This window comes from Dendrobates tinctorius, unplaced genomic scaffold, assembly GCF_039654945.1.
Source record: "Dendrobates tinctorius isolate UK_male_01 unplaced genomic scaffold, ASM3965494v1 ptg000033l, whole genome shotgun sequence".
In the NCBI taxonomy this organism is placed as follows: Eukaryota; Metazoa; Chordata; class Amphibia; order Anura; family Dendrobatidae; genus Dendrobates; species Dendrobates tinctorius.
This window is the reverse complement of record NW_027361701.1, coordinates 2110106-2182194: the sequence shown is the minus strand read 5'-3', so window position 1 is coordinate 2182194 and position 72089 is coordinate 2110106.

The following is a 72089-nucleotide window of genomic DNA, read 5'->3' as shown; positions in this document are numbered from 1 at the left end:
AAGGAAACTATTATATCAAATCCTCAACTAAGACCAAACAAATCACAATAAGTAGAAAAAGACACCACTGCAAAGAAAGACAATTTTGTAAATAACACTTCAGAGTCAAAATCCCTGTAAACAAATGGTCAGAAAACCTGAAGATCCAAAGCAGAGCACTCCAGTCGGGGCACCAGTATCAATCTGTTCCTTCTAATGTAGCTTCGACACCTTGTAAGTCTATTCTATAATATCGTCGATTTACGTGCTGCTCCTCTGCTTTCAGGTCCCACGATGCTCGTTCCCACGACCAGCAGAAACCTCGGCACTTCCTTCTATAAGGTACAGCACTCAGAACCCACGAGCGCACTGCTCTACTGCTGCTCCCAGTCGTAGATCGTTGCTATGGAACTACCACTGAATCGCTCTATCGAGAACAGACCCGTTCGGGGAATCCCCGTATGGAACTCGAACTGACAAGGAATTGCTGCTAAAAGGTCCTCCGCAATACTACTCCACCACTGCTCCTATTAGTATAACAGCCTCAGAGACGTTCACTCACCCACTGCAGAAGACTTTCCAATGGTTGTCACTCAGTCGTGTAGTTATTAAGTCCTTCAAAATGTCCACCGAGTTCCCCAACAAATACGTCAGCCACCACTTCAGACTTTCCGCCCTGTAGATTTTTTGTTGGCACCAAGTCCTATTTATCCTCCAACTTGTTGCTCAGGATTCTTTGGCTTCGCTCCTGGTCTGGACCCACACACACCGAACTCTGTTTTTGATGTTGGACCTCTGATGACAGTTTCTAACAATAAGTTGTTCTCTATAAAGTATCTAATTTGCACTCCAAGACAGGTAACACTCACTGTTTGAATTCGCGCCTTTTTCTTCAGAGATTCCCCTCCTCTCCGCTTGTGCGCGCCGCTGCTGTGAAGAGCAAGCGCGGGAAAGTTTAAATCAATCCACCGTTAGTAAGATCTGCTTCTCCCGCTCTTTTCTTAATGCGTCGCTGGTCTTTTTCCCCGGTAAACCGATCCTCCTCTTCTTCTCCCTTGTCTTTTTATCTAGCAGCGATCTCCTCACCTTTGTCTGGGCGCTCGATTTTAGTGAAGAGCAGAAGTGAAAGAGTCCTCCACCGTTGATCGATCTCCCGCTCTCCTCCCCAAGCGCCGCTGCACTGTCTTCAGATCTCTTCTTCTCAACTTAATTGCCGGCGCCGCTATTTTCACCAGCACTGCAGCGCCGCTGGTCCTCTGATCTTCCGAGGGCCACCGCTGGTCTCCGCAACAAAGTCCTTCTCTTTCAGCTGACTCCCGGGCCGCGAGCCCCCTCTGTTAGTTTTCCCGCCAATTCCCGCAAGTTCACGCAGCTTCTTCTTCTCCTTTGCCTGGGCTTTTCGTTATAATGGAGAGCAGAAGCAGAGATATTCCCGCCGGGTCACTCCACCACTGGTTAATCCCCCGCTCTCCTCCTTAGACGCCGCTGCACTTTCTTCCTTTCTCTTTCTCTGTATTCAGTTGCCGGCACCGCTGTTTTCCCCAGCACTGCTGTGCTGTGTTGCAGGTCCTCTAATCTTCCGAGGGCCACCGCTGGTACCGGCTGCACTGACCTCTTCTTTATGCAGGCTCCCAAGCCCCTGCTGTTTTTAGTTTTCCCGCCAGTATCTTCAGCGTCTCCTCTCTCCTCTGCTTAGCCGCGCCACTGCAGCTGAAGGCAGGCGCGGGAAAAACCTGCTGAGTCACTACACCTCCAGATTCAAAGGGCTGTATCTTGGGAATAATCCAACTTAGAGACTCCAGGAAGGTCTCAAAATATTCCTGGGAACGAGGTCTCTTAAGTCCAATATATTTTTGTGGCAAAATTCTTCTTGTTTGTTTTCTTCGTCGCTTAACAAGGATGGCTTCCTCAGAGCTCAGAGCTCACACAGCCTGCTCCATCGAGCTCCAAGCCACGCCCTTTGAATTTTCTCCAAAAGTAAAGTAGTTGCAAACTCATCCTTTTAGAAACTTGTTTGGGCTGTTGAGAGGAGTAAAAAACCATCAAAAATTTAAATCCTGCATGATTTAACAAGAAATGTGATTCTTCATTCAAAACCTGATTTTTGCTATTGGGCTCTATTGAATAGTGAATGTTTTGAATTTTCTCCAACAGTAAAGTAGTTGCAAACTCATGCTTTTAGAGACTTGTTTGGGCTCATGAGAGGAGTAGAAAAACATCAAAAATTTCAGTCCTGCATGATTCTACCAAGAAATGTGTGTTCATTTAAACCGCTGGTTTTTGATAGTTTGGGCCCTATTGAATAATGAATGTTTTGAATTTTCTCCAAAAGTAAAGTAGTTGCAAACTCATCCTTTTAGAAACTTGTTTGGGCTGTTGAGAGGAGTAAAAAACCATCAAAAATTTCAATCCTGCATGATTTTACCAAGAAATGTGATTCTTCATTCAAAACCTGATTTTTGCTATTGGGCTCTATTGAATAATGAATGTTTTGAATTTTCTCCAAAAGTAAAGTAGTTGCAAACTCATGCTTTTAGAGACTTGTTTGGGCTCATGAGAGGAGTAGAAAAACATCAAAAATTTCAGTCCTGCATGATTCTACCAAGAAATGTGTGTTCATTGAAACCGCTGGTTTTTGATAGTTTGGGCCCTATTGAATAATGAATGTTTTGAATTTTCTTAAACAATATTTTTATTGAGTTTTCAAAATAATAGGAATGTATAAACATACCTCATATATATCATGTTCGAATAGAGTCAAGATAATGTACATCAGGACATCATCATATGGTATCTGAACATCATATCATCATTTAAAGTATGTACAATTAACATTAATTGAAATAGATTTGAAAAACAATTACAACAGTACAGGCAAACACCAAATACATGTGAAATTTTGGCACACAAAAAGAGCAAAAATCAAGATATCAAGATATAAATTCTTCTTCTATCTTAGATTTGAGTTTCAACCATCTATGCCATCTGTCGTCAAATAACTTTATTGACATATTGTTAATATAATGAATTTTTTCATAAACACAATGTTTGTCCACCAACATGATCAATGTGGCAATGTTCGGAGGTTGCTTGTTGTTCCAACCTTTCGCTATAAGGTATATTGCAGACATGAGTATGTGGGCAACCAAATACTTTGTTGTTTTGAATCTGCAAATATCTATGAGTAGTAAGGCCAAGGCAGGGTGCAACTGAACACGCCAGTTGCATATGATCGAAATCAAATTGGAGACCTTAAGCCAGTATGGTTTCAGTACCGGGCATCCCCAGAAAATATGGAGTAAGTCAGCCTGAGACCCGCATCCCCGCCAACACAGATCAGATCCCCCTTCCCCAAAATGTTTAATCCTGTTTGGGGTCAAGTAATATCTGTGGACTAGTTTGTAATGTGTTTCCAAAATGTTCATGCAATTTGTAGACCTCACTGCAGTCTTAAAAGACAATGTCCACTGTGGGGCACAAATCTGCTTCTGCAGAGTAGTCTCCCATTTTTCAAAGCATCCACCCTTAGAAAAGGTGTATTTGCCGGTCAGGAAGTTATACAGGGGTTTAAGAGAGCTCTTGTGCCTGGGGGTTGTGCTGGTTAGGAAATTATAAATGGTATGGTTGACCAAAACTATCTTGCAGAAATATCTCTTAAATTTGTTATATTCCTCTTTGAGTATGAGGTATTTCATATATTCCGTATTAGGGATTTTAAATTTAGCCTTGACCAACTCAAAAGGCATGACTTTATTATTGTCCAATAAATCATCCACATAAGCAATGGGGAATGTTTTCCAGTTTTCAAACATGGGTCTCAAAGAAACCTTGACAGGTGCCAAAAAGTGAAGTCTCAGTCTTTTGGTTGAAACAGGGGAGACATTAAACCTTCTCCTGCACATATGTGACCAGCTCTGCACAGAGGCTCTGAGTATTGGGTTTTCTATGTCTCCAATCTCTCCTCTGTGCAGAAGAAAATAGGAAACATAAAGTGTCGGTTCTTTATTAGGCATTAAATCTCTTTCAATTTTTGGCCATCCCAATTCTGTCTGTTCTGTGAGCCACATTTTTGTCAATTCAGTTGTGGTGGCAAAGTAATACGCCTCCAAGTCTGGAAGGGCTATCCCCCCATTTTCTCTAGATTTAAGTAGTGTGTGTTTCTTTACCCTAGGCTTTTTATTATTCCAAATAAATCTGTTCATTTGATGAGTTAATTTTTGTATGTGTTGCATTGATAAAGGCAGAGGGACATTCCTGTACAAAAACAACACCTTTGGGAGGCAGAACATCTTATATAGTACTATTCTTCCCAACCAAGTGGCTGGGGTTTTTGACAATTCTCCCAACTTAGTGTCAAGGGATTTCAAAAGGCTATCTATGTTTACCTCACTTGTGTGTGTGAGGTCGCTTGTGAGCCAAATTCCTAGATATGGGATTTTAGTGCAGTCCCAAGTAAAAGGGTACTTATCTTGTAATTGCTGTTTTATAGGGGCTGAAATAAATAGTGACAAAACGTTAGTCTTTTTTACATTGAGTTTATAATATGATATTGAACCAAACAACTCTATGATGTCCCAAGTCGCCTTCAACGACTCAACAGGATCTGTCAGTGTGAGTATGATATCGTCTGCATATAAATTTATTTTATGCTCTACATCTCCCAACCGTACTCCCCTCACCTCACTCGAGTCCCTTATCCTTTGAGCCAGTGGTTCCAGACTCAGGATAAAAATAATTGGGGACAGAGGGCATCCCTGTCTTGTTCCGTTTGTTATGTCAAATTTCCCTGACATCGTGCTATTGACCAGCACAGAGGCAGACGGTTGGGAGTACAGAGCCTGAACACTTTTCAACATCTCCTCACCAAAACCCATCTTCTTTAATACTGCGAATGCATATGTCCAATTGATGCGGTCAAAAGCTTTCTCCGCATCAAGGGCCACAAACAGACTGGGAATTTTTTTCTTGTTACAAAAGTGTATATGGTGCAAGACACTTCTTGAACTGTCAGAAGTCTGTCTAAATTTTACAAAACCCACTTGATCGGGATGTATGAGATATTGAATAACATCCTGCACCCTTTCTGCCAGTATTTTTGCATAGACCTTGATGTCTGCATTCAGGAGGGATATGGGTCTATAGTTTTCTATCTTGGTGGGATCTTTGTCCGGTTTGGGGATTACCACTATGGTGGCTCTCAGCATATCTGCACTACATGTTCCTTTTGATTTTATAAAATTTAGGGTGTTTGTTAAATAGGGGACCAGATTTTCCTGAAATGTTTTATAATATTCCACAGGGAATCCGTCTGGACCAGGAGCCTTATTACATTTGAGATTTTTTATTGCCAGAGAGACCTCTCCCTCAGAGAAGGGTGCACCAAGCATTTCCCTTTGCTCAGAAGACAGAGATCTCAACTCTACTCCTCCCAGGAAATTATCTATCATCTCCTCTGTAGGAGGGGGATAAGTCCCATTTTTCCCTATATTGTAAAGGTTTGAGTAGTATTTGTCAAAAGCCAAAGCTATGTCCCTTGGCTTTTCTATATTCACTGAGTTCTGGGAAAGTTTTTTAATTAAATGCTTTTTATTTATGGGTTTGAATCTATTTGCCATAGTTTTTGAGTTTTTGTTGTTATTTATGTAGAACCCTGCCCTGTTAAACAGAGTCTTTTTTTCGTAAATATTTATGAGAAGATTTCTAAATTCCAATCTAAGGGAGTATAACTCCTTGTATTTAGTAAAAGATTTTTCCACTTTGGCCTGGTCTTCAAGTTTTTTGATTTGTTCTAGTAACAGCCTCTGTTTGCTCTCTCTTTCCCTCTTTTGTCTTGAGGCCATCTGAATTAAGTGGCCTCTAATGACACATTTATGTGCTAACCATAAGGTTTCAGGGGAGATTTCCTGGGAGTCATTTTCTTTAAAATAATTCATTATAGTGTTTTTTATTGTTGCTATATTATCTGGGGAGTCTACTACAAATTTGCTATATCTCCAATTGTAGTGTCTTTGAGTCGAAGAGGAAACCTGTAATGTTAATAGAATTGGAGCATGGTCCGACCATGTGATGGGGCCAGTTTGGAAATCTATATACGAATCTAGTAAGGAAAAGCTGGTAAATATATGATCTATTTTGGTATAAGATCTGTTGTGTGGGCAGAATCTGGTGTATTCTCTAGAATTAGGGTTCAATATTTTACAACTGTCGTGCAGGTTAGCATTGCTCAGCCACTTCCCCAAATTCACACTTCTGTAGTATGGAGCAGAGGATGAGCAATCAGTGCTTGGGTCAACAATACAATTAAAGTCTCCCCCCCATATGATTTGTCCCTTGCTAAATTTGGATAATTTTCTTTTGACTTTATTGAGAAAGCTAATTTGTCTCACATTAGGGGCGTATACATTAACCACAGTGTATTCCATTCCCTCCAAGGTAAAATTGATGATTAAATATCTGCCTTTATTGTCTTTATAAACATCTGAAATAACCACTGGTAGGTCTCTGTGGAAGGCAATGGCCACCCCAGCTTTTTTCCCTCCCTCGTTGTTGGAGAAGAAAATCTGAGGATAATCTTTGTTTTTAAATCTGTTATTATCAGTTTCCAGGAGGTGGGTTTCCTGTATCATAGCAACATTTGCTTTCAATCTTTTGATCTCCTTCCACAGAGCATACCTTTTAAAGGGACTATTAAGCCCATTTACATTAAATGATAGGATTTTCAACTCCATAATATATCAAAAAGAAAGAAATGTGTTAAATAACTCAATAAGATAGAATAGTCCATCTGGACATATATCCAAGAAGAGTGGTATTTCTCTAGAAATTTGTTGTCAGTGCCTGGTGTGCCTGTGAATAGAAACATGTTATAACCTGGAATAACCTAGAACAAAACAAACTTGTTAACAAGGAAGGTGAATTTCTCAAAAGAAATGATACCAAGAGAAATCTCTCGGTTAGTGTTTGGGGATGAAAGTTCAGGCCAAGAGCCAGGGTCAACACCTACCAAGTCCATTATCTTTTCTTTTGTGTGGTCCAGGACTGTGACAAACGTCTTGGCTGTCGTGAAGAGTTGCTCCTCTCTTGATTGTAGGATAAAGATGAGTTCTTCATTGGAGGAATACCAAGGTCCTGAAAGAATCTATCACAGTTATCAATGTTAGATAAGGCAAAAGTAGTGTTTTCCTTCATGACCAATATTTTTGTAGGAAAGCCCCATCTGTATAGCACCCTGTGCTCCCGTAGGTGTGCAGTGATAGGGAAAAAGTCTCTCCTTTTTTGCAACGTGGCTTTTGAAAAGTCTGCAAAGATCTTAATACCCTCATATGGTCTTGGTAAGATGGGTGACTGCTTGCTCTTCCTCAAAATGTCCTCCTTTGTCAGAAAATAGTGAAAGAATGCAATAACATCCCGCGGAGCTCTTTCAGGGGCATATTTGGACTTAGGTAGTCTGTGTATGCGTTCTATTAAGAGGTCTCCTTTGGAAGCACCTGGGAGCATAGCATGGAGCATTTTTTGCACATATGAATCAAGATCTCTGTCCTTGACATTCTCAGGTATTCCTCTGAATTTAAGGTTGTTTCTCCTACTCCTGTCCTCTTGTTCTATCAGTCTTGACTTTAGGAAGGTAACTTCTTTCTCTAAGGCATAATGTTCGTCTATCAAATTGTTGTGAGACTGGACTATCTCCTCCATTTTCGACTCCAAGTGATTCACCCTCTGACCCAGACTGTCTATATTGTTTTGGAGGTTTGTATTATATCCCTCTAGTTGTTTTTGGAATGTCTTTGCAAGAAGGCACACCATATTTTTTATGAACATTTCTGAAGCTGCTTTGTTGGTAGCCTCTACCTCAGTCAAAACATGTAAAAAGTTTTCAGGCATGGGGTTATCTGGAGTGCAGAAGTCCTCCATCTGCGTCTCACTTTGCAGCTCAGCCGAGCTACTGCTTAATCTGCAGCTATTTTGTGAGGCAGGGGACAGTTCCCTCTGTGGTGGCGTTAGAGGGGTGTCTGAAATTGTGGAGATATCTGGACAAGATGAGGAGGCCCTTATTGTATTTGTGGCCTCCATAGCGGCTGTGAGCGTTGCTGCTGTGCAAGATTTCACAGGCTGCGCAAGATTTTTGCTTAAGGTACGCAATTTGCGTACTTGCTGCGCAATCCCGTCTGTTTCCCGGTTAATCTCGCGATATTTTGCCTCCTTCTTCTCAGCGCTACTTTTAACACTGAATTTAGCGCTTTCTTTAATATATGGAGCGGCGGTTTTTGCAGGGATGGGGGCAGACTTACCCCCTGACTTGAATACTGCGTGTTTCAGTCTCTGTGGCGTTCTCTCCCGCTGTGCGCCGCTCAGGCTGGGGCTGCAGGCTGTGGCTGCTGTGTGGCGGGCGCCATCTTGGCTCCTCAGCATGAGGGGAGAGCGCTCCAGATTTTTTGATTTTCCTGCTTTTCTATTAAGCGGATCCATTATGTGGGGGCACCGCTGGTGCCTATGGAGGTTCCCACAAGTTTTCAGCCAGTCCTGGCTTGTAAGTCGCTTGTTAATAGCGCTTGGTAGGCTGCCCTGTGGAGGAGCTCAGAGCTCAGGCTTCCATTCAGCTCAGACGCTGGCCACGCCCCCCCAATGTTTTGAATTTTCTCCAAAAGTAAAGTAGTTACAAACTCATCCTTTTAGAAACTTGTTTGGGCTGTTGAGAGGAGTAAAAAACCATCAAAAATTTCAATACTGCATGATTCTACCAAGAAATGTGATTTTTCATTCAAAACCTGATTTTTGCTATTGGGCTCTATTGAATAATGAATGTTTTGAATTTTTTTCCAAAAGTAAAATAGTTGCAAACTCATGCTTTTAGAGACTTGTTTGGGCTCATGAGAGGAGTAGAAAAACATCAAAAATTTCAGTCCTGCATGATTCTACCAAGAAATGTGTGTTCATTGAAACCGCTGGTTTTTGATAGTTTGGGCCCTATTGAATAATGAATGTTTTGAATTTTCTCCAAAAGTAAAGTAGTTGCAAACTCATCCTTTTAGAAACTTGTTTGGGCTGTTGAGAGGAGTAAAAAACCATCAAAAATTTCAATCCTGCATGATTCTACCAAGAAATGTGATTCTTCATTCAAAACGCTGGTTTTTGCTATTGGGCTCTTTTGAGTAATGAATGTTTTGAATTTTCTCCAAAAGTAAAGTAGTTGCAAACTCTTGCTTTTAGAGACTTGTTTGGGCTCATGAGAGGAGTAGAAAAACATCAAAAATTTCAGTCCTGCATGATTCTACCAAGAAATTTGTGTTCATTGAAACCGCTGGTTTTTGATAGTTTGGGCCCTATTGAATAATGAATGTTTTGAATTTTCTCCAAAAGTAAAGTAGTTGCAAACTCATCCTTTTAGAAACTTGTTTGGGCTGTTGAGAGGAGTAAAAAACCATCAAAAATTTCAATCCTGCATGATTCTACCAAGAAATGTGATTCTTCATTCAAAACGCTGGTTTTTGCTATTGGGCTGTATTGAATAATGAATGTTTTGAATTTTCTCCAAATGTAAAGTAGTTGCAAACTCATCCTTTTAGAAACTTGTTTGTGCTGTTGAGAGGAGTAAAAAACCATCAAAAATTTCAATCCTGCATGATTCTACCAAGAAATGTGATTCTTCATTCAAAACCTGATTTTTGCTATTGGGCTCTATTGAATAATGAATGTTTTGAATTTTCTCCAAAAGTAAAGTAGTTGCAAACTCATGCTTTTAGAGACTTGTTTGGGCTCATGAGAGGAGTAGAAAAACATCAAAAATTTCAGTCCTGCATGATTCTACCAAGAAATGTGTGTTCATTGAAACCGCTGGTTTTTGATAGTTTGGGCTCTATTGAATAATGAATGTTTTGAATTTTCTCCAAAAGTAAAGTAGTTGCAAACTCATCCTTTTAGAAACTTGTTTGGGCTGTTGAGAGGAGTAAAAAAACATCAAAAATTTCAATCCTGCATGATTCTACCAAGAAATGTGATTCTTCATTCAAAACCTGATTTTTGCTATTGGGCTCTATTGAATAATGAATGTTTTGAATTTTCTCCAAAAGTAAAGTAGTTGCAAACTCATGCTTTTAGAGACTTGTTTGGGCTCATGAGTGGAGTAGAAAAACATCAAAAATTTCAGTCCTGCATGATTCTACCAAGAAATGTGTGTTCATTGAAACCGCTGGTTTTTGATAGTTTGGGCCCTATTGAATAATGAATGTTTTGAATTTTCTCCAAAAGTAAAGTAGTTGCAAACTCATCCTTTTAGAAACTTGTTTGGGCTGTTGAGATGAGTAAAAATCCATCAAAAATTTCAATCCTGCATGATTCTACCAAGAAATGTGATTCTTCATTCAAAACGCTGGTTTTTGCTATTGGGCTCTTTTGAGTAATGAATGTTTTGAATTTTCTCCAAAAGTAAAGTAGTTGCAAACTCATGCTTTTAGAGACTTGTTTGGGCTCATGAGAGGAGTAGAAAAACATCAAAAATTTCAGTCCTGCATGATTCTACCAAGAAATGTGTGTTCATTCAAACCGCTGGTTTTTGATAGTTTGGGCCTATTGAATAATGAATGTTTTGAATTTTCTCCAAAAGTAAAGTAGTTGCAAACTCATCCTTTTAGAAACTTGTTTGGGCTGTTGAGAGGAGTAAAAAACCATCAAAAATTTCAATCCTGCATGATTCTACCAAGAAATGTGATTCTTCATTCAAAACCTGATTTTTGCTATTGGGCTCTATTGAATAGTGAATGTTTTGAATTTTCTCCAACAGTAAAGTAGTTGCAAACTCATGCTTTTAGAGACTTGTTTGGGCTCATGAGAGGAGTAGAAAAACATCAAAAATTTCAGTCCTGCATGATTCTACCAAGAAATGTGTGTTCATTTAAACCGCTGGTTTTTGATAGTTTGGGCCCTATTGAATAATGAATGTTTTGAATTTTCTCCAAAAGTAAAGTAGTTGCAAACTCATCCTTTTAGAAACTTGTTTGGGCTGTTGAGAGGAGTAAAAAACCATCAAAAATTTCAATCCTGCATGATTTTACCAAGAAATGTGATTCTTCATTCAAAACCTGATTTTTGCTATTGGGCTCTATTGAATAATGAATGTTTTGAATTTTCTCCAAAAGTAAAGTAGTTGCAAACTCATGCTTTTAGAGACTTGTTTGGGCTCATGAGAGGAGTAGAAAAACATCAAAAATTTCAGTCCTGCATGATTCTACCAAGAAATGTGTGTTCATTGAAACCGCTGGTTTTTGATAGTTTGGGCCCTATTGAATAATGAATGTTTTGAATTTTCTCCAAAAGTAAAGTAGTTACAAACTCATCCTTTTAGAAACTTGTTTGGGCTGTTGAGAGGAGTAAAAAACCATCAAAAATTTCAATCCTGCATGATTCTACCAAGAAATTTGATTTTTCATTCAAAACCTGATTTTTGCTATTGGGCTCTATTGAATAATTAATGTTTTGAATTTTCTCCAAAAGTAAAGTAGTTGCAAACTCATGCTTTTAGAGACTTGTTTGGGCTCATGAGAGGAGTAGAAAAACATCAAAAATTTCAGTCCTGCATGATTCTACCAAGAAATGTGTGTTCATTGAAACCGCTGGTTTTTGATAGTTTGGGCCCTATTGAATAATGAATGTTTTGAATTTTCTCCAAAAGTAAAGTAGTTGCAAACTCATCCTTTTAGAAACTTGTTTGGGCTGTTGAGAGGAGTAAAAAACCATCAAAAATTTCAATCCTGCATGATTCTACCAAGAAATGTGATTCTTCATTCAAAACGCTGGTTTTTGCTATTGGGCTCTTTTGAGTAATGAATGTTTTGAATTTTCTCCAAAAGTAAAGTAGTTGCAAACTCTTGCTTTTAGAGACTTGTTTGGGCTCATGAGAGGAGTAGAAAAACATCAAAAATTTCAGTCCTGCATGATTCTACCAAGAAATGTGTGTTCATTGAAACCGCTGGTTTTTGATAGTTTGGGCCCTATTGAATAATGAATGTTTTGAATTTTCTCCAAAAGTAAAGTAGTTGCAAACTCATCCTTTTAGAAACTTGTTTGGGCTGTTGAGAGGAGTAAAAAACCATCAAAAATTTCAATCCTGCATGATTCTACCAAGAAATGTGATTCTTCATTCAAAACGCTGGTTTTTGCTATTGGGCTGTATTGAATAATGAATGTTTTGAATTTTCTCCAAATGTAAAGTAGTTGCAAACTCATCCTTTTAGAAACTTGTTTGTGCTGTTGAGAGGAGTAAAAAACCATCAAAAATTTCAATCCTGCATGATTCTACCAAGAAATGTGATTCTTCATTCAAAACCTGATTTTTGCTATTGGGCTCTATTGAATAATGAATGTTTTGAATTTTCTCCAAAAGTAAAGTAGTTGCAAACTCATGCTTTTAGAGACTTGTTTGGGCTCATGAGAGGAGTAGAAAAACATCAAAAATTTCAGTCCTGCATGATTCTACCAAGAAATGTGTGTTCATTGAAACCGCTGGTTTTTGATAGTTTGGGCTCTATTGAATAATGAATGTTTTGAATTTTCTCCAAAAGTAAAGTAGTTGCAAACTCATCCTTTTAGAAACTTGTTTGGGCTGTTGAGAGGAGTAAAAAAACATCAAAAATTTCAATCCTGCATGATTCTACCAAGAAATGTGATTCTTCATTCAAAACCTGATTTTTGCTATTGGGCTCTATTGAATAATGAATGTTTTGAATTTTCTCCAAAAGTAAAGTAGTTGCAAACTCATGCTTTTAGAGACTTGTTTGGGCTCATGAGTGGAGTAGAAAAACATCAAAAATTTCAGTCCTGCATGATTCTACCAAGAAATGTGTGTTCATTGAAACCGCTGGTTTTTGATAGTTTGGGCCCTATTGAATAATGAATGTTTTGAATTTTCTCCAAAAGTAAAGTAGTTGCAAACTCATCCTTTTAGAAACTTGTTTGGGCTGTTGAGATGAGTAAAAATCCATCAAAAATTTCAATCCTGCATGATTCTACCAAGAAATGTGATTCTTCATTCAAAACGCTGGTTTTTGCTATTGGGCTCTTTTGAGTAATGAATGTTTTGAATTTTCTCCAAAAGTAAAGTAGTTGCAAACTCATGCTTTTAGAGACTTGTTTGGGCTCATGAGAGGAGTAGAAAAACATCAAAAATTTCAGTCCTGCATGATTCTACCAAGAAATGTGTGTTCATTCAAACCGCTGTTTTTTGATAGTTTGGGCCTATTGAGTAATGAATGTTTTGAATTTTCTCCAAAAGTAAAGTAGTTGCAAACTCATCCTTTTAGAAACTTGTTTGGGCTGTTGAGAGGAGTAAAAAACCATCAAAAATTTAAATCCTGCATGATTTAACAAGAAATGTGATTCTTCATTCAAAACCTGATTTTTGCTATTGGGCTCTATTGAATAGTGAATGTTTTGAATTTTCTCCAACAGTAAAGTAGTTGCAAACTCATGCTTTTAGAGACTTGTTTGGGCTCATGAGAGGAGTAGAAAAACATCAAAAATTTCAGTCCTGCATGATTCTACCAAGAAATGTGTGTTCATTTAAACCGCTGGTTTTTGATAGTTTGGGCCCTATTGAATAATGAATGTTTTGAATTTTCTCCAAAAGTAAAGTAGTTGCAAACTCATCCTTTTAGAAACTTGTTTGGGCTGTTGAGAGGAGTAAAAAACCATCAAAAATTTCAATCCTGCATGATTTTACCAAGAAATGTGATTCTTCATTCAAAACGCTGGTTTTTGCTATTGGGCTCTATTGAATAATGAATGTTTTGAATTTTCTCCAAAAGTAAAGTAGTTGCAAACTCATCCTTTTAGAAACTTGTTTGGGCTGTTGAGAGGAGTAAAAATCCCATCAAAAATTTCAATCCTGCATGATTCTACCAAGAAATGTGATTCTTCATTCAAAACGCTGGTTTTTGCTATTGGGCTCTTTTGAGTAATGAATGTTTTGAATTTTCTCCAAAAGTAAAGTAGTTGCAAACTCATGCTTTTAGAGACTTGTTTGGGCTCATGAGAGGAGTAGAAAAACATCAAAAATTTCAGTCCTGCATGATTCTACCAAGAAATGTGTGTTCATTGAAACCGCTGGTTTTTGATAGTTTGGGCCCTATTGAATAATGAATGTTTTAAATTTTCTCCAAAAGTAAAGTAGTTGCAAACTCATCCTTTTTGAAACTTGTTTGGGCTGTTGAGAGGAGTAAAAAACCATCAAAAATTTCAATCCTGCATGATTTTACCAAGAAATGTGATTCTTCATTCAAAACCTGATTTTTGCTATTGGGCTCTATTGAATAATGAATGTTTTGAATTTTCTCCAAAAGTAAAGTAGTTGCAAACTCATGCTTTTAGAGACTTGTTTGGGCTCGTGAGAGTAGTAGAAAAACATCAAAAATTTCAGTCCTGCATGATTCTACCAAGAAATGTGTGTTCATTGAAACCGCTGGTTTTTGATAGTTTGGGCCCTATTGAATAATGAATGTTTTGAATTTTCTCCAAAAGTAAAGTAGTTGCAAACTCAACCTTTTAGAAACTTGTTTGGGCTGTTGAGAGGAGTAAAAAACCATCAAAAATTTCAATCCTGCATGATTCTACCAAGAAATGTGATTCTTCATTCAAAACCTGATTTTTGCTATTGGGCTCTATTGAATAATGAATGTTTTGAATTTTCTCCAAAAGTAAAGTAGTTGCAAACTCATGCTTTTAGAGACTTGTTTGGGCTCATGAGAGGAGTAGAAAAACATCAAAAATTTCAGTCCTGCATGATTCTACCAAGAAATATGTGTTCATTGAAACCGCTGGTTTTTGATAGTTTGGGCCCTATTGAATAATGAATGTTTTGAATTTTCTCCAAAAGTAAAGTAGTTGCAAACTCATCCTTTTAGAAACTTGTTTGGGCTGTTGAGAGGAGTAAAAAACCATCAAAAATTTCAATCCTGCATGATTCTACCAAGAAATGTGATTCTTCATTCAAAACGCTGGTTTTTGCTATTGGGCTCTTTTGAGTAATGAATGTTTTGAATTTTCTCCAAAAGTAAAGTAGTTGCAAACTCATGCTTTTAGAGACTTGTTTGGGCTCATGAGAGGAGTAGAAAAACATCAAAAATTTCAGTCCTGCATGATTCTACCAAGAAATGTGTGTTCATTCAAACCGCTGGTTTTTGATAGTTTGGGCCCTATTGAATAATGAATGTTTTGAATTTTCTCCAAAAGTAAAGTAGTTGCAAACTCATCCTTTTAGAAACTTGTTTGTGCTGTTGAGAGGAGTAAAAAACCATCAAAAATTTCAATCCTGCATGATTCTACCAAGAAATGTGATTCTTCATTCAAAACCTGATTTTTGCTATTGGGCTCTATTGAATAATGAATGTTTTGAATTTTCTCCAAAAGTAAAGTAGTTGCAAACTCATGCTTTTAGAGACTTGTTTGGGCTCATGAGAGGAGTAGAAAAACATCAAAAATTTCAGTCCTGCATGATTCTACCAAGAAATGTGTGTTCATTGAAACCGCTGGTTTTTGATAGTTTGGGCCCTATTGAATAATGAATGTTTTGAATTTTCTCCAAAAGTAAAGTAGTTGCAAACTCATCCTTTCAGAAACTTGTTTGGGCTGTTGAGAGGAGTAAAAAACCATCAAAAATTTCAATCCTGCATGATTCTACCAAGAAATGTGATTCTTCATTCAAAACCTGATTTTTGCTATTGGGCTCTATTGAATAATGAATGTTTTGAATTTTCTCCAAAAGTAAAGTAGTTGCAAACTCATGCTTTTAGAGACTTGTTTGGGCTCATGAGAGGAGTAGAAAAACATCAAAAATTTCAGTCCTGCATGATTCTACCAAGAAATGTGTGTTCATTGAAACCGCTGGTTTTTGATAGTTTGGGCCCTATTGAATAATGAATGTTTTGAATTTTCTCCAAAAGTAAAGTAGTTACAAACTCATCCTTTTAGAAACTTGTTTGGGCTGTTGAGAGGAGTAAAAAACCATCAAAAATTTCAATCCTGCATGATTCTACCAAGAAATGTGATTTTTCATTCAAAACCTGATTTTTGCTATTGGGCTCTATTGAATAATGAATGTTTTGAATTTTCTCCAAAAGTAAAGTAGTTGCAAACTCATGCTTTTAGAGACTTGTTTGGGCTCATGAGAGGAGTAGAAAAACATCAAAAATTTCAGTCCTGCATGATTCTACCAAGAAATGTGTGTTCATTGAAACCGCTGGTTTTTGATAGTTTGGGCCCTATTGAATAATGAATGTTTTGAATTTTCTCCAAAAGTAAAGTAGTTGCAAACTCATCCTTTTAGAAACTTGTTTGGGCTGTTGAGAGGAGTAAAAAACCATCAAAAATTTCAATCGTGCATGATTCTACCAAGAAATGTGATTCTTCATTCAAAACGCTGGTTTTTGCTATTGGGCTCTTTTGAGTAATGAATGTTTTGAATTTTCTCCAAAAGTAAAGTAGTTGCAAACTCTTGCTTTTAGAGACTTGTTTGGGCTCATGAGAGGAGTAGAAAAACATCAAAAATTTCAGTCCTGCATGATTCTACCAAGAAATGTGTGTTCATTGAAACCGCTGGTTTTTGATAGTTTGGGCCCTATTGAATAATGAATGTTTTGAATTTTCTCCAAAAGTAAAGTAGTTGCAAACTCATCCTTTTAGAAACTTGTTTGGGCTGTTGAGAGGAGTAAAAAACAATCAAAAATTTCAATCCTGCATGATTCTACCAAGAAATGTGATTCTTCATTCAAAACGCTGGTTTTTGCTATTGGGCTGTATTGAATAATGAATGTTTTGAATTTTCTCCAAATGTAAAGTAGTTGCAAACTCATCCTTTTAGAAACTTGTTTGTGCTGTTGAGAGGAGTAAAAAACCATCAAAAATTTCAATCCTGCATGATTCTACCAAGAAATGTGATTCTTCATTCAAAACCTGATTTTTGCTATTGGGCTCTATTGAATAATGAATGTTTTGAATTTTCTCCAAAAGTAAAGTAGTTGCAAACTCATGCTTTTAGAGACTTGTTTGGGCTCATGAGAGGAGTAGAAAAACATCAAAAATTTCAGTCCTGCATGATTCTACCAAGAAATGTGTGTTCATTGAAACCGCTGGTTTTTGATAGTTTGGGCTCTATTGAATAATGAATGTTTTGAATTTTCTCCAAAAGTAAAGTAGTTGCAAACTCATCCTTTTAGAAACTTGTTTGGGCTGTTGAGAGGAGTAAAAAAACATCAAAAATTTCAATCCTGCATGATTCTACCAAGAAATGTGATTCTTCATTCAAAACCTGATTTTTGCTATTGGGCTCTATTGAATAATGAATGTTTTGAATTTTCTCCAAAAGTAAAGTAGTTGCAAACTCATGCTTTTAGAGACTTGTTTGGGCTCATGAGTGGAGTAGAAAAACATCAAAAATTTCAGTCCTGCATGATTCTACCAAGAAATATGTGTTCATTGAAACCGCTGGTTTTTGATAGTTTGGGCCCTATTGAATAATGAATGTTTTGAATTTTCTCCAAAAGTAAAGTAGTTGCAAACTCATCCTTTTAGAAACTTGTTTGGGCTGTTGAGATGAGTAAAAATCCATCAAAAATTTCAATCCTGCATGATTCTACCAAGAAATGTGATTCTTCATTCAAAACGCTGGTTTTTGCTATTGGGCTCTTTTGAGTAATGAATGTTTTGAATTTTCTCCAAAAGTAAAGTAGTTGCAAACTCATGCTTTTAGAGACTTGTTTGGGCTCATGAGAGGAGTAGAAAAACATCAAAAATTTCAGTCCTGCATGATTCTACCAAGAAATGTGTGTTCATTCAAACCGCTGGTTTTTGATAGTTTGGGCCTATTGAATAATGAATGTTTTGAATTTTCTCCAAAAGTAAAGTAGTTGCAAACTCATCCTTTTAGAAACTTGTTTGGGCTGTTGAGAGGAGTAAAAAACCATCAAAAATTTAAATCCTGCATGATTTAACAAGAAATGTGATTCTTCATTCAAAACCTGATTTTTGCTATTGGGCTCTATTGAATAGTGAATGTTTTGAATTTTCTCCAACAGTAAAGTAGTTGCAAACTCATGCTTTTAGAGACTTGTTTGGGCTCATGAGAGGAGTAGAAAAACATCAAAAATTTCAGTCCTGCATGATTCTACCAAGAAATGTGTGTTCATTTAAACCGCTGGTTTTTGATAGTTTGGGCCCTATTGAATAATGAATGTTTTGAATTTTCTCCAAAAGTAAAGTAGTTGCAAACTCATCCTTTTAGAAACTTGTTTGGGCTGTTGAGAGGAGTAAAAAACCATCAAAAATTTCAATCCTGCATGATTTTACCAAGAAATGTGATTCTTCATTCAAAACCTGATTTTTGCTATTGGGCTCTATTGAATAATGAATGTTTTGAATTTTCTCCAAAAGTAAAGTAGTTGCAAACTCATGCTTTTAGAGACTTGTTTGGGCTCATGAGAGGAGTAGAAAAACATCAAAAATTTCAGTCCTGCATGATTCTACCAAGAAATGTGTGTTCATTGAAACCGCTGGTTTTTGATAGTTTGGGCCCTATTGAATAATGAATGTTTTGAATTTTCTCCAAAAGTAAAGTAGTTACAAACTCATCCTTTTAGAAACTTGTTTGGGCTGTTGAGAGGAGTAAAAAACCATCAAAAATTTCAATCCTGCATGATTCTACCAAGAAATGTGATTTTTCATTCAAAACCTGATTTTTGCTATTGGGCTCTATTGAATAATGAATGTTTTGAATTTTCTCCAAAAGTAAAATAGTTGCAAACTCATGCTTTTAGAGACTTGTTTGGGCTCATGAGAGGAGTAGAAAAACATCAAAAATTTCAGTCCTGCATGATTCTACCAAGAAATGTGTGTTCATTGAAACCGCTGGTTTTTGATAGTTTGGGCCCTATTGAATAATGAATGTTTTGAATTTTCTCCAAAAGTAAAGTAGTTGCAAACTCATCCTTTTAGAAACTTGTTTGGGCTGTTGAGAGGAGTAAAAAACCATCAAAAATTTCAATCCTGCATGATTCTACCAAGAAATGTGATTCTTCATTCAAAACGCTGGTTTTTGCTATTGGGCTCTTTTGAGTAATGAATGTTTTGAATTTTCTCCAAAAGTAAAGTAGTTGCAAACTCTTGCTTTTAGAGACTTGTTTGGGCTCATGAGAGGAGTAGAAAAACATCAAAAATTTCAGTCCTGCATGATTCTACCAAGAAATTTGTGTTCATTGAAACCGCTGGTTTTTGATAGTTTGGGCCCTATTGAATAATGAATGTTTTGAATTTTCTCCAAAAGTAAAGTAGTTGCAAACTCATCCTTTTAGAAACTTGTTTGGGCTGTTGAGAGGAGTAAAAAACCATCAAAAATTTCAATCCTGCATGATTCTACCAAGAAATGTGATTCTTCATTCAAAACGCTGGTTTTTGCTATTGGGCTGTATTGAATAATGAATGTTTTGAATTTTCTCCAAATGTAAAGTAGTTGCAAACTCATCCTTTTAGAAACTTGTTTGTGCTGTTGAGAGGAGTAAAAAACCATCAAAAATTTCAATCCTGCATGATTCTACCAAGAAATGTGATTCTTCATTCAAAACCTGATTTTTGCTATTGGGCTCTATTGAATAATGAATGTTTTGAATTTTCTCCAAAAGTAAAGTAGTTGCAAACTCATGCTTTTATTTTCCAATCATTTTTATTATAATTTTCAAAATAATGACAAAGAGTGGGAGGAAAAAGGGGGGGAGACAAAGAAGGGAACAAGGGAAGGAAAAGGGTATTACAATAGAAAACTCAAAGAGTAACATAAAGTAAAAAGTCATTACATATATAAACATAGTATTATCTGAGACATTTCACAGTTTACCAGTTGCATCCAGACACAAAAAAGAGAAAACGTTATGTAAAACAATGAGATGTGGTTTACAATCAAAATTCTAAGATCTAAATCTAAGATCTAGTAAGCTAAACCCTAATAGCTGATCTAAAATCTAAAGCCTAAAACCTAAAACCTAAAACTAAAACTACTGTCATAGTTTAAAGTAGGTCTCATCCTAATTTCCCGAGATAGAACTAAATTGTCTAATAAAAAGACTATTCCATATTCCCCATTTTTTATTGTATTTGTCCAAAAAATTATTATTTATGGCAAATCGCCTTTCTAATGCACTATGTACTTTAAGGTTGTGGATTATGTCTTCAAATTTTGGAGGAACAGTTTTCCTCCAATTTGCTGCTAAAGAATTTTTAACCACCAATAGGATGTGGGCTATCATGAAAATGGTTGAGAGATCCAAGTGTTCCATTCCCAAAAAGAGCAGCGCCATGCTAGGAGAAATAACTAGGTTCCTGCCTAAAAATGTATTTATGTGGGCAGAAACTTCACTCCATAAGGTCTTTATTTTTGGGCAACCCCAAAATATGTGGTACAAATTCCCAACTTTCCCACATTCCCTCCAACACAAATTTGAGTTATCTTGGTTTATAAAGAATAACCTCGATGGAGTATAATACCACCTCACCAATATTTTATAATATGATTCTTGTAACATCATCGAAATTGTTGAGGCCTGAGAAAATTTAAAAGCATCTTGCCATTGTTCTAATGAGGGGGAAATATTTAATTCAGACTCCCATCGTTTCATATAAACATTTTTCAGTATTTCTGAGTCTCCGTTAAAAATTGTATATATATTTTTTAATTTCCATACGCTTTTTTTCTCTATGTTTCCCAAAAAGAGAGTCAAAATATCCCAATTCAGTGGTTTAATTTGGAGGAATTTTTTAATGTAATCTTTTAAGATGGTGTAAAAAAAAAAATTCTGATGAAGGAAGATTAAACTTTACTCTAATTTCGCTGAAGGTAAGAAAATCTCCATTATACAAATCTCCCATTTTTTTGATATTACACGTGGTCCAAATTTCTGGAATTGAGAATTTGTAGAGAACTGAGATCAAAACTAGCGGAACATTATACAGTTGTCTCAATTTATTCCAATTTTTCCTCGGTCTTACGAAGCTTTTCCAGGCCAGAAGTATTGCCTGAAAAATAGGATGTGATGGTAACCTAGGCCGAGAACCAATAATGTTATTGTAAAAAGTATTACCGAGTAGGTTATTTTCACTTTGGCTTTCCTCTAAGACAACCCATGCGGGAGGTACAATCTGTTTGAACCAATATCCGCTAGCCTTAATCAATGTGGCTTGGTAATACGCTGTGACGTTTGGAAGGCCCAAACCCCCGTTTTTCTTGTTCTTATATAAAACGCTCAACGCCACTCTTGGCTTTTTATTGTCCCAAATAAAGGAGTTTAATAAATTTTGAATTTTGGTTAGTTGGGTAGAGGGGATGCAAGTAGGGAGGGTTCTAAACAAATAGAGTATTTTAGGTAAAACAAAAGATTTGATTACCAAGACCTTCCCAAATAAGGATAGGTTAATACGTTTAAAATTTGCTAAGTCTTTGGTAATATTCTGTATTAGATTATTAAGGTTAATTGAAATAACTGATTCGATTTTATTTGTCAGTACCAGCCCCAAATAACCAACTTCTTCTGTGCAGGAAAACTTTGTAAGAGACTTCAGCTGTTCCACTTCCTGATCTTGTAAGTTAAAAAAAAGAATCTTAGATTTTGATTGGTTCACTTTAAAATAGGATACATACGCAAACAGTTCTAAGTCTAAAACTAGTGCTCTAATGGAAATCTCTGGATCTAATAGCGTGAGCACTATATCGTCTGCAAACAGACCGATTTTAAATGATCGCTGTGAAATTTCAGGGCTGTGGATGTTTGGGTTGGATCTTATTTTTTGTGCAAAGGGTTCCATTGCTAGAACAAATAGTAGTGGTGAAAGTGGGCACCCCTGTCTTGTGCCATTCGATATTGGAAATTTCCTAGACAGATGGTTATTTGTGTAAATCTTTGCGCAAGGATCTGAATATAAGGCAAAAATTGAGGACAAGAATTTATCATTGAATCCAAACTTCAAAAGCGTTCCTTTTAAATAACTCCAATCTAGCCTATCAAAGGCCTTTTCGGCATCCAACGTTACCAGTACTAAAGGATCTATAGAAAGTTTTGTAGCATTAATTATATTCAAAATCCTTCTGGTCCCGTCAGATGCCTGACGACCTTCAACAAAGCCGATCTGATCGTCCTTAACCAGGGAGGGAAGAATCCTTTTAAGTCTTTCGGCCCAAATTTTAGAATATAGTTTAACGTCCCCGTTTATGAGAGATATTGGCCTGTAGCTTTGAACCTTATCAGGGTCTCCTTTCTCCTTCGGTATCATAACGATAGTAGCTTCTAGCATTTCTGCCGGAAAAGAGCCCTGACAAGAAGCCACATTGAATATCCTCTCCAAGTGAGGAATCAAAATTTGATGAAAGGTTTTATAATATTCATTTATAAATCCATCGGGCCCCAAACTCATGCTTTTAGAGACTTGTTTGGGCTCATGAGAGGAGTAGAAAAACATCAAAAATTTCAGTCCTGCATGATTCTACCAAGAAATGTGTGTTCATTGAAACCGCTGGTTTTTGATAGTTTGGGCTCTATTGAATAATGAATGTTTTGAATTTTCTCCAAAAGTAAAGTAGTTGCAAACTCATCCTTTTAGAAACTTGTTTGGGCTGTTGAGAGGAGTAAAAAAACATCAAAAATTTCAATCCTGCATGATTCTACCAAGAAATGTGATTCTTCATTCAAAACCTGATTTTTGCTATTGGGCTCTATTGAATAATGAATGTTTTGAATTTTCTCCAAAAGTAAAGTAGTTGCAAACTCATGCTTTTAGAGACTTGTTTGGGCTCATGAGTGGAGTAGAAAAACATCAAAAATTTCAGTCCTGCATGATTCTACCAAGAAATGTGTGTTCATTGAAACCGCTGGTTTTTGATAGTTTGGGCCCTATTGAATAATGAATGTTTTGAATTTTCTCCAAAAGTAAAGTAGTTGCAAACTCATCCTTTTAGAAACTTGTTTGGGCTGTTGAGATGAGTAAAAATCCATCAAAAATTTCAATCCTGCATGATTCTACCAAGAAATGTGATTCTTCATTCAAAACGCTGGTTTTTGCTATTGGGCTCTTTTGAGTAATGAATGTTTTGAATTTTCTCCAAAAGTAAAGTAGTTGCAAACTCATGCTTTTAGAGACTTGTTTGGGCTCATGAGAGGAGTAGAAAAACATCAAAAATTTCAGTCCTGCATGATTCTACCAAGAAATGTGTGTTCATTCAAACCGCTGGTTTTTGATAGTTTGGGCCTATTGAATAATGAATGTTTTGAATTTTCTCCAAAAGTAAAGTAGTTGCAAACTCATCCTTTTAGAAACTTGTTTGGGCTGTTGAGAGGAGTAAAAAACCATCAAAAATTTCAATCCTGCATGATTCTACCAAGAAATGTGATTCTTCATTCAAAACCTGATTTTTGCTATTGGGCTCTATTGAATAGTGAATGTTTTGAATTTTCTCCAACAGTAAAGTAGTTGCAAACTCATGCTTTTAGAGACTTGTTTGGGCTCATGAGAGGAGTAGAAAAACATCAAAAATTTCAGTCCTGCATGATTCTACCAAGAAATGTGTGTTCATTTAAACCGCTGGTTTTTGATAGTTTGGGCCCTATTGAATAATGAATGTTTTGAATTTTCTCCAAAAGTAAAGTAGTTGCAAACTCATCCTTTTAGAAACTTGTTTGGGCTGTTGAGAGGAGTAAAAAACCATCAAAAATTTCAATCCTGCATGATTTTACCAAGAAATGTGATTCTTCATTCAAAACCTGATTTTTGCTATTGGGCTCTATTGAATAATGAATGTTTTGAATTTTCTCCAAAAGTAAAGTAGTTGCAAATTCATGCTTTTAGAGACTTGTTTGGGCTCATGAGAGGAGTAGAAAAACATCAAAAATTTCAGTCCTGCATGATTCTACCAAGAAATGTGTGTTCATTGAAACCGCTGGTTTTTGATAGTTTGGGCCCTATTGAATAATGAATGTTTTGAATTTTCTCCAAAAGTAAAGTAGTTACAAACTCATCCTTTTAGAAACTTGTTTGGGCTGTTGAGAGGAGTAAAAAACCATCAAAAATTTCAATCCTGCATGATTCTACCAAGAAATGTGATTCTTCATTCAAAACGCTGGTTTTTGCTATTGGGCTCTTTTGAGTAATGAATGTTTTGAATTTTCTCCAAAAGTAAAGTAGTTGCAAACTCTTGCTTTTAGAGACTTGTTTGGGCTCATGAGAGGAGTAGAAAAACATCAAAAATTTCAGTCCTGCATGATTCTACCAAGAAATGTGTGTTCATTGAAACCGCTGGTTTTTGATAGTTTGGGCCCTATTGAATAATGAATGTTTTGAATTTTCTCCAAAAGTAAAGTAGTTGCAAACTCATCCTTTTAGAAACTTGTTTGGGCTGTTGAGAGGAGTAAAAAACCATCAAAAATTTCAATCCTGCATGATTCTACCAAGAAATGTGATTCTTCATTCAAAACGCTGGTTTTTGCTATTGGGCTGTATTGAATAATGAATGTTTTGAATTTTCTCCAAATGTAAAGTAGTTGCAAACTCATCCTTTTAGAAACTTGTTTGTGCTGTTGAGAGGAGTAAAAAACCATCAAAAATTTCAATCCTGCATGATTCTACCAAGAAATGTGATTCTTCATTCAAAACCTGATTTTTGCTATTGGGCTCTATTGAATAATGAATGTTTTGAATTTTCTCCAAAAGTAAAGTAGTTGCAAACTCATGCTTTTAGAGACTTGTTTGGGCTCATGAGAGGAGTAGAAAAACATCAAAAATTTCAGTCCTGCATGATTCTACCAAGAAATGTGTGTTCATTGAAACCGCTGGTTTTTGATAGTTTGGGCTCTATTGAATAATGAATGTTTTGAATTTTCTCCAAAAGTAAAGTAGTTGCAAACTCATCCTTTTAGAAACTTGTTTGGGCTGTTGAGAGGAGTAAAAAAACATCAAAAATTTCAATCCTGCATGATTCTACCAAGAAATGTGATTCTTCATTCAAAACCTGATTTTTGCTATTGGGCTCTATTGAATAATGAATGTTTTGAATTTTCTCCAAAAGTAAAGTAGTTGCAAACTCATGCTTTTAGAGACTTGTTTGGGCTCATGAGTGGAGTAGAAAAACATCAAAAATTTCAGTCCTGCATGATTCTACCAAGAAATGTGTGTTCATTGAAACCGCTGGTTTTTGATAGTTTGGGCCCTATTGAATAATGAATGTTTTGAATTTTCTCCAAAAGTAAAGTAGTTGCAAACTCATCCTTTTAGAAACTTGTTTGGGCTGTTGAGATGAGTAAAAATCCATCAAAAATTTCAATCCTGCATGATTCTACCAAGAAATGTGATTCTTCATTCAAAACGCTGGTTTTTGCTATTGGGCTCTTTTGAGTAATGAATGTTTTGAATTTTCTCCAAAAGTAAAGTAGTTGCAAACTCATGCTTTTAGAGACTTGTTTGGGCTCATGAGAGGAGTAGAAAAACATCAAAAATTTCAGTCCTGCATGATTCTACCAAGAAATGTGTGTTCATTCAAACCGCTGTTTTTTGATAGTTTGGGCCTATTGAGTAATGAATGTTTTGAATTTTCTCCAAAAGTAAAGTAGTTGCAAACTCATCCTTTTAGAAACTTGTTTGGGCTGTTGAGAGGAGTAAAAAACCATCAAAAATTTAAATCCTGCATGATTTAACAAGAAATGTGATTCTTCATTCAAAACCTGATTTTTGCTATTGGGCTCTATTGAATAGTGAATGTTTTGAATTTTCTCCAACAGTAAAGTAGTTGCAAACTCATGCTTTTAGAGACTTGTTTGGGCTCATGAGAGGAGTAGAAAAACATCAAAAATTTCAGTCCTGCATGATTCTACCAAGAAATGTGTGTTCATTTAAACCGCTGGTTTTTGATAGTTTGGGCCCTATTGAATAATGAATGTTTTGAATTTTCTCCAAAAGTAAAGTAGTTGCAAACTCATCCTTTTAGAAACTTGTTTGGGCTGTTGAGAGGAGTAAAAAACCATCAAAAATTTCAATCCTGCATGATTTTACCAAGAAATGTGATTCTTCATTCAAAACGCTGGTTTTTGCTATTGGGCTCTATTGAATAATGAATGTTTTGAATTTTCTCCAAAAGTAAAGTAGTTGCAAACTCATCCTTTTAGAAACTTGTTTGGGCTGTTGAGAGGAGTAAAAAACCATCAAAAATTTCAATCCTGCATGATTCTACCAAGAAATGTGATTCTTCATTCAAAACGCTGGTTTTTGCTATTGGGCTCTTTTGAGTAATGAATGTTTTGAATTTTCTCCAAAAGTAAAGTAGTTGCAAACTCTTGCTTTTAGAGACTTGTTTGGGCTCATGAGAGGAGTAGAAAAACATCAAAAATTTCAGTCCTGCATGATTCTACCAAGAAATGTGTGTTCATTGAAACCGCTGGTTTTTGATAGTTTGGGCCCTATTGAATAATGAATGTTTTGAATTTTCTCCAAAAGTAAAGTAGTTGCAAACTCATCCTTTTAGAAACTTGTTTGGGCTGTTGAGAGGAGTAAAAAACCATCAAAAATTTCAATCCTGCATGATTCTACCAAGAAATGTGATTCTTCATTCAAAACGCTGGTTTTTGCTATTGGGCTGTATTGAATAATGAATGTTTTGAATTTTCTCCAAATGTAAAGTAGTTGCAAACTCATCCTTTTAGAAACTTGTTTGTGCTGTTGAGAGGAGTAAAAAACCATCAAAAATTTCAATCCTGCATGATTCTACCAAGAAATGTGATTCTTCATTCAAAACCTGATTTTTGCTATTGGGCTCTATTGAATAATGAATGTTTTGAATTTTCTCCAAAAGTAAAGTAGTTGCAAACTCATGCTTTTAGAGACTTGTTTGGGCTCATGAGAGGAGTAGAAAAACATCAAAAATTTCAGTCCTGCATGATTCTACCAAGAAATGTGTGTTCATTGAAACCGCTGGTTTTTGATAGTTTGGGCTCTATTGAATAATGAATGTTTTGAATTTTCTCCAAAAGTAAAGTAGTTGCAAACTCATCCTTTTAGAAACTTGTTTGGGCTGTTGAGAGGAGTAAAAAAACATCAAAAATTTCAATCCTGCATGATTCTACCAAGAAATGTGATTCTTCATTCAAAACCTGATTTTTGCTATTGGGCTCTATTGAATAATGAATGTTTTGAATTTTCTCCAAAAGTAAAGTAGTTGCAAACTCATGCTTTTAGAGACTTGTTTGGGCTCATGAGTGGAGTAGAAAAACATCAAAAATTTCAGTCCTGCATGATTCTACCAAGAAATGTGTGTTCATTGAAACCGCTGGTTTTTGATAGTTTGGGCCCTATTGAATAATGAATGTTTTGAATTTTCTCCAAAAGTAAAGTAGTTGCAAACTCATCCTTTTAGAAACTTGTTTGGGCTGTTGAGATGAGTAAAAATCCATCAAAAATTTCAATCCTGCATGATTCTACCAAGAAATGTGATTCTTCATTCAAAACGCTGGTTTTTGCTATTGGGCTCTTTTGAGTAATGAATGTTTTGAATTTTCTCCAAAAGTAAAGTAGTTGCAAACTCATGCTTTTAGAGACTTGTTTGGGCTCATGAGAGGAGTAGAAAAACATCAAAAATTTCAGTCCTGCATGATTCTACCAAGAAATGTGTGTTCATTCAAACCGCTGTTTTTTGATAGTTTGGGCCTATTGAGTAATGAATGTTTTGAATTTTCTCCAAAAGTAAAGTAGTTGCAAACTCATCCTTTTAGAAACTTGTTTGGGCTGTTGAGAGGAGTAAAAAACCATCAAAAATTTAAATCCTGCATGATTTAACAAGAAATGTGATTCTTCATTCAAAACCTGATTTTTGCTATTGGGCTCTATTGAATAGTGAATGTTTTGAATTTTCTCCAACAGTAAAGTAGTTGCAAACTCATGCTTTTAGAGACTTGTTTGGGCTCATGAGAGGAGTAGAAAAACATCAAAAATTTCAGTCCTGCATGATTCTACCAAGAAATGTGTGTTCATTTAAACCGCTGGTTTTTGATAGTTTGGGCCCTATTGAATAATGAATGTTTTGAATTTTCTCCAAAAGTAAAGTAGTTGCAAACTCATCCTTTTAGAAACTTGTTTGGGCTGTTGAGAGGAGTAAAAAACCATCAAAAATTTCAATCCTGCATGATTTTACCAAGAAATGTGATTCTTCATTCAAAACGCTGGTTTTTGCTATTGGGCTCTATTGAATAATGAATGTTTTGAATTTTCTCCAAAAGTAAAGTAGTTGCAAACTCATCCTTTTAGAAACTTGTTTGGGCTGTTGAGAGGAGTAAAAATCCCATCAAAAATTTCAATCCTGCATGATTCTACCAAGAAATGTGATTCTTCATTCAAAACGCTGGTTTTTGCTATTGGGCTCTTTTGAGTAATGAATGTTTTGAATTTTCTCCAAAAGTAAAGTAGTTGCAAACTCATGCTTTTAGAGACTTGTTTGGGCTCATGAGAGGAGTAGAAAAACATCAAAAATTTCAGTCCTGCATGATTCTACCAAGAAATGTGTGTTCATTGAAACCGCTGGTTTTTGATAGTTTGGGCCCTATTGAATAATGAATGTTTTAAATTTTCTCCAAAAGTAAAGTAGTTGCAAACTCATCCTTTTTGAAACTTGTTTGGGCTGTTGAGAGGAGTAAAAAACCATCAAAAATTTCAATCCTGCATGATTTTACCAAGAAATGTGATTCTTCATTCAAAACCTGATTTTTGCTATTGGGCTCTATTGAATAATGAATGTTTTGAATTTTCTCCAAAAGTAAAGTAGTTGCAAACTCATGCTTTTAGAGACTTGTTTGGGCTCGTGAGAGTAGTAGAAAAACATCAAAAATTTCAGTCCTGCATGATTCTACCAAGAAATGTGTGTTCATTGAAACCGCTGGTTTTTGATAGTTTGGGCCCTATTGAATAATGAATGTTTTGAATTTTCTCCAAAAGTAAAGTAGTTGCAAACTCAACCTTTTAGAAACTTGTTTGGGCTGTTGAGAGGAGTAAAAAACCATCAAACATTTCAATCCTGCATGATTCTACCAAGAAATGTGATTCTTCATTCAAAACCTGATTTTTGCTATTGGGCTCTATTGAATAATGAATGTTTTGAATTTTCTCCAAAAGTAAAGTAGTTGCAAACTCATGCTTTTAGAGACTTGTTTGGGCTCATGAGAGGAGTAGAAAAACATCAAAAATTTCAGTCCTGCATGATTCTACCAAGAAATATGTGTTCATTGAAACCGCTGGTTTTTGATAGTTTGGGCCCTATTGAATAATGAATGTTTTGAATTTTCTCCAAAAGTAAAGTAGTTGCAAACTCATCCTTTTAGAAACTTGTTTGGGCTGTTGAGAGGAGTAAAAAACCATCAAAAATTTCAATCCTGCATGATTCTACCAAGAAATGTGATTCTTCATTCAAAACGCTGGTTTTTGCTATTGGGCTCTTTTGAGTAATGAATGTTTTGAATTTTCTCCAAAAGTAAAGTAGTTGCAAACTCATGCTTTTAGAGACTTGTTTGGGCTCATGAGAGGAGTAGAAAAACATCAAAAATTTCAGTCCTGCATGATTCTACCAAGAAATGTGTGTTCATTCAAACCGCTGGTTTTTGATAGTTTGGGCCCTATTGAATAATGAATGTTTTGAATTTTCTCCAAAAGTAAAGTAGTTGCAAACTCATCCTTTTAGAAACTTGTTTGTGCTGTTGAGAGGAGTAAAAAACCATCAAAAATTTCAATCCTGCATGATTCTACCAAGAAATGTGATTCTTCATTCAAAACCTGATTTTTGCTATTGGGCTCTATTGAATAATGAATGTTTTGAATTTTCTCCAAAAGTAAAGTAGTTGCAAACTCATGCTTTTAGAGACTTGTTTGGGCTCATGAGAGGAGTAGAAAAACATCAAAAATTTCAGTCCTGCATGATTCTACCAAGAAATGTGTGTTCATTGAAACCGCTGGTTTTTGATAGTTTGGGCCCTATTGAATAATGAATGTTTTGAATTTTCTCCAAAAGTAAAGTAGTTGCAAACTCATCCTTTCAGAAACTTGTTTGGGCTGTTGAGAGGAGTAAAAAACCATCAAAAATTTCAATCCTGCATGATTCTACCAAGAAATGTGATTCTTCATTCAAAACCTGATTTTTGCTATTGGGCTCTATTGAATAATGAATGTTTTGAATTTTCTCCAAAAGTAAAGTAGTTGCAAACTCATGCTTTTAGAGACTTGTTTGGGCTCATGAGAGGAGTAGAAAAACATCAAAAATTTCAGTCCTGCATGATTCTACCAAGAAATGTGTGTTCATTGAAACCGCTGGTTTTTGATAGTTTGGGCCCTATTGAATAATGAATGTTTTGAATTTTCTCCAAAAGTAAAGTAGTTGCAAACTCATCCTTTTAGAAACTTGTTTGGGCTGTTGAGAGGAGTAAAAATCCATCAAAAATTTCAATCCTGCATGATTCTACCAAGAAATGTGATTCTTCATTCAAAACGCTGGTTTTTGCTATTGGGCTCTTTTGAGTAATGAATGTTTTGAATTTTCTCCAAAAGTAAAGTAGTTGCAAACTCATGCTTTTAGAGACTTGTTTGGGCTCATGAGAGTAGAAAAACATCAAAAATTTCAGTCCTGCATGATTCTACCAAGAAATGTGTGTTCATTCAAACCGCTGGTTTTTGATAGTTTGGGCCTATTGAATAATGAATGTTTTGAATTTTCTCCAAAAGTAAAGTAGTTGCAAACTCATCCTTTTAGAAACTTGTTTGGGCTGTTGAGAGGAGTAAAAAACCATCAAAAATTTCAATCCTGCATGATTTTACCAAGAAATGTGATTCTTCATTCAAAACCTGATTTTTGCTATTGGGCTCTATTGAATAGTGAATGTTTTGAATTTTCTCCAAAAGTAAAGTAGTTGCAAACTCATGCTTTTAGAGACTTGTTTGGGCTCATGAGAGGAGTAGAAAAACATCAAAAATTTCAGTCCTGCATGATTCTACCAAGAAATGTGTGTTAATTGAAACCGCTGGTTTTTGATAGTTTGGGCCCTATTGAATAATGAATGTTTTGAATTTTCTCCAAAAGTAAAGTTGTTGCAAACTCATCCTTTTAGAAACTTGTTTGGGCTGTTGAGAGGAGTAAAAAACCATCAAAAATTTCAATCCTGCATGATTCTACCAAGAAATGTGATTCTTCATTCAAAACCTGATTTTTGCTATTGGGCTCTATTGAATAGTGAATGTTTTGAATTTTCTCCAACAGTAAAGTAGTTGCAAACTCATGCTTTTAGAGACTTGTTTGGGCTCATGAGAGGAGTAGAAAAACATCAAAAATTTCAGTCCTGCATGATTCTACCAAGAAATGTGTGTTCATTTAAACCGCTGGTTTTTGATAGTTTGGGCCCTATTGAATAATGAATGTTTTGAATTTTCTCCAAAAGTAAAGTAGTTGCAAACTCATCCTTTTAGAAACTTGTTTGGGCTGTTGAGAGGAGTAAAAAACCATCAAAAATTTCAATCCTGCATGATTTTACCAAGAAATGTGATTCTTCATTCAAAACCTGATTTTTGCTATTGGGCTCTATTGAATAATGAATGTTTTGAATTTTCTCCAAAAGTAAAGTAGTTGCAAATTCATGCTTTTAGAGACTTGTTTGGGCTCATGAGAGGAGTAGAAAAACATCAAAAATTTCAGTCCTGCATGATTCTACCAAGAAATGTGTGTTCATTGAAACCGCTGGTTTTTGATAGTTTGGGCCCTATTGAATAATGAATGTTTTGAATTTTCTCCAAAAGTAAAGTAGTTACAAACTCATCCTTTTAGAAACTTGTTTGGGCTGTTGAGAGGAGTAACAAACCATCAAAAATTTCAATCCTGCATGATTCTACCAAGAAATGTGATTCTTCATTCAAAACGCTGGTTTTTGCTATTGGGCTCTTTTGAGTAATGAATGTTTTGAATTTTCTCCAAAAGTAAAGTAGTTGCAAACTCTTGCTTTTAGAGACTTGTTTGGGCTCATGAGAGGAGTAGAAAAACATCAAAAATTTCAGTCCTGCATGATTCTACCAAGAAATGTGTGTTCATTGAAACCGCTGGTTTTTGATAGTTTGGGCCCTATTGAATAATGAATGTTTTGAATTTTCTCCAAAAGTAAAGTAGTTGCAAACTCATCCTTTTAGAAACTTGTTTGGGCTGTTGAGAGGAGTAAAAAACCATCAAAAATTTCAATCCTGCATGATTCTACCAAGAAATGTGATTCTTCATTCAAAACGCTGGTTTTTGCTATTGGGCTGTATTGAATAATGAATGTTTTGAATTTTCTCCAAATGTAAAGTAGTTGCAAACTCATCCTTTTAGAAACTTGTTTGTGCTGTTGAGAGGAGTAAAAAACCATCAAAAATTTCAATCCTGCATGATTCTACCAAGAAATGTGATTCTTCATTCAAAACCTGATTTTTGCTATTGGGCTCTATTGAATAATGAATGTTTTGAATTTTCTCCAAAAGTAAAGTAGTTGCAAACTCATGCTTTTAGAGACTTGTTTGGGCTCATGAGAGGAGTAGAAAAACATCAAAAATTTCAGTCCTGCATGATTCTACCAAGAAATGTGTGTTCATTGAAACCGCTGGTTTTTGATAGTTTGGGCTCTATTGAATAATGAATGTTTTGAATTTTCTCCAAAAGTAAAGTAGTTGCAAACTCATCCTTTTAGAAACTTGTTTGGGCTGTTGAGAGGAGTAAAAAAACATCAAAAATTTCAATCCTGCATGATTCTACCAAGAAATGTGATTCTTCATTCAAAACCTGATTTTTGCTATTGGGCTCTATTGAATAATGAATGTTTTGAATTTTCTCCAAAAGTAAAGTAGTTGCAAACTCATGCTTTTAGAGACTTGTTTGGGCTCATGAGTGGAGTAGAAAAACATCAAAAATTTCAGTCCTGCATGATTCTACCAAGAAATGTGTGTTCATTGAAACCGCTGGTTTTTGATAGTTTGGGCCCTATTGAATAATGAATGTTTTGAATTTTCTCCAAAAGTAAAGTAGTTGCAAACTCATCCTTTTAGAAACTTGTTTGGGCTGTTGAGATGAGTAAAAATCCATCAAAAATTTCAATCCTGCATGATTCTACCAAGAAATGTGATTCTTCATTCAAAACGCTGGTTTTTGCTATTGGGCTCTTTTGAGTAATGAATGTTTTGAATTTTCTCCAAAAGTAAAGTAGTTGCAAACTCATGCTTTTAGAGACTTGTTTGGGCTCATGAGAGGAGTAGAAAAACATCAAAAATTTCAGTCCTGCATGATTCTACCAAGAAATGTGTGTTCATTCAAACCGCTGTTTTTTGATAGTTTGGGCCTATTGAGTAATGAATGTTTTGAATTTTCTCCAAAAGTAAAGTAGTTGCAAACTCATCCTTTTAGAAACTTGTTTGGGCTGTTGAGAGGAGTAAAAAACCATCAAAAATTTAAATCCTGCATGATTTAACAAGAAATGTGATTCTTCATTCAAAACCTGATTTTTGCTATTGGGCTCTATTGAATAGTGAATGTTTTGAATTTTCTCCAACAGTAAAGTAGTTGCAAACTCATGCTTTTAGAGACTTGTTTGGGCTCATGAGAGGAGTAGAAAAACATCAAAAATTTCAGTCCTGCATGATTCTACCAAGAAATGTGTGTTCATTTAAACCGCTGGTTTTTGATAGTTTGGGCCCTATTGAATAATGAATGTTTTGAATTTTCTCCAAAAGTAAAGTAGTTGCAAACTCATCCTTTTAGAAACTTGTTTGGGCTGTTGAGAGGAGTAAAAAACCATCAAAAATTTCAATCCTGCATGATTTTACCAAGAAATGTGATTCTTCATTCAAAACGCTGGTTTTTGCTATTGGGCTCTATTGAATAATGAATGTTTTGAATTTTCTCCAAAAGTAAAGTAGTTGCAAACTCATCCTTTTAGAAACTTGTTTGGGCTGTTGAGAGGAGTAAAAATCCCATCAAAAATTTCAATCCTGCATGATTCTACCAAGAAATGTGATTCTTCATTCAAAACGCTGGTTTTTGCTATTGGGCTCTTTTGAGTAATGAATGTTTTGAATTTTCTCCAAAAGTAAAGTAGTTGCAAACTCATGCTTTTAGAGACTTGTTTGGGCTCATGAGAGGAGTAGAAAAACATCAAAAATTTCAGTCCTGCATGATTCTACCAAGAAATGTGTGTTCATTGAAACCGCTGGTTTTTGATAGTTTGGGCCCTATTGAATAATGAATGTTTTAAATTTTCTCCAAAAGTAAAGTAGTTGCAAACTCATCCTTTTTGAAACTTGTTTGGGCTGTTGAGAGGAGTAAAAAACCATCAAAAATTTCAATCCTGCATGATTTTACCAAGAAATGTGATTCTTCATTCAAAACCTGATTTTTGCTATTGGGCTCTATTGAATAATGAATGTTTTGAATTTTCTCCAAAAGTAAAGTAGTTGCAAACTCATGCTTTTAGAGACTTGTTTGGGCTCGTGAGAGTAGTAGAAAAACATCAAAAATTTCAGTCCTGCATGATTCTACCAAGAAATGTGTGTTCATTGAAACCGCTGGTTTTTGATAGTTTGGGCCCTATTGAATAATGAATGTTTTGAATTTTCTCCAAAAGTAAAGTAGTTGCAAACTCAACCTTTTAGAAACTTGTTTGGGCTGTTGAGAGGAGTAAAAAACCATCAAAAATTTCAATCCTGCATGATTCTACCAAGAAATGTGATTCTTCATTCAAAACCTGATTTTTGCTATTGGGCTCTATTGAATAATGAATGTTTTGAATTTTCTCCAAAAGTAAAGTAGTTGCAAACTCATGCTTTTAGAGACTTGTTTGGGCTCATGAGAGGAGTAGAAAAACATCAAAAATTTCAGTCCTGCATGATTCTACCAAGAAATATGTGTTCATTGAAACCGCTGGTTTTTGATAGTTTGGGCCCTATTGAATAATGAATGTTTTGAATTTTCTCCAAAAGTAAAGTAGTTGCAAACTCATCCTTTTAGAAACTTGTTTGGGCTGTTGAGAGGAGTAAAAAACCATCAAAAATTTCAATCCTGCATGATTCTACCAAGAAATGTGATTCTTCATTCAAAACGCTGGTTTTTGCTATTGGGCTCTTTTGAGTAATGAATGTTTTGAATTTTCTCCAAAAGTAAAGTAGTTGCAAACTCATGCTTTTAGAGACTTGTTTGGGCTCATGAGAGGAGTAGAAAAACATCAAAAATTTCAGTCCTGCATGATTCTACCAAGAAATGTGTGTTCATTCAAACCGCTGGTTTTTGATAGTTTGGGCCCTATTGAATAATGAATGTTTTGAATTTTCTCCAAAAGTAAAGTAGTTGCAAACTCATCCTTTTAGAAACTTGTTTGTGCTGTTGAGAGGAGTAAAAAACCATCAAAAATTTCAATCCTGCATGATTCTACCAAGAAATGTGATTCTTCATTCAAAACCTGATTTTTGCTATTGGGCTCTATTGAATAATGAATGTTTTGAATTTTCTCCAAAAGTAAAGTAGTTGCAAACTCATGCTTTTAGAGACTTGTTTGGGCTCATGAGAGGAGTAGAAAAACATCAAAAATTTCAGTCCTGCATGATTCTACCAAGAAATGTGTGTTCATTGAAACCGCTGGTTTTTGATAGTTTGGGCCCTATTGAATAATGAATGTTTTGAATTTTCTCCAAAAGTAAAGTAGTTGCAAACTCATCCTTTCAGAAACTTGTTTGGGCTGTTGAGAGGAGTAAAAAACCATCAAAAATTTCAATCCTGCATGATTCTACCAAGAAATGTGATTCTTCATTCAAAACCTGATTTTTGCTATTGGGCTCTATTGAATAATGAATGTTTTGAATTTTCTCCAAAAGTAAAGTAGTTGCAAACTCATGCTTTTAGAGACTTGTTTGGGCTCATGAGAGGAGTAGAAAAACATCAAAAATTTCAGTCCTGCATGATTCTACCAAGAAATGTGTGTTCATTGAAACCGCTGGTTTTTGATAGTTTGGGCCCTATTGAATAATGAATGTTTTGAATTTTCTCCAAAAGTAAAGTAGTTGCAAACTCATCCTTTTAGAAACTTGTTTGGGCTGTTGAGAGGAGTAAAAATCCATCAAAAATTTCAATCCTGCATGATTCTACCAAGAAATGTGATTCTTCATTCAAAACGCTGGTTTTTGCTATTGGGCTCTTTTGAGTAATGAATGTTTTGAATTTTCTCCAAAAGTAAAGTAGTTGCAAACTCATGCTTTTAGAGACTTGTTTGGGCTCATGAGAGTAGAAAAACATCAAAAATTTCAGTCCTGCATGATTCTACCAAGAAATGTGTGTTCATTCAAACCGCTGGTTTTTGATAGTTTGGGCCTATTGAATAATGAATGTTTTGAATTTTCTCCAAAAGTAAAGTAGTTGCAAACTCATCCTTTTAGAAACTTGTTTGGGCTGTTGAGAGGAGTAAAAAACCATCAAAAATTTCAATCCTGCATGATTTTACCAAGAAATGTGATTCTTCATTCAAAACCTGATTTTTGCTATTGGGCTCTATTGAATAGTGAATGTTTTGAATTTTCTCCAAAAGTAAAGTAGTTGCAAACTCATGCTTTTAGAGACTTGTTTGGGCTCATGAGAGGAGTAGAAAAACATCAAAAATTTCAGTCCTGCATGATTCTACCAAGAAATGTGTGTTAATTGAAACCGCTGGTTTTTGATAGTTTGGGCCCTATTGAATAATGAATGTTTTGAATTTTCTCCAAAAGTAAAGTTGTTGCAAACTCATCCTTTTAGAAACTTGTTTGGGCTGTTGAGAGGAGTAAAAAACCATCAAAAATTTCAATCCTGCATGATTTTACCAAGAAATGTGATTCTTCATTCAAAACGCTGGTTTTTGCTATTGGGCTCTATTGAATAATGAATGTTTTGAATTTTCTCCAAAAGTAAAGTAGTTGCAAACTCATCCTTTTAGAAACTTGTTTGGGCTGTTGAGAGGAGTAAAAATCCATCAAAAATTTCAATCCTGCATGATTCTACCAAGAATTGTGATTCTTCATTCAAAACCTGATTTTTGCTATTGGGCTCTATTGAATAATGAATGTTTTGAATTTTCTCCAAAAGTAAAGTAGTTGCAAACTCATGCTTTTAGAGACTTGTTTGGGCTCATGAGTGGAGTAGAAAAACATCAAAAATTTCAGTCCTGCATGATTCTACCAAGAAATGTGTGTTCATTGAAACCGCTGGTTTTTGATAGTTTGGGCCCTATTGAATAATGAATGTTTTGAATTTTCTCCAAAAGTAAAGTAGTTGCAAACTCATCCTTTTAGAAACTTGTTTGGGCTGTTGAGATGAGTAAAAATCCATCAAAAATTTCAATCCTGCATGATTCTACCAAGAAATGTGATTCTTCATTCAAAACGCTGGTTTTTGCTATTGGGCTCTTTTGAGTAATGAATGTTTTGAATTTTCTCCAAAAGTAAAGTAGTTGCAAACTCATGCTTTTAGAGACTTGTTTGGGCTCATGAGAGGAGTAGAAAAACATCAAAAATTTCAGTCCTGCATGATTCTACCAAGAAATGTGTGTTCATTCAAACCGCTGGTTTTTGATAGTTTGGGCCTATTGAATAATGAATGTTTTGAATTTTCTCCAAAAGTAAAGTAGTTGCAAACTCATCCTTTTAGAAACTTGTTTGGGCTGTTGAGAGGAGTAAAAAACCATCAAAAATTTAAATCCTGCATGATTTAACAAGAAATGTGATTCTTCATTCAAAACCTGATTTTTGCTATTGGGCTCTATTGAATAGTGAATGTTTTGAATTTTCTCCAACAGTAAAGTAGTTGCAAACTCATGCTTTTAGAGACTTGTTTGGGCTCATGAGAGGAGTAGAAAAACATCAAAAATTTCAGTCCTGCATGATTCTACCAAGAAATGTGTGTTCATTTAAACCGCTGGTTTTTGATAGTTTGGGCCCTATTGAATAATGAATGTTTTGAATTTTCTCCAAAAGTAAAGTAGTTGCAAACTCATCCTTTTAGAAACTTGTTTGGGCTGTTGAGAGGAGTAAAAAACCATCAAAAATTTCAATCCTGCATGATTTTACCAAGAAATGTGATTCTTCATTCAAAACGCTGGTTTTTGCTATTGGGCTCTATTGAATAATGAATGTTTTGAATTTTCTCCAAAAGTAAAGTAGTTGCAAACTCATCCTTTTAGAAACTTGTTTGGGCTGTTGAGAGGAGTAAAAATCCCATCAAAAATTTCAATCCTGCATGATTCTACCAAGAAATGTGATTCTTCATTCAAAACGCTGGTTTTTGCTATTGGGCTCTTTTGAGTAATGAATGTTTTGAATTTTCTCCAAAAGTAAAGTAGTTGCAAACTCATGCTTTTAGAGACTTGTTTGGGCTCATGAGAGGAGTAGAAAAACATCAAAAATTTCAGTCCTGCATGATTCTACCAAGAAATGTGTGTTCATTGAAACCGCTGGTTTTTGATAGTTTGGGCCCTATTGAATAATGAATGTTTTGAATTTTCTCCAAAAGTAAAGTAGTTGCAAACTCATCCTTTTTGAAACTTGTTTGGGCTGTTGAGAGGAGTAAAAAACCATCAAAAATTTCAATCCTGCATGATTTTACCAAGAAATGTGATTCTTCATTCAAAACCTGATTTTTGCTATTGGGCTCTATTGAATAATGAATGTTTTGAATTTTCTCCAAAAGTAAAGTAGTTGCAAACTCATGCTTTTAGAGACTTGTTTGGGCTCGTGAGAGTAGTAGAAAAACATCAAAAATTTCAGTCCTGCATGATTCTACCAAGAAATGTGTGTTCATTGAAACCGCTGGTTTTTGATAGTTTGGGCCCTATTGAATAATGAATGTTTTGAATTTTCTCCAAAAGTAAAGTAGTTGCAAACTCAACCTTTTAGAAACTTGTTTGGGCTGTTGAGAGGAGTAAAAAACCATCAAAAATTTCAATCCTGCATGATTCTACCAAGAAATGTGATTCTTCATTCAAAACCTGATTTTTGCTATTGGGCTCTATTGAATAATGAATGTTTTGAATTTTCTCCAAAAGTAAAGTAGTTGCAAACTCATGCTTTTAGAGACTTGTTTGGGCTCATGAGAGGAGTATAAAAACATCAAAAATTTCAGTCCTGCATGATTCTACCAAGAAATATGTGTTCATTGAAACCGCTGGTTTTTGATAGTTTGGGCCCTATTGAATAATGAATGTTTTGAATTTTCTCCAAAAGTAAAGTAGTTGCAAACTCATCCTTTTAGAAACTTGTTTGTGCTGTTGAGAGGAGTAAAAAACCATCAAAAATTTCAATCCTGCATGATTCTACCAAGAAATGTGATTCTTCATTCAAAACCTGATTTTTGCTATTGGGCTCTATTGAATAATGAATGTTTTGAATTTTCTCCAAAAGTAAAGTAGTTGCAAACTCATGCTTTTAGAGACTTGTTTGGGCTCATGAGAGGAGTAGAAAAACATCAAAAATTTCAGTCCTGCATGATTCTACCAAGAAATGTGTGTTCATTGAAACCGCTGGTTTTTGATAGTTTGGGCCCTATTGAATAATGAATGTTTTGAATTTTCTCCAAAAGTAAAGTAGTTGCAAACTCATCCTTTCAGAAACTTGTTTGGGCTGTTGAGAGGAGTAAAAAACCATCAAAAATTTCAATCCTGCATGATTCTACCAAGAAATGTGATTCTTCATTCAAAACCTGATTTTTGCTATTGGGCTCTATTGAATAATGAATGTTTTGAATTTTCTCCAAAAGTAAAGTAGTTGCAAACTCATGCTTTTAGAGACTTGTTTGGGCTCATGAGAGGAGTAGAAAAACATCAAAAATTTCAGTCCTGCATGATTCTACCAAGAAATGTGTGTTCATTGAAACCGCTGGTTTTTGATAGTTTGGGCCCTATTGAATAATGAATGTTTTGAATTTTCTCCAAAAGTAAAGTAGTTGCAAACTCATCCTTTTAGAAACTTGTTTGGGCTGTTGAGAGGAGTAAAAATCCATCAAAAATTTCAATCCTGCATGATTCTACCAAGAAATGTGATTCTTCATTCAAAACGCTGGTTTTTGCTATTGGGCTCTTTTGAGTAATGAATGTTTTGAATTTTCTCCAAAAGTAAAGTAGTTGCAAACTCATGCTTTTAGAGACTTGTTTGGGCTCATGAGAGTAGAAAAACATCAAAAATTTCAGTCCTGCATGATTCTACCAAGAAATGTGTGTTCATTCAAACCGCTGGTTTTTGATAGTTTGGGCCTATTGAATAATGAATGTTTTGAATTTTCTCCAAAAGTAAAGTAGTTGCAAACTCATCCTTTTAGAAACTTGTTTGGGCTGTTGAGAGGAGTAAAAAACCATCAAAAATTTCAATCCTGCATGATTTTACCAAGAAATGTGATTCTTCATTCAAAACCTGATTTTTGCTATTGGGCTCTATTGAATAGTGAATGTTTTGAATTTTCTCCAAAAGTAAAGTAGTTGCAAACTCATGCTTTTAGAGACTTGTTTGGGCTCATGAGAGGAGTAGAAAAACATCAAAAATTTCAGTCCTGCATGATTCTACCAAGAAATGTGTGTTAATTGAAACCGCTGGTTTTTGATAGTTTGGGCCCTATTGAATAATGAATGTTTTGAATTTTCTCCAAAAGTAAAGTTGTTGCAAACTCATCCTTTTAGAAACTTGTTTGGGCTGTTGAGAGGAGTAAAAAACCATCAAAAATTTCAATCCTGCATGATTCTACCAAGAAATGTGATTCTTCATTCAAAACCTGATTTTTGCTATTGGGCTCTATTGAATAGTGAATGTTTTGAATTTTCTCCAACAGTAAAGTAGTTGCAAACTCATGCTTTTAGAGACTTGTTTGGGCTCATGAGAGGAGTAGAAAAACATCAAAAATTTCAGTCCTGCATGATTCTACCAAGAAATGTGTGTTCATTTAAACCGCTGGTTTTTGATAGTTTGGGCCCTATTGAATAATGAATGTTTTGAATTTTCTCCAAAAGTAAAGTAGTTGCAAACTCATCCTTTTAGAAACTTGTTTGGGCTGTTGAGAGGAGTAAAAAACCATCAAAAATTTCAATCCTGCATGATTTTACCAAGAAATGTGATTCTTCATTCAAAACCTGATTTTTGCTATTGGGCTCTATTGAATAATGAATGTTTTGAATTTTCTCCAAAAGTAAAGTAGTTGCAAACTCATGCTTTTAGAGACTTGTTTGGGCTCATGAGAGGAGTAGAAAAACATCAAAAATTTCAGTCCTGCATGATTCTACCAAGAAATGTGTGTTCATTGAAACCGCTGGTTTTTGATAGTTTGGGCCCTATTGAATAATGAATGTTTTGAATTTTCTCCAAAAGTAAAGTAGTTACAAACTCATCCTTTTAGAAACTTGTTTGGGCTGTTGAGAGGAGTAAAAAACCATCAAAAATTTCAATCCTGCATGATTCTACCAAGAAATTTGATTTTTCATTCAAAACCTGATTTTTGCTATTGGGCTCTATTGAATAATTAATGTTTTGAATTTTCTCCAAAAGTAAAGTAGTTGCAAACTCATGCTTTTAGAGACTTGTTTGGGCTCATGAGAGGAGTAGAAAAACATCAAAAATTTCAGTCCTGCATGATTCTACCAAGAAATGTGTGTTCATTGAAACCGCTGGTTTTTGATAGTTTGGGCCCTATTGAATAATGAATGTTTTGAATTTTCTCCAAAAGTAAAGTAGTTGCAAACTCATCCTTTTTGAAACTTGTTTGGGCTGTTGAGAGGAGTAAAAAACCATCAAAAATTTCAATCCTGCATGATTTTACCAAGAAATGTGATTCTTCATTCAAAACCTGATTTTTGCTATTGGGCTCTATTGAATAATGAATGTTTTGAATTTTCTCCAAAAGTAAAGTAGTTGCAAACTCATGCTTTTAGAGACTTGTTTGGGCTCGTGAGAGTAGTAGAAAAACATCAAAAATTTCAGTCCTGCATGATTCTACCAAGAAATGTGTGTTCATTGAAACCGCTGGTTTTTGATAGTTTGGGCCCTATTGAATAATGAATGTTTTGAATTTTTTTCCAAAAGTAAAGTAGTTGCAAACTCAACCTTTTAGAAACTTGTTTGGGCTGTTGAGAGGAGTAAAAAACCATCAAAAATTTCAATCCTGCATGATTCTACCAAGAAATGTGATTCTTCATTCAAAACCTGATTTTTGCTATTGGGCTCTATTGAATAATGAATGTTTTGAATTTTCTCCAAAAGTAAAGTAGTTGCAAACTCATGCTTTTAGAGACTTGTTTGGGCTCATGAGAGGAGTAGAAAAACATCAAAAATTTCAGTCCTGCATGATTCTACCAAGAAATATGTGTTCATTGAAACCGCTGGTTTTTGATAGTTTGGGCCCTATTGAATAATGAATGTTTTGAATTTTCTCCAAAAGTAAAGTAGTTGCAAACTCATCCTTTTAGAAACTTGTTTGGGCTGTTGAGAGGAGTAAAAAACCATCAAAAATTTCAATCCTGCATGATTCTACCAAGAAATGTGATTCTTCATTCAAAACGCTGGTTTTTGCTATTGGGCTCTTTTGAGTAATGAATGTTTTGAATTTTCTCCAAAAGTAAAGTAGTTGCAAACTCATGCTTTTAGAGACTTGTTTGGGCTCATGAGAGGAGTAGAAAAACATCAAAAATTTCAGTCCTGCATGATTCTACCAAGAAATGTGTGTTCATTCAAACCGCTGGTTTTTGATAGTTTGGGCCCTATTGAATAATGAATGTTTTGAATTTTCTCCAAAAGTAAAGTAGTTGCAAACTCATCCTTTTAGAAACTTGTTTGTGCTGTTGAGAGGAGTAAAAAACCATCAAAAATTTCAATCCTGCATGATTCTACCAAGAAATGTGATTCTTCATTCAAAACCTGATTTTTGCTATTGGGCTCTATTGAATAATGAATGTTTTGAATTTTCTCCAAAAGTAAAGTAGTTGCAAACTCATGCTTTTAGAGACTTGTTTGGGCTCATGAGAGGAGTAGAAAAACATCAAAAATTTCAGTCCTGCATGATTCTACCAAGAAATGTGTGTTCATTGAAACCGCTGGTTTTTGATAGTTTGGGCCCTATTGAATAATGAATGTTTTGAATTTTCTCCAAAAGTAAAGTAGTTGCAAACTCATCCTTTCAGAAACTTGTTTGGGCTGTTGAGAGGAGTAAAAAACCATCAAAAATTTCAATCCTGCATGATTCTACCAAGAAATGTGATTCTTCATTCAAAACCTGATTTTTGCTATTGGGCTCTATTGAATAATGAATGTTTTGAATTTTCTCCAAAAGTAAAGTAGTTGCAAACTCATGCTTTTAGAGACTTGTTTGGGCTCATGAGAGGAGTAGAAAAACATCAAAAATTTCAGTCCTGCATGATTCTACCAAGAAATGTGTGTTCATTGAAACCGCTGGTTTTTGATAGTTTGGGCCCTATTGAATAATGAATGTTTTGAATTTTCTCCAAAAGTAAAGTAGTTGCAAACTCAACCTTTTAGAAACTTGTTTGGGCTGTTGAGAGGAGTAAAAAACCATCAAAAATTTCAATCCTGCATGATTCTACCAAGAAATGTGATTCTTCATTCAAAACCTGATTTTTGCTATTGGGCTCTATTGAATAATGAATGTTTTGAATTTTCTCCAAAAGTAAAGTAGTTGCAAACTCATGCTTTTAGAGACTTGTTTGGGCTCATGAGAGGAGTAGAAAAACATCAAAAATTTCAGTCCTGCATGATTCTACCAAGAAATATGTGTTCATTGAAACCGCTGGTTTTTGATAGTTTGGGCCCTATTGAATAATGAATGTTTTGAATTTTCTCCAAAAGTAAAGTAGTTGCAAACTCATCCTTTTAGAAACTTGTTTGGGCTGTTGAGAGGAGTAAAAAACCATCAAAAATTTCAATCCTGCATGATTCTACCAAGAAATGTGATTCTTCATTCAAAACGCTGGTTTTTGCTATTGGGCTCTTTTGAGTAATGAATGTTTTGAATTTTCTCCAAAAGTAAAGTAGTTGCAAACTCATGCTTTTAGAGACTTGTTTGGGCTCATGAGAGGAGTAGAAAAACATCAAAAATTTCAGTCCTGCATGATTCTACCAAGAAATGTGTGTTCATTCAAACCGCTGGTTTTTGATAGTTTGGGCCCTATTGAATAATGAATGTTTTGAATTTTCTCCAAAAGTAAAGTAGTTGCAAACTCATCCTTTTAGAAACTTGTTTGTGCTGTTGAGAGGAGTAAAAAACCATCAAAAATTTCAATCCTGCATGATTCTACCAAGAAATGTGATTCTTCATTCAAAACCTGATTTTTGCTATTGGGCTCTATTGAATAATGAATGTTTTGAATTTTCTCCAAAAGTAAAGTAGTTGCAAACTCATGCTTTTAGAGACTTGTTTGGGCTCATGAGAGGAGTAGAAAAACATCAAAAATTTCAGTCCTGCATGATTCTACCAAGAAATGTGTGTTCATTGAAACCGCTGGTTTTTGATAGTTTGGGCCCTATTGAATAATGAATGTTTTGAATTTTCTCCAAAAGTAAAGTAGTTGCAAACTCATCCTTTCAGAAACTTGTTTGGGCTGTTGAGAGGAGTAAAAAACCATCAAAAATTTCAATCCTGCATGATTCTACCAAGAAATGTGATTCTTCATTCAAAACCTGATTTTTGCTATTGGGCTCTATTGAATAATGAATGTTTTGAATTTTCTCCAAAAGTAAAGTAGTTGCAAACTCATGCTTTTAGAGACTTGTTTGGGCTCATGAGAGGAGTAGAAAAACATCAAAAATTTCAGTCCTGCATGATTCTACCAAGAAATGTGTGTTCATTGAAACCGCTGGTTTTTGATAGTTTGGGCCCTATTGAATAATGAATGTTTTGAATTTTCTCCAAAAGTAAAGTAGTTGCAAACTCATCCTTTTAGAAACTTGTTTGGGCTGTTGAGAGGAGTAAAAATCCATCAAAAATTTCAATCCTGCATGATTCTACCAAGAAATGTGATTCTTCATTCAAAACGCTGGTTTTTGCTATTGGGCTCTTTTGAGTAATGAATGTTTTGAATTTTCTCCAAAAGTAAAGTAGTTGCAAACTCATGCTTTTAGAGACTTGTTTGGGCTCATGAGAGTAGAAAAACATCAAAAATTTCAGTCCTGCATGATTCTACCAAGAAATGTGTGTTCATTCAAACCGCTGGTTTTTGATAGTTTGGGCCTATTGAATAATGAATGTTTTGAATTTTCTCCAAAAGTAAAGTAGTTGCAAACTCATCCTTTTAGAAACTTGTTTGGGCTGTTGAGAGGAGTAAAAAACCATCAAAAATTTCAATCCTGCATGATTTTACCAAGAAATGTGATTCTTCATTCAAAACCTGATTTTTGCTATTGGGCTCTATTGAATAGTGAATGTTTTGAATTTTCTCCAAAAGTAAAGTAGTTGCAAACTCATGCTTTTAGAGACTTGTTTGGGCTCATGAGAGGAGTAGAAAAACATCAAAAATTTCAGTCCTGCATGATTCTACCAAGAAATGTGTGTTAATTGAAACCGCTGGTTTTTGATAGTTTGGGCCCTATTGAATAATGAATGTTTTGAATTTTCTCCAAAAGTAAAGTTGTTGCAAACTCATCCTTTTAGAAACTTGTTTGGGCTGTTGAGAGGAGTAAAAAACCATCAAAAATTTCAATCCTGCATGATTCTACCAAGAAATGTGATTCTTCATTCAAAACCTGATTTTTGCTATTGGGCTCTATTGAATAGTGAATGTTTTGAATTTTCTCCAACAGTAAAGTAGTTGCAAACTCATGCTTTTAGAGACTTGTTTGGGCTCTTGAGAGGAGTAGAAAAACATCAAAAATTTCAGTCCTGCATGATTCTACCAAGAAATGTGTGTTCATTTAAACCGCTGGTTTTTGATAGTTTGGGCCCTATTGAATAATGAATGTTTTGAATTTTCTCCAAAAGTAAAGTAGTTGCAAACTCATCCTTTTAGAAACTTGTTTGGGCTGTTGAGAGGAGTAAAAAACCATCAAAAATTTCAGTCCTGCATGATTTTACCAAGAAATGTGATTCTTCATTCAAAACCTGATTTTTGCTATTGGGCTCTATTGAATAATGAATGTTTTGAATTTTCTCCAAAAGTAAAGTAGTTGCAAACTCATGCTTTTAGAGACTTGTTTGGGCTCATGAGAGGAGTAGAAAAACATCAAAAATTTCAGTCCTGCATGATTCTACCAAGAAATGTGTGTTCATTGAAACCGCTGGTTTTTGATAGTTTGGGCCCTATTGAATAATGAATGTTTTGAATTTTCTCCAAAAGTAAAGTAGTTACAAACTCATCCTTTTAGAAACTTGTTTGGGCTGTTGAGAGGAGTAAAAAACCATCAAAAATTTCAATCCTGCATGATTCTACCAAGAAATGTGATTTTTCATTCAAAACCTGATTTTTGCTATTGGGCTCTATTGAATAATTAATGTTTTGAATTTTCTCCAAAAGTAAAGTAGTTGCAAACTCATGCTTTTAGAGACTTGTTTGGGCTCATGAGAGGAGTAGAAAAACATCAAAAATTTCAGTCCTGCATGATTCTACCAAGAAATGTGTGTTCATTGAAACCGCTGGTTTTTGATAGTTTGGGCCCTATTGAATAATGAATGTTTTGAATTTTCTCCAAAAGTAAAGTAGTTGCAAACTCATCCTTTTAGAAACTTGTTTGGGCTGTTGAGAGGAGTAAAAAACCATCAAAAATTTCAATCCTGCATGATTCTACCAAGAAATGTGATTCTTCATTCAAAACGCTGGTTTTTGCTATTGGGCTCTTTTGAGTAATGAATGTTTTGAATTTTCTCCAAAAGTAAAGTAGTTGCAAACTCTTGCTTTTAGAGACTTGTTTGGGCTCATGAGAGGAGTAGAAAAACATCAAAAATTTCAGTCCTGCATGATTCTACCAAGAAATGTGTGTTCATTGAAACCGCTGGTTTTTGATAGTTTGGGCCCTATTGAATAATGAATGTTTTGAATTTTCTCCAAAAGTAAAGTAGTTGCAAACTCATCCTTTTAGAAACTTGTTTGGGCTGTTGAGAGGAGTAAAAAACCATCAAAAATTTCAATCCTGCATGATTCTACCAAGAAATGTGATTCTTCATTCAAAACGCTGGTTTTTGCTATTGGGCTGTATTGAATAATGAATGTTTTGAATTTTCTCCAAATGTAAAGTAGTTGCAAACTCATCCTTTTAGAAACTTGTTTGTGCTGTTGAGAGGAGTAAAAAACCATCAAAAATTTCAATCCTGCATGATTCTACCAAGAAATGTGATTCTTCATTCAAAACCTGATTTTTGCTATTGGGCTCTATTGAATAATGAATGTTTTGAATTTTCTCCAAAAGTAAAGTAGTTGCAAACTCATGCTTTTAGAGACTTGTTTGGGCTCATGAGAGGAGTAGAAAAACATCAAAAATTTCAGTCCTGCATGATTCTACCAAGAAATGTGTGTTCATTGAAACCGCTGGTTTTTGATAGTTTGGGCTCTATTGAATAATGAATGTTTTGAATTTTCTCCAAAAGTAAAGTAGTTGCAAACTCATCCTTTTAGAAACTTGTTTGGGCTGTTGAGAGGAGTAAAAAAACATCAAAAATTTCAATCCTGCATGATTCTACCAAGAAATGTGATTCTTCATTCAAAACCTGATTTTTGCTATTGGGCTCTATTGAATAATGAATGTTTTGAATTTTCTCCAAAAGTAAAGTAGTTGCAAACTCATGCTTTTAGAGACTTGTTTGGGCTCATGAGTGGAGTAGAAAAACATCAAAAATTTCAGTCCTGCATGATTCTACCAAGAAATGTGTGTTCATTGAAACCGCTGGTTTTTGATAGTTTGGGCCCTATTGAATAATGAATGTTTTGAATTTTCTCCAAAAGTAAAGTAGTTGCAAACTCATCCTTTTAGAAACTTGTTTGGGCTGTTGAGATGAGTAAAAATCCATCAAAAATTTCAATCCTGCATGATTCTACCAAGAAATGTGATTCTTCATTCAAAACGCTGGTTTTTGCTATTGGGCTCTTTTGAGTAATGAATGTTTTGAATTTTCTCCAAAAGTAAAGTAGTTGCAAACTCATGCTTTTAGAGACTTGTTTGGGCTCATGAGAGGAGTAGAAAAACATCAAAAATTTCAGTCCTGCATGATTCTACCATGAAATGTGTGTTCATTCAAACCGCTGTTTTTTGATAGTTTGGGCCTATTGAGTAATGAATGTTTTGAATTTTCTCCAAAAGTAAAGTAGTTGCAAACTCATCCTTTTAGAAACTTGTTTGGGCTGTTGAGAGGAGTAAAAAACCATCAAAAATTTAAATCCTGCATGATTTAACAAGAAATGTGATTCTTCATTCAAAACCTGATTTTTGCTATTGGGCTCTATTGAATAGTGAATGTTTTGAATTTTCTCCAACAGTAAAGTAGTTGCAAACTCATGCTTTTAGAGACTTGTTTGGGCTCATGAGAGGAGTAGAAAAACATCAAAAATTTCAGTCCTGCATGATTCTACCAAGAAATGTGTGTTCATTTAAACCGCTGGTTTTTGATAGTTTGGGCCCTATTGAATAATGAATGTTTTGAATTTTCTCCAAAAGTAAAGTAGTTGCAAACTCATCCTTTTAGAAACTTGTTTGGGCTGTTGAGAGGAGTAAAAAACCATCAAAAATTTCAATCCTGCATGATTTTACCAAGAAATGTGATTCTTCATTCAAAACGCTGGTTTTTGCTATTGGGCTCTATTGAATAATGAATGTTTTGAATTTTCTCCAAAAGTAAAGTAGTTGCAAACTCATCCTTTTAGAAACTTGTTTGGGCTGTTGAGAGGAGTAAAAATCCCATCAAAAATTTCAATCCTGCATGATTCTACCAAGAAATGTGATTCTTCATTCAAAACGCTGGTTTTTGCTATTGGGCTCTTTTGAGTAATGAATGTTTTGAATTTTCTCCAAAAGTAAAGTAGTTGCAAACTCATGCTTTTAGAGACTTGTTTGGGCTCATGAGAGGAGTAGAAAAACATCAAAAATTTCAGTCCTGCATGATTCTACCAAGAAATGTGTGTTCATTGAAACCGCTGGTTTTTGATAGTTTGGGCCCTATTGAATAATGAATGTTTTAAATTTTCTCCAAAAGTAAAGTAGTTGCAAACTCATCCTTTTTGAAACTTGTTTGGGCTGTTGAGAGGAGTAAAAAACCATCAAAAATTTCAATCCTGCATGATTTTACCAAGAAATGTGATTCTTCATTCAAAACCTGATTTTTGCTATTGGGCTCTATTGAATAATGAATGTTTTGAATTTTCTCCAAAAGTAAAGTAGTTGCAAACTCATGCTTTTAGAGACTTGTTTGGGCTCGTGAGAGTAGTAGAAAAACATCAAAAATTTCAGTCCTGCATGATTCTACCAAGAAATGTGTGTTCATTGAAACCGCTGGTTTTTGATAGTTTGGGCCCTATTGAATAATGAATGTTTTGAATTTTCTCCAAAAGTAAAGTAGTTGCAAACTCAACCTTTTAGAAACTTGTTTGGGCTGTTGAGAGGAGTAAAAAACCATCAAAAATTTCAATCCTGCATGATTCTACCAAGAAATGTGATTCTTCATTCAAAACCTGATTTTTGCTATTGGGCTCTATTGAATAATGAATGTTTTGAATTTTCTCCAAAAGTAAAGTAGTTGCAAACTCATGCTTTTAGAGACTTGTTTGGGCTCATGAGAGGAGTAGAAAAACATCAAAAATTTCAGTCCTGCATGATTCTACCAAGAAATATGTGTTCATTGAAACCGCTGGTTTTTGATAGTTTGGGCCCTATTGAATAATGAATGTTTTGAATTTTCTCCAAAAGTAAAGTAGTTGCAAACTCATCCTTTTAGAAACTTGTTTGGGCTGTTGAGAGGAGTAAAAAACCATCAAAAATTTCATTCCTGCATGATTCTACCAAGAAATGTGATTCTTCATTCAAAACGCTGGTTTTTGCTATTGGGCTCTTTTGAGTAATGAATGTTTTGAATTTTCTCCAAAAGTAAAGTAGTTGCAAACTCATGCTTTTAGAGACTTGTTTGGGCTCATGAGAGGAGTAGAAAAACATCAAAAATTTCAGTCCTGCATGATTCTACCAAGAAATGTGTGTTCATTCAAACCGCTGGTTTTTGATAGTTTGGGCCCTACTGAATAATGAATGTTTTGAATTTTCTCCAAAAGTAAAGTAGTTGCAAACTCATCCTTTTAGAAACTTGTTTGTGCTGTTGAGAGGAGTAAAAAACCATCAAAAATTTCAATCCTGCATGATTCTACCAAGAAATGTGATTCTTCATTCAAAACCTGATTTTTGCTATTGGGCTCTATTGAATAATGAATGTTTTGAATTTTCTCCAAAAGTAAAGTAGTTGCAAACTCATGCTTTTAGAGACTTGTTTGGGCTCATGAGAGGAGTAGAAAAACATCAAAAATTTCAGTCCTGCATGATTCTACCAAGAAATGTGTGTTCATTGAAACCGCTGGTTTTTGATAGTTTGGGCCCTATTGAATAATGAATGTTTTGAATTTTCTCCAAAAGTAAAGTAGTTGCAAACTCATCCTTTCAGAAACTTGTTTGGGCTGTTGAGAGGAGTAAAAAACCATCAAAAATTTCAATCCTGCATGATTCTACCAAGAAATGTGATTCTTCATTCAAAACCTGATTTTTGCTATTGGGCTCTATTGAATAATGAATGTTTTGAATTTTCTCCAAAAGTAAAGTAGTTGCAAACTCATGCTTTTAGAGACTTGTTTGGGCTCATGAGAGGAGTAGAAAAACATCAAAAATTTCAGTCCTGCATGATTCTACCAAGAAATGTGTGTTCATTGAAACCGCTGGTTTTTGATAGTTTGGGCCCTATTGAATAATGAATGTTTTGAATTTTCTCCAAAAGTAAAGTAGTTGCAAACTCATCCTTTTAGAAACTTGTTTGGGCTGTTGAGAGGAGTAAAAATCCATCAAAAATTTCAATCCTGCATGATTCTACCAAGAAATGTGATTCTTCATTCAAAACGCTGGTTTTTGCTATTGGGCTCTTTTGAGTAATGAATGTTTTGAATTTTCTCCAAAAGTAAAGTAGTTGCAAACTCATGCTTTTAGAGACTTGTTTGGGCTCATGAGAGTAGAAAAACATCAAAAATTTCAGTCCTGCATGATTCTACCAAGAAATGTGTGTTCATTCAAACCGCTGGTTTTTGATAGTTTGGGCCTATTGAATAATGAATGTTTTGAATTTTCTCCAAAAGTAAAGTAGTTGCAAACTCATCCTTTTAGAAACTTGTTTGGGCTGTTGAGAGGAGTAAAAAACCATCAAAAATTTCAATCCTGCATGATTTTACCAAGAAATGTGATTCTTCATTCAAAACCTGATTTTTGCTATTGGGCTCTATTGAATAGTGAATGTTTTGAATTTTCTCCAAAAGTAAAGTAGTTGCAAACTCATGCTTTTAGAGACTTGTTTGGGCTCATGAGAGGAGTAGAAAAACATCAAAAATTTCAGTCCTGCATGATTCTACCAAGAAATGTGTGTTAATTGAAACCGCTGGTTTTTGATAGTTTGGGCCCTATTGAAAAATGAATGTTTTGAATTTTCTCCAAAAGTAAAGTTGTTGCAAACTCATCCTTTTAGAAACTTGTTTGGGCTGTTGAGAGGAGTAAAAAACCATCAAAAATTTCAATCCTGCATGATTTTACCAAGAAATGTGATTCTTCATTCAAAACGCTGGTTTTTGCTATTGGGCTCTATTGAATAATGAATGTTTTGAATTTTCTCCAAAAGTAAAGTAGTTGCAAACTCATCCTTTTAGAAACTTGTTTGGGCTGTTGAGAGGAGTAAAAATCCATCAAAAATTTCAATCCTGCATGATTCTACCAAGAAATGTGATTCTTCATTCAAAACCTGATTTTTGCTATTGGGCTCTATTGAATAATGAATGTTTTGAATTTTCTCCAAAAGTAAAGTAGTTGCAAACTCATGCTTTTAGAGACTTGTTTGGGCTCATGAGTGGAGTAGAAAAACATCAAAAATTTCAGTCCTGCATGATTCTACCAAGAAATGTGTGTTCATTGAAACCGCTGGTTTTTGATAGTTTGGGCCCTATTGAATAATGAATGTTTTGAATTTTCTCCAAAAGTAAAGTAGTTGCAAACTCATCCTTTTAGAAACTTGTTTGGGCTGTTGAGATGAGTAAAAATCCATCAAAAATTTCAATCCTGCATGATTCTACCAAGAAATGTGATTCTTCATTCAAAACGCTGGTTTTTGCTATTGGGCTCTTTTGAGTAATGAATGTTTTGAATTTTCTCCAAAAGTAAAGTAGTTGCAAACTCATGCTTTTAGAGACTTTTTTGGGCTCATGAGAGGAGTAGAAAAACATCAAAAATTTCAGTCCTGCATGATTCTACCAAGAAATGTGTGTTCATTCAAACCGCTGGTTTTTGATAGTTTGGGCCTATTGAATAATGAATGTTTTGAATTTTCTCCAAAAGTAAAGTAGTTGCAAACTCATCCTTTTAGAAACTTGTTTGGGCTGTTGAGAGGAGTAAAAAACCATCAAAAATTTCAATCCTGCATGATTCTACCAAGAAATGTGATTCTTCATTCAAAACGCTGGTTTTTGCTATTGGGCTCTTTTGAGTAATGAATGTTTTGAATTTTCTCCAAAAGTAAAGTAGTTGCAAACTCTTGCTTTTAGAGACTTGTTTGGGCTCATGAGAGGAGTAGAAAAACATCAAAAATTTCAGTCCTGCATGATTCTACCAAGAAATTTGTGTTCATTGAAACCGCTGGTTTTTGATAGTTTGGGCCCTATTGAATAATGAATGTTTTGAATTTTCTCCAAAAGTAAAGTAGTTGCAAACTCATCCTTTTAGAAACTTGTTTGGGCTGTTGAGAGGAGTAAAAAACCATCAAAAATTTCAATCCTGCATGATTCTACCAAGAAATGTGATTCTTCATTCAAAACGCTGGTTTTTGCTATTGGGCTGTATTGAATAATGAATGTTTTGAATTTTCTCCAAATGTAAAGTAGTTGCAAACTCATCCTTTTAGAAACTTGTTTGTGCTGTTGAGAGGAGTAAAAAACCATCAAAAATTTCAATCCTGCATGATTCTACCAAGAAATGTGATTCTTCATTCAAAACCTGATTTTTGCTATTGGGCTCTATTGAATAATGAATGTTTTGAATTTTCTCCAAAAGTAAAGTAGTTGCAAACTCATGCTTTTAGAGACTTGTTTGGGCTCATGAGAGGAGTAGAAAAACATCAAAAATTTCAGTCCTGCATGATTCTACCAAGAAATGTGTGTTCATTGAAACCGCTGGTTTTTGATAGTTTGGGCTCTATTGAATAATGAATGTTTTGAATTTTCTCCAAAAGTAAAGTAGTTGCAAACTCATCCTTTTAGAAACTTGTTTGGGCTGTTGAGAGGAGTAAAAAAACATCAAAAATTTCAATCCTGCATGATTCTACCAAGAAATGTGATTCTTCATTCAAAACCTGATTTTTGCTATTGGGCTCTATTGAATAATGAATGTTTTGAATTTTCTCCAAAAGTAAAGTAGTTGCAAACTCATGCTTTTAGAGACTTGTTGGGCTCATGAGTGGAGTAGAAAAACATCAAAAATTTCAGTCCTGCATGATTCTACCAAGAAATGTGTGTTCATTCAAACCGCTGGTTTTTGATAGTTTGGGCCCTATTGAATAATGAATGTTTTGAATTTTCTCCAAAAGTAAAGTAGTTGCAAACTCATCCTTTTAGAAACTTGTTTGGGCTGTTGAGATGAGTAAAAATCCATCAAAAATTTCAATCCTGCATGATTCTACCAAGAAATGTGATTCTTCATTCAAAACGCTGGTTTTTGCTATTGGGCTCTTTTGAGTAATGAATGTTTTGAATTTTCTCCAAAAGTAAAGTAGTTGCAAACTCATGCTTTTAGAGACTTGTTTGGGCTCATGAGAGGAGTAGAAAAACATCAAAAATTTCAGTCCTGCATGATTCTACCAAGAAATGTGTGTTCATTCAAACCGCTGGTTTTTGATAGTTTGGGCCTATTGAATAATGAATGTTTTGAATTTTCTCCAAAAGTAAAGTAGTTGCAAACTCATCCTTTTAGAAACTTGTTTGGGCTGTTGAGAGGAGTAAAAAACCATCAAAAATTTCAATCCTGCATGATTCTACCAAGAAATGTGATTCTTCATTCAAAACCTGATTTTTGCTATTGGGCTCTATTGAATAGTGAATGTTTTGAATTTTCTCCAACAGTAAAGTAGTTGCAAACTCATGCTTTTAGAGACTTGTTTGGGCTCATGAGAGGAGTAGAAAAACATCAAAAATTTCAGTCCTGCATGATTCTACCAAGAAATGTGTGTTCATTTAAACCGCTGGTTTTTGATAGTTTGGGCCCTATTGAATAATGAATGTTTTGAATTTTCTCCAAAAGTAAAGTAGTTGCAAACTCATCCTTTTAGAAACTTGTTTGGGCTGTTGAGAGGAGTAAAAAACCATCAAAAATTTCAATCCTGCATGATTTTACCAAGAAATGTGATTCTTCATTCAAAACCTGATTTTTGCTATTGGGCTCTATTGAATAATGAATGTTTTGAATTTTCTCCAAAAGTAAAGTAGTTGCAAACTCATGCTTTTAGAGACTTGTTTGGGCTCATGAGAGGAGTAGAAAAACATCAAAAATTTCAGTCCTGCATGATTCTACCAAGAAATGTGTGTTCATTGAAACCGCTGGTTTTTGATAGTTTGGGCCCTATTGAATAATGAATGTTTTGAATTTTCTCCAAAAGTAAAGTAGTTACAAACTCATCCTTTTAGAAACTTGTTTGGGCTGTTGAGAGGAGTAAAAAACCATCAAAAATTTCAATCCTGCATGATTCTACCAAGAAATTTGATTTTTCATTCAAAACCTGATTTTTGCTATTGGGCTCTATTGAATAATTAATGTTTTGAATTTTCTCCAAAAGTAAAGTAGTTGCAAACTCATGCTTTTAGAGACTTGTTTGGGCTCATGAGAGGAGTAGAAAAACATCAAAAATTTCAGTCCTGCATGATTCTACCAAGAAATGTGTGTTCATTGAAACCGCTGGTTTTTGATAGTTTGGGCCCTATTGAATAATGAATGTTTTGAATTTTCTCCAAAAGTAAAGTAGTTGCAAACTCATCCTTTTAGAAACTTGTTTGGGCTGTTGAGAGGAGTAAAAAACCATCAAAAATTTCAATCCTGCATGATTCTACCAAGAAATGTGATTCTTCATTCAAAACGCTGGTTTTTGCTATTGGGCTCTTTTGAGTAATGAATGTTTTGAATTTTCTCCAAAAGTAAAGTAGTTGCAAACTCTTGCTTTTAGAGACTTGTTTGGGCTCATGAGAGGAGTAGAAAAACATCAAAAATTTCAGTCCTGCATGATTCTACCAAGAAATGTGTGTTCATTGAAACCGCTGGTTTTTGATAGTTTGGGCCCTATTGAATAATGAATGTTTTGAATTTTCTCCAAAAGTAAAGTAGTTGCAAACTCATCCTTTTAGAAACTTGTTTGGGCTGTTGAGAGGAGTAAAAAACCATCAAAAATTTCAATCCTGCATGATTCTACCAAGAAATGTGATTCTTCATTCAAAACGCTGGTTTTTGCTATTGGGCTGTATTGAATAATGAATGTTTTGAATTTTCTCCAAATGTAAAGTAGTTGCAAACTCATCCTTTTAGAAACTTGTTTGTGCTGTTGAGAGGAGTAAAAAACCATCAAAAATTTCAATCCTGCATGATTCTACCAAGAAATGTGATTCTTCATTCAAAACCTGATTTTTGCTATTGGGCTCTATTGAATAATGAATGTTTTGAATTTTCTCCAAAAGTAAAGTAGTTGCAAACTCATGCTTTTAGAGACTTGTTTGGGCTCATGAGAGGAGTAGAAAAACATCAAAAATTTCAGTCCTGCATGATTCTACCAAGAAATGTGTGTTCATTGAAACCGCTGGTTTTTGATAGTTTGGGCTCTATTGAATAATGAATGTTTTGAATTTTCTCCAAAAGTAAAGTAGTTGCAAACTCATCCTTTTAGAAACTTGTTTGGGCTGTTGAGAGGAGTAAAAAAACATCAAAAATTTCAATCCTGCATGATTCTACCAAGAAATGTGATTCTTCATTCAAAACCTGATTTTTGCTATTGGGCTCTATTGAATAATGAATGTTTTGAATTTTCTCCAAAAGTAAAGTAGTTGCAAACTCATGCTTTTAGAGACTTGTTTGGGCTCATGAGTGGAGTAGAAAAACATCAAAAATTTCAGTCCTGCATGATTCTACCAAGAAATGTGTGTTCATTGAAACCGCTGGTTTTTGATAGTTTGGGCCCTATTGAATAATGAATGTTTTGAATTTTCTCCAAAAGTAAAGTAGTTGCAAACTCATCCTTTTAGAAACTTGTTTGGGCTGTTGAGATGAGTAAAAATCCATCAAAAATTTCAATCCTGCATGATTCTACCAAGAAATGTGATTCTTCATTCAAAACGCTGGTTTTTGCTATTGGGCTCTTTTGAGTAATGAATGTTTTGAATTTTCTCCAAAAGTAAAGTAGTTGCAAACTCATGCTTTTAGAGACTTGTTTGGGCTCATGAGAGGAGTAGAAAAACATCAAAAATTTCAGTCCTGCATGATTCTACCAAGAAATGTGTGTTCATTCAAACCGCTGTTTTTTGATAGTTTGGGCCTATTGAGTAATGAATGTTTTGAATTTTCTCCAAAAGTAAAGTAGTTGCAAACTCATCCTTTTAGAAACTTGTTTGGGCTGTTGAGAGGAGTAAAAAACCATCAAAAATTTAAATCCTGCATGATTTAACAAGAAATGTGATTCTTCATTCAAAACCTGATTTTTGCTATTGGGCTCTATTGAATAGTGAATGTTTTGAATTTTCTCCAACAGTAAAGTAGTTGCAAACTCATGCTTTTAGAGACTTGTTTGGGCTCATGAGAGGAGTAGAAAAACATCAAAAATTTCAGTCCTGCATGATTCTACCAAGAAATGTGTGTTCATTTAAACCGCTGGTTTTTGATAGTTTGGGCCCTATTGAATAATGAATGTTTTGAATTTTCTCCAAAAGTAAAGTAGTTGCAAACTCATCCTTTTAGAAACTTGTTTGGGCTGTTGAGAGGAGTAAAAAACCATCAAAAATTTCAATCCTGCATGATTTTACCAAGAAATGTGATTCTTCATTCAAAACGCTGGTTTTTGCTATTGGGCTCTATTGAATAATGAATGTTTTGAATTTTCTCCAAAAGTAAAGTAGTTGCAAACTCATCCTTTTAGAAACTTGTTTGGGCTGTTGAGAGGAGTAAAAATCCCATCAAAAATTTCAATCCTGCATGATTCTACCAAGAAATGTGATTCTTCATTCAAAACGCTGGTTTTTGCTATTGGGCTCTTTTGAGTAATGAATGTTTTGAATTTTCTCCAAAAGTAAAGTAGTTGCAAACTCATGCTTTTAGAGACTTGTTTGGGCTCATGAGAGGAGTAGAAAAACATCAAAAATTTCAGTCCTGCATGATTCTACCAAGAAATGTGTGTTCATTGAAACCGCTGGTTTTTGATAGTTTGGGCCCTATTGAATAATGAATGTTTTAAATTTTCTCCAAAAGTAAAGTAGTTGCAAACTCATCCTTTTTGAAACTTGTTTGGGCTGTTGAGAGGAGTAAAAAACCATCAAAAATTTCAATCCTGCATGATTTTACCAAGAAATGTGATTCTTCATTCAAAACCTGATTTTTGCTATTGGGCTCTATTGAATAATGAATGTTTTGAATTTTCTCCAAAAGTAAAGTAGTTGCAAACTCATGCTTTTAGAGACTTGTTTGGGCTCGTGAGAGTAGTAGAAAAACATCAAAAATTTCAGTCCTGCATGATTCTACCAAGAAATGTGTGTTCATTGAAACCGCTGGTTTTTGATAGTTTGGGCCCTATTGAATAATGAATGTTTTGAATTTTCTCCAAAAGTAAAGTAGTTGCAAACTCAACCTTTTAGAAACTTGTTTGGGCTGTTGAGAGGAGTAAAAAACCATCAAAAATTTCAATCCTGCATGATTCTACCAAGAAATGTGATTCTTCATTCAAAACCTGATTTTTGCTATTGGGCTCTATTGAATAATGAATGTTTTGAATTTTCTCCAAAAGTAAAGTAGTTGCAAACTCATGCTTTTAGAGACTTGTTTGGGCTCATGAGAGGAGTAGAAAAACATCAAAAATTTCAGTCCTGCATGATTCTACCAAGAAATATGTGTTCATTGAAACCGCTGGTTTTTGATAGTTTGGGCCCTATTGAATAATGAATGTTTTGAATTTTCTCCAAAAGTAAAGTAGTTGCAAACTCATCCTTTTAGAAACTTGTTTGGGCTGTTGAGAGGAGTAAAAAACCATCAAAAATTTCAATCCTGCATGATTCTACCAAGAAATGTGATTCTTCATTCAAAACGCTGGTTTTTGCTATTGGGCTCTTTTGAGTAATGAATGTTTTGAATTTTCTCCAAAAGTAAAGTAGTTGCAAACTCATGCTTTTAGAGACTTGTTTGGGCTCGTGAGAGTAGTAGAAAAACATCAAAAATTTCAGTCCTGCATGATTCTACCAAGAAATGTGTGTTCATTCAAACCGCTGTTTTTTGATAGTTTGGGCCTATTGAGTAATGAATGTTTTGAATTTTCTCCAAAAGTAAAGTAGTTGCAAACTCATCCTTTTAGAAACTTGTTTGGGCTGTTGAGAGGAGTAAAAAACCATCAAAAATTTAAATCCTGCATGATTTAACAAGAAATGTGATTCTTCATTCAAAACCTGATTTTTGCTATTGGGCTCTATTGAATAGTGAATGTTTTGAATTTTCTCCAACAGTAAAGTAGTTGCAAACTCATGCTTTTAGAGACTTGTTTGGGCTCATGAGAGGAGTAGAAAAACATCAAAAATTTCAGTCCTGCATGATTCTACCAAGAAATGTGTGTTCATTTAAACCGCTGGTTTTTGATAGTTTGGGCCCTATTGAATAATGAATGTTTTGAATTTTCTCCAAAAGTAAAGTAGTTGCAAACTCATCCTTTTAGAAACTTGTTTGGGCTGTTGAGAGGAGTAAAAAACCATCAAAAATTTCAATCCTGCATGATTTTACCAAGAAATGTGATTCTTCATTCAAAACGCTGGTTTTTGCTATTGGGCTCTATTGAATAATGAATGTTTTGAATTTTCTCCAAAAGTAAAGTAGTTGCAAACTCATCCTTTTAGAAACTTGTTTGGGCTGTTGAGAGGAGTAAAAATCCCATCAAAAATTTCAATCCTGCATGATTCTACCAAGAAATGTGATTCTTCATTCAAAACGCTGGTTTTTGCTATTGGGCTCTTTTGAGTAATGAATGTTTTGAATTTTCTCCAAAAGTAAAGTAGTTGCAAACTCATGCTTTTAGAGACTTGTTTGGGCTCATGAGAGGAGTAGAAAAACATCAAAAATTTCAGTCCTGCATGATTCTACCAAGAAATGTGTGTTCATTGAAACCGCTGGTTTTTGATAGTTTGGGCCCTATTGAATAATGAATGTTTTAAATTTTCTCCAAAAGTAAAGTAGTTGCAAACTCATCCTTTTTGAAACTTGTTTGGGCTGTTGAGAGGAGTAAAAAACCATCAAAAATTTCAATCCTGCATGATTTTACCAAGAAATGTGATTCTTCATTCAAAACCTGATTTTTGCTATTGGGCTCTATTGAATAATGAATGTTTTGAATTTTCTCCAAAAGTAAAGTAGTTGCAAACTCATGCTTTTAGAGACTTGTTTGGGCTCGTGAGAGTAGTAGAAAAACATCAAAAATTTCAGTCCTGCATGATTCTACCAAGAAATGTGTGTTCATTGAAACCGCTGGTTTTTGATAGTTTGGGCCCTATTGAATAATGAATGTTTTGAATTTTCTCCAAAAGTAAAGTAGTTGCAAACTCAACCTTTTAGAAACTTGTTTGGGCTGTTGAGAGGAGTAAAAAACCATCAAAAATTTCAATCCTGCATGATTCTACCAAGAAATGTGATTCTTCATTCAAAACCTGATTTTTGCTATTGGGCTCTATTGAATAATGAATGTTTTGAATTTTCTCCAAAAGTAAAGTAGTTGCAAACTCATGCTTTTAGAGACTTGTTTGGGCTCATGAGAGGAGTAGAAAAACATCAAAAATTTCAGTCCTGCATGATTCTACCAAGAAATATGTGTTCATTGAAACCGCTGGTTTTTGATAGTTTGGGCCCTATTGAATAATGAATGTTTTGAATTTTCTCCAAAAGTAAAGTAGTTGCAAACTCATCCTTTTAGAAACTTGTTTGGGCTGTTGAGAGGAGTAAAAAACCATCAAAAATTTCAATCCTGCATGATTCTACCAAGAAATGTGATTCTTCATTCAAAACGCTGGTTTTTGCTATTGGGCTCTTTTGAGTAATGAATGTTTTGAATTTTCTCCAAAAGTAAAGTAGTTGCAAACTCATGCTTTTAGAGACTTGTTTGGGCTCGTGAGAGTAGTAGAAAAACATCAAAAATTTCAGTCCTGCATGATTCTACCAAGAAATGTGTGTTCATTCAAACCGCTGTTTTTTGATAGTTTGGGCCTATTGAGTAATGAATGTTTTGAATTTTCTCCAAAAGTAAAGTAGTTGCAAACTCATCCTTTTAGAAACTTGTTTGGGCTGTTGAGAGGAGTAAAAAACCATCAAAAATTTAAATCCTGCATGATTTAACAAGAAATGTGATTCTTCATTCAAAACCTGATTTTTGCTATTGGGCTCTATTGAATAGTGAATGTTTTGAATTTTCTCCAACAGTAAAGTAGTTGCAAACTCATGCTTTTAGAGACTTGTTTGGGCTCATGAGAGGAGTAGAAAAACATCAAAAATTTCAGTCCTGCATGATTCTACCAAGAAATGTGTGTTCATTTAAACCGCTGGTTTTTGATAGTTTGGGCCCTATTGAATAATGAATGTTTTGAATTTTCTCCAAAAGTAAAGTAGTTGCAAACTCATCCTTTTAGAAACTTGTTTGGGCTGTTGAGAGGAGTAAAAAACCATCAAAAATTTCAATCCTGCATGATTTTACCAAGAAATGTGATTCTTCATTCAAAACGCTGGTTTTTGCTATTGGGCTCTATTGAATAATGAATGTTTTGAATTTTCTCCAAAAGTAAAGTAGTTGCAAACTCATCCTTTTAGAAACTTGTTTGGGCTGTTGAGAGGAGTAAAAATCCCATCAAAAATTTCAATCCTGCATGATTCTACCAAGAAATGTGATTCTTCATTCAAAACGCTGGTTTTTGCTATTGGGCTCTTTTGAGTAATGAATGTTTTGAATTTTCTCCAAAAGTAAAGTAGTTGCAAACTCATGCTTTTAGAGACTTGTTTGGGCTCATGAGAGGAGTAGAAAAACATCAAAAATTTCAGTCCTGCATGATTCTACCAAGAAATGTGTGTTCATTGAAACCGCTGGTTTTTGATAGTTTGGGCCCTATTGAATAATGAATGTTTTAAATTTTCTCCAAAAGTAAAGTAGTTGCAAACTCATCCTTTTTGAAACTTGTTTGGGCTGTTGAGAGGAGTAAAAAACCATCAAAAATTTCAATCCTGCATGATTTTACCAAGAAATGTGATTCTTCATTCAAAACCTGATTTTTGCTATTGGGCTCTATTGAATAATGAATGTTTTGAATTTTCTCCAAAAGTAAAGTAGTTGCAAACTCATGCTTTTAGAGACTTGTTTGGGCTCGTGAGAGTAGTAGAAAAACATCAAAAATTTCAGTCCTGCATGATTCTATCAAGAAATGTGTGTTCATTGAAACCGCTGGTTTTTGATAGTTTGGGCCCTATTGAATAATGAATGTTTTGAATTTTCTCCAAAAGTAAAGTAGTTGCAAACTCAACCTTTTAGAAACTTGTTTGGGCTGTTGAGAGGAGTAAAAAACCATCAAAAATTTCAATCCTGCATGATTCTACCAAGAAATGTGATTCTTCATTCAAAACCTGATTTTTGCTATTGGGCTCTATTGAATAATGAATGTTTTGAATTTTCTCCAAAAGTAAAGTAGTTGCAAACTCATGCTTTTAGAGACTTGTTTGGGCTCATGAGAGGAGTAGAAAAACATCAAAAATTTCAGTCCTGCATGATTCTACCAAGAAATGTGTGTTCATTCAAACCGCTGGTTTTTGATAGTTTGGGCCCTATTGAATAATGAATGTTTTGAATTTTCTCCAAAAGTAAAGTAGTTGCAAACTCATCCTTTTAGAAACTTGTTTGTGCTGTTGAGAGGAGTAAAAAACCATCAAAAATTTCAATCCTGCATGATTCTACCAAGAAATGTGATTCTTCATTCAAAACCTGATTTTTGCTATTGGGCTCTATTGAATAATGAATGTTTTGAATTTTCTCCAAAAGTAAAGTAGTTGCAAACTCATGCTTTTAGAGACTTGTTTGGGCTCATGAGAGGAGTAGAAAAACATCAAAAATTTCAGTCCTGCATGATTCTACCAAGAAATGTGTGTTCATTGAAACCGCTGGTTTTTGATAGTTTGGGCCCTATTGAATAATGAATGTTTTGAATTTTCTCCAAAAGTAAAGTAGTTGCAAACTCATCCTTTCAGAAACTTGTTTGGGCTGTTGAGAGGAGTAAAAAACCATCAAAAATTTCAATCCTGCATGATTCTACCAAGAAATGTGATTCTTCATTCAAAACCTGATTTTTGCTATTGGGCTCTATTGAATAATGAATGTTTTGAATTTTCTCCAAAAGTAAAGTAGTTGCAAACTCATGCTTTTAGAGACTTGTTTGGGCTCATGAGAGGAGTAGAAAAACATCAAAAATTTCAGTCCTGCATGATTCTACCAAGAAATGTGTGTTCATTGAAACCGCTGGTTTTTGATAGTTTGGGCCCTATTGAATAATGAATGTTTTGAATTTTCTCCAAAAGTAAAGTAGTTGCAAACTCATCCTTTTAGAAACTTGTTTGGGCTGTTGAGAGGAGTAAAAATCCATCAAAAATTTCAATCCTGCATGATTCTACCAAGAAATGTGATTCTTCATTCAAAACGCTGGTTTTTGCTATTGGGCTCTTTTGAGTAATGAATGTTTTGAATTTTCTCCAAAAGTAAAGTAGTTGCAAACTCATGCTTTTAGAGACTTGTTTGGGCTCATGAGAGGAGTAGAAAAACATCAAAAATTTCAGTCCTGCATGATTCTACCAAGAAATGTGTGTTCATTGAAACCGCTGGTTTTTGATAGTTTGGGCCCTATTGAATAATGAATGTTTTAAATTTTCTCCAAAAGTAAAGTAGTTGCAAACTCATCCTTTTTGAAACTTGTTTGGGCTGTTGAGAGGAGTAAAAAACCATCAAAAATTTCAATCCTGCATGATTTTACCAAGAAATGTGATTCTTCATTCAAAACCTGATTTTTGCTATTGGGCTCTATTGAATAATGAATGTTTTGAATTTTCTCCAAAAGTAAAGTAGTTGCAAACTCATGCTTTTAGAGACTTGTTTGGGCTCGTGAGAGTAGTAGAAAAACATCAAAAATTTCAGTCCTGCATGATTCTACCAAGAAATGTGTGTTCATTGAAACCGCTGGTTTTTGATAGTTTGGGCCCTATTGAATAATGAATGTTTTGAATTTTCTCCAAAAGTAAAGTAGTTGCAAACTCAACCTTTTAGAAACTTGTTTGGGCTGTTGAGAGGAGTAAAAAACCATCAAAAATTTCAATCCTGCATGATTCTACCAAGAAATGTGATTCTTCATTCAAAACCTGATTTTTGCTATTGGGCTCTATTGAATAATGAATGTTTTGAATTTTCTCCAAAAGTAAAGTAGTTGCAAACTCATGCTTTTAGAGACTTGTTTGGGCTCATGAGAGGAGTAGAAAAACATCAAAAATTTCAGTCCTGCATGATTCTACCAAGAAATATGTGTTCATTGAAACCGCTGGTTTTTGATAGTTTGGGCCCTATTGAATAATGAATGTTTTGAATTTTCTCCAAAAGTAAAGTAGTTGCAAACTCATCCTTTTAGAAACTTGTTTGGGCTGTTGAGAGGAGTAAAAAACCATCAAAAATTTCAATCCTGCATGATTCTACCAAGAAATGTGATTCTTCATTCAAAACGCTGGTTTTTGCTATTGGGCTCTTTTGAGTAATGAATGTTTTGAATTTTCTCCAAAAGTAAAGTAGTTGCAAACTCATGCTTTTAGAGACTTGTTTGGGCTCGTGAGAGTAGTAGAAAAACATCAAAAATTTCAGTCCTGCATGATTCTACCAAGAAATGTGTGTTCATTCAAACCGCTGTTTTTTGATAGTTTGGGCCTATTGAGTAATGAATGTTTTGAATTTTCTCCAAAAGTAAAGTAGTTGCAAACTCATCCTTTTAGAAACTTGTTTGGGCTGTTGAGAGGAGTAAAAAACCATCAAAAATTTAAATCCTGCATGATTTAACAAGAAATGTGATTCTTCATTCAAAACCTGATTTTTGCTATTGGGCTCTATTGAATAGTGAATGTTTTGAATTTTCTCCAACAGTAAAGTAGTTGCAAACTCATGCTTTTAGAGACTTGTTTGGGCTCATGAGAGGAGTAGAAAAACATCAAAAATTTCAGTCCTGCATGATTCTACCAAGAAATGTGTGTTCATTTAAACCGCTGGTTTTTGATAGTTTGGGCCCTATTGAATAATGAATGTTTTGAATTTTCTCCAAAAGTAAAGTAGTTGCAAACTCATCCTTTTAGAAACTTGTTTGGGCTGTTGAGAGGAGTAAAAAACCATCAAAAATTTCAATCCTGCATGATTTTACCAAGAAATGTGATTCTTCATTCAAAACGCTGGTTTTTGCTATTGGGCTCTATTGAATAATGAATGTTTTGAATTTTCTCCAAAAGTAAAGTAGTTGCAAACTCATCCTTTTAGAAACTTGTTTGGGCTGTTGAGAGGAGTAAAAATCCCATCAAAAATTTCAATCCTGCATGATTCTACCAAGAAATGTGATTCTTCATTCAAAACGCTGGTTTTTGCTATTGGGCTCTTTTGAGTAATGAATGTTTTGAATTTTCTCCAAAAGTAAAGTAGTTGCAAACTCATGCTTTTAGAGACTTGTTTGGGCTCATGAGAGGAGTAGAAAAACATCAAAAATTTCAGTCCTGCATGATTCTACCAAGAAATGTGTGTTCATTGAAACCGCTGGTTTTTGATAGTTTGGGCCCTATTGAATAATGAATGTTTTAAATTTTCTCCAAAAGTAAAGTAGTTGCAAACTCATCCTTTTTGAAACTTGTTTGGGCTGTTGAGAGGAGTAAAAAACCATCAAAAATTTCAATCCTGCATGATTTTACCAAGAAATGTGATTCTTCATTCAAAACCTGATTTTTGCTATTGGGCTCTATTGAATAATGAATGTTTTGAATTTTCTCCAAAAGTAAAGTAGTTGCAAACTCATGCTTTTAGAGACTTGTTTGGGCTCGTGAGAGTAGTAGAAAAACATCAAAAATTTCAGTCCTGCATGATTCTATCAAGAAATGTGTGTTCATTGAAACCGCTGGTTTTTGATAGTTTGGGCCCTATTGAATAATGAATGTTTTGAATTTTCTCCAAAAGTAAAGTAGTTGCAAACTCAACCTTTTAGAAACTTGTTTGGGCTGTTGAGAGGAGTAAAAAACCATCAAAAATTTCAATCCTGCATGATTCTACCAAGAAATGTGATTCTTCATTCAAAACCTGATTTTTGCTATTGGGCTCTATTGAATAATGAATGTTTTGAATTTTCTCCAAAAGTAAAGTAGTTGCAAACTCATGCTTTTAGAGACTTGTTTGGGCTCATGAGAGGAGTAGAAAAACATCAAAAATTTCAGTCCTGCATGATTCTACCAAGAAATGTGTGTTCATTCAAACCGCTGGTTTTTGATAGTTTGGGCCCTATTGAATAATGAATGTTTTGAATTTTCTCCAAAAGTAAAGTAGTTGCAAACTCATCCTTTTAGAAACTTGTTTGTGCTGTTGAGAGGAGTAAAAAACCATCAAAAATTTCAATCCTGCATGATTCTACCAAGAAATGTGATTCTTCATTCAAAACCTGATTTTTGCTATTGGGCTCTATTGAATAATGAATGTTTTGAATTTTCTCCAAAAGTAAAGTAGTTGCAAACTCATGCTTTTAGAGACTTGTTTGGGCTCATGAGAGGAGTAGAAAAACATCAAAAATTTCAGTCCTGCATGATTCTACCAAGAAATGTGTGTTCATTGAAACCGCTGGTTTTTGATAGTTTGGGCCCTATTGAATAATGAATGTTTTGAATTTTCTCCAAAAGTAAAGTAGTTGCAAACTCATCCTTTCAGAAACTTGTTTGGGCTGTTGAGAGGAGTAAAAAACCATCAAAAATTTCAATCCTGCATGATTCTACCAAGAAATGTGATTCTTCATTCAAAACCTGATTTTTGCTATTGGGCTCTATTGAATAATGAATGTTTTGAATTTTCTCCAAAAGTAAAGTAGTTGCAAACTCATGCTTTTAGAGACTTGTTTGGGCTCATGAGAGGAGTAGAAAAACATCAAAAATTTCAGTCCTGCATGATTCTACCAAGAAATGTGTGTTCATTGAAACCGCTGGTTTTTGATAGTTTGGGCCCTATTGAATAATGAATGTTTTGAATTTTCTCCAAAAGTAAAGTAGTTGCAAACTCATCCTTTTAGAAACTTGTTTGGGCTGTTGAGAGGAGTAAAAATCCATCAAAAATTTCAATCCTGCATGATTCTACCAAGAAATGTGATTCTTCATTCAAAACGCTGGTTTTTGCTATTGGGCTCTTTTGAGTAATGAATGTTTTGAATTTTCTCCAAAAGTAAAGTAGTTGCAAACTCATGCTTTTAGAGACTTGTTTGGGCTCATGAGAGTAGAAAAACATCAAAAATTTCAGTCCTGCATGATTCTACCAAGAAATGTGTGTTCATTCAAACCGCTGGTTTTTGATAGTTTGGGCCTATTGAATAATGAATGTTTTGAATTTTCTCCAAAAGTAAAGTAGTTGCAAACTCATCCTTTTAGAAACTTGTTTGGGCTGTTGAGAGGAGTAAAAAACCATCAAAAATTTCAATCCTGCATGATTTTACCAAGAAATGTGATTCTTCATTCAAAACCTGATTTTTGCTATTGGGCTCTATTGAATAGTGAATGTTTTGAATTTTCTCCAAAAGTAAAGTAGTTGCAAACTCATGCTTTTAGAGACTTGTTTGGGCTCATGAGAGGAGTAGAAAAACATCAAAAATTTCAGTCCTGCATGATTCTACCAAGAAATGTGTGTTCATTGAAACCGCTGGTTTTTGATAGTTTGGGCCCTATTGAATAATGAATGTTTTGAATTTTCTCCAAAAGTAAAGTAGTTGCAAACTCAACCTTTTAGAAACTTGTTTGGGCTGTTGAGAGGAGTAAAAAACCATCAAAAATTTCAATCCTGCATGATTCTACCAAGAAATGTGATTCTTCATTCAAAACCTGATTTTTGCTATTGGGCTCTATTGAATAATGAATGTTTTGAATTTTCTCCAAAAGTAAAGTAGTTGCAAACTCATGCTTTTAGAGACTTGTTTGGGCTCATGAGAGGAGTAGAAAAACATCAAAAATTTCAGTCCTGCATGATTCTACCAAGAAATATGTGTTCATTGAAACCGCTGGTTTTTGATAGTTTGGGCCCTATTGAATAATGAATGTTTTGAATTTTCTCCAAAAGTAAAGTAGTTGCAAACTCATCCTTTTAGAAACTTGTTTGGGCTGTTGAGAGGAGTAAAAAACCATCAAAAATTTCAATCCTGCATGATTCTACCAAGAAATGTGATTCTTCATTCAAAACGCTGGTTTTTGCTATTGGGCTCTTTTGAGTAATGAATGTTTTGAATTTTCTCCAAAAGTAAAGTAGTTGCAAACTCATGCTTTTAGAGACTTGTTTGGGCTCATGAGAGGAGTAGAAAAACATCAAAAATTTCAGTCCTGCATGATTCTACCAAGAAATGTGTGTTCATTCAAACCGCTGGTTTTTGATAGTTTGGGCCCTATTGAATAATGAATGTTTTGAATTTTCTCCAAAAGTAAAGTAGTTGCAAACTCATCCTTTTAGAAACTTGTTTGTGCTGTTGAGAGGAGTAAAAAACCATCAAAAATTTCAATCCTGCATGATTCTACCAAGAAATGTGATTCTTCATTCAAAACCTGATTTTTGCTATTGGGCTCTATTGAATAATGAATGTTTTGAATTTTCTCCAAAAGTAAAGTAGTTGCAAACTCATGCTTTTAGAGACTTGTTTGGGCTCATGAGAGGAGTAGAAAAACATCAAAAATTTCAGTCCTGCATGATTCTACCAAGAAATGTGTGTTCATTGAAACCGCTGGTTTTTGATAGTTTGGGCCCTATTGAATAATGAATGTTTTGAATTTTCTCCAAAAGTAAAGTAGTTGCAAACTCATCCTTTCAGAAACTTGTTTGGGCTGTTGAGAGGAGTAAAAAACCATCAAAAATTTCAATCCTGCATGATTCTACCAAGAAATGTGATTCTTCATTCAAAACCTGATTTTTGCTATTGGGCTCTATTGAATAATGAATGTTTTGAATTTTCTCCAAAAGTTAAGTAGTTGCAAACTCATGCTTTTAGAGACTTGTTTGGGCTCATGAGAGGAGTAGAAAAACATCAAAAATTTCAGTCCTGCATGATTCTACCAAGAAATGTGTGTTCATTGAAACCGCTGGTTTTTGATAGTTTGGGCCCTATTGAATAATGAATGTTTTGAATTTTCTCCAAAAGTAAAGTAGTTGCAAACTCATCCTTTTAGAAACTTGTTTGGGCTGTTGAGAGGAGTAAAAATCCATCAAAAATTTCAATCCTGCATGATTCTACCAAGAAATGTGATTCTTCATTCAAAACGCTGGTTTTTGCTATTGGGCTCTTTTGAGTAATGAATGTTTTGAATTTTCTCCAAAAGTAAAGTAGTTGCAAACTCATGCTTTTAGAGACTTGTTTGGGCTCATGAGAGTAGAAAAACATCAAAAATTTCAGTCCTGCATGATTCTACCAAGAAATGTGTGTTCATTCAAACCGCTGGTTTTTGATAGTTTGGGCCTATTGAATAATGAATGTTTTGAATTTTCTCCAAAAGTAAAGTAGTTGCAAACTCATCCTTTTAGAAACTTGTTTGGGCTGTTGAGAGGAGTAAAAAACCATCAAAAATTTCAATCCTGCATGATTTTACCAAGAAATGTGATTCTTCATTCAAAACCTGATTTTTGCTATTGGGCTCTATTGAATAGTGAATGTTTTGAATTTTCTCCAAAAGTAAAGTAGTTGCAAACTCATGCTTTTAGAGACTTGTTTGGGCTCATGAGAGGAGTAGAAAAACATCAAAAATTTCAGTCCTGCATGATTCTACCAAGAAATGTGTGTTAATTGAAACCGCTGGTTTTTGATAGTTTGGGCCCTATTGAATAATGAATGTTTTGAATTTTCTCCAAAAGTAAAGTTGTTGCAAACTCATCCTTTTAGAAACTTGTTTGGGCTGTTGAGAGGAGTAAAAAACCATCAAAAATTTCAATCCTGCATGATTCTACCAAGAAATGTGATTCTTCATTCAAAACCTGATTTTTGCTATTGGGCTCTATTGAATAGTGAATGTTTTGAATTTTCTCCAACAGTAAAGTAGTTGCAAACTCATGCTTTTAGAGACTTGTTTGGGCTCATGAGAGGAGTAGAAAAACATCAAAAATTTCAGTCCTGCATGATTCTACCAAGAAATGTGTGTTCATTTAAACCGCTGGTTTTTGATAGTTTGGGCCCTATTGAATAATGAATGTTTTGAATTTTCTCCAAAAGTAAAGTAGTTGCAAACTCATCCTTTTAGAAACTTGTTTGGGCTGTTGAGAGGAGTAAAAAACCATCAAAAATTTCAATCCTGCATGATTTTACCAAGAAATGTGATTCTTCATTCAAAACCTGATTTTTGCTATTGGGCTCTATTGAATAATGAATGTTTTGAATTTTCTCCAAAAGTAAAGTAGTTGCAAACTCATGCTTTTAGAGACTTGTTTGGGCTCATGAGAGGAGTAGAAAAACATCAAAAATTTCAGTCCTGCATGATTCTACCAAGAAATGTGTGTTCATTGAAACCGCTGGTTTTTGATAGTTTGGGCCCTATTGAATAATGAATGTTTTGAATTTTCTCCAAAAGTAAAGTAGTTACAAACTCATCCTTTTAGAAACTTGTTTGGGCTGTTGAGAGGAGTAAAAAACCATCAAAAATTTCAATCCTGCATGATTCTACCAAGAAATTTGATTTTTCATTCAAAACCTGATTTTTGCTATTGGGCTCTATTGAATAATTAATGTTTTGAATTTTCTCCAAAAGTAAAGTAGTTGCAAACTCATGCTTTTAGAGACTTGTTTGGGCTCATGAGAGGAGTAGAAAAACATCAAAAATTTCAGTCCTGCATGATTCTACCAAGAAATGTGTGTTCATTGAAACCGCTGGTTTTTGATAGTTTGGGCCCTATTGAATAATGAATGTTTTGAATTTTCTCCAAAAGTAAAGTAGTTGCAAACTCATCCTTTTAGAAACTTGTTTGGGCTGTTGAGAGGAGTAAAAAACCATCAAAAATTTCAATCCTGCATGATTCTACCAAGAAATGTGATTCTTCATTCAAAACGCTGGTTTTTGCTATTGGGCTCTTTTGAGTAATGAATGTTTTGAATTTTCTCCAAAAGTAAAGTAGTTGCAAACTCTTGCTTTTAGAGACTTGTTTGGGCTCATGAGAGGAGTAGAAAAACATCAAAAATTTCAGTCCTGCATGATTCTACCAAGAAATGTGTGTTCATTGAAACCGCTGGTTTTTGATAGTTTGGGCCCTATTGAATAATGAATGTTTTGAATTTTCTCCAAAAGTAAAGTAGTTGCAAACTCATCCTTTTAGAAACTTGTTTGGGCTGTTGAGAGGAGTAAAAAACCATCAAAAATTTCAATCCTGCATGATTCTACCAAGAAATGTGATTCTTCATTCAAAACGCTGGTTTTTGCTATTGGGCTGTATTGAATAATGAATGTTTTGAATTTTCTCCAAATGTAAAGTAGTTGCAAACTCATCCTTTTAGAAACTTGTTTGTGCTGTTGAGAGGAGTAAAAAACCATCAAAAATTTCAATCCTGCATGATTCTACCAAGAAATGTGATTCTTCATTCAAAACCTGATTTTTGCTATTGGGCTCTATTGAATAATGAATGTTTTGAATTTTCTCCAAAAGTAAAGTAGTTGCAAACTCATGCTTTTAGAGACTTGTTTGGGCTCATGAGAGGAGTAGAAAAACATCAAAAATTTCAGTCCTGCATGATTCTACCAAGAAATGTGTGTTCATTGAAACCGCTGGTTTTTGATAGTTTGGGCTCTATTGAATAATGAATGTTTTGAATTTTCTCCAAAAGTAAAGTAGTTGCAAACTCATCCTTTTAGAAACTTGTTTGGGCTGTTGAGAGGAGTAAAAAAACATCAAAAATTTCAATCCTGCATGATTCTACCAAGAAATGTGATTCTTCATTCAAAACCTGATTTTTGCTATTGGGCTCTATTGAATAATGAATGTTTTGAATTTTCTCCAAAAGTAAAGTAGTTGCAAACTCATGCTTTTAGAGACTTGTTTGGGCTCATGAGTGGAGTAGAAAAACATCAAAAATTTCAGTCCTGCATGATTCTACCAAGAAATGTGTGTTCATTGAAACCGCTGGTTTTTGATAGTTTGGGCCCTATTGAATAATGAATGTTTTGAATTTTCTCCAAAAGTAAAGTAGTTGCAAACTCATCCTTTTAGAAACTTGTTTGGGCTGTTGAGATGAGTAAAAATCCATCAAAAATTTCAATCCTGCATGATTCTACCAAGAAATGTGATTCTTCATTCAAAACGCTGGTTTTTGCTATTGGGCTCTTTTGAGTAATGAATGTTT